Raw genomic sequence first — 55,676 nt, 5'->3', positions numbered from 1 at the left:
TGTTGAGTAAAATTCTGTTTGAGAAAGCAAAACTAAACAAAGATCTTGGAGTTAAATTTGGGAAAATTGCATTCAAAGTGTAAGAAATGCAGGTTTCTTTCACAGGGACTTTTCAGAGCTATTTTTTTTTTTCTTGAGACCCAAGTACCAAGGACAGGTTTGAAAAGATTAGATGCCTCATAATATGACTTCATATCATTTTCCAGAGCTCAGTTGGTGTGACTGGGTCCTAAGTGGAGTCCAGCGGTGTAGAAAGCAAGGCTGGGGGAATGTTAAAACTGACTTTGCAGTCTCCCGTTCCAGGCCTGTATGTTTGTTGTTTGCTTGTTTGAAATACACTTTAATTCCTAAAAGAATTTCTTGTGCCCTAAAAGTTATCTAAAGCAAATCCCAGGGTGCTAGGGTGCTATGTCATCTTGACTGGAAGCAGAAGGGAGACCACTTTTCCTTGGTCACAGGGTCCAGCCTAAGTCAAATTTCAAAGTAGCTGAAGGTGTGCTTTGTAGCATGTTCTCTGCTACCCTTCTTTACTCCTCAGTGACTGGTTTGGCCCCTTGCTTAGTGCTTCTACTCTAGGGAATGGCATGGCATTCAGCCTTTGACAGAGGCGGTAGCAAGCTGACATCTGGGATTTACTTTAAATTTTCAGGTATATTTGAGGTCAATAAGTTGTATGAGTTTTTTCCAAATTTCTATAGGACTGGAAAGGATCATTGCTTTTCATACTCTTGAGAAAGTACAAGATCTGTCAGGCACAGTGGCTCATGCCTGTATTCCCAGCTACTCTGACGTCTGAGGCAGGAGGATTGCAAGTTCAAGGCCAGCCTCAGCAACTTAGCAAGACCTTGTCTAAAAAAAAAAAAAAAAAAAAAAATTAAAAAGGGCTGTTTATGTAGCTCAATGTTAAAGTGCCTCTGGATTCACTTCCTAGTACTGGGGGAAAAGAAAAAAGAAAATACAAGATCCTTAGATCTGTTTATGTCCTTATGAGCAACGATCACATGTTGTAGTTATTGCATTTGCAGTTATTTTAATTTTCTACTTCTGAGTGTTCTTCTCCATATATGCTCAGGAGGGTAGGGGTATTGGCCACTGCCTTATCCCCAAGTGCCTGGCACTTAGGGACTCAGCAAATGATTGTTGAGTGAATAAAGTGCTTTTTTCCCTGTGGAGATTAGGTCATTCTGATTAGCTGTGAACTTGAAAACTTGAAAGTCTGTTAGAAATGAATGTGAAACTCTGGGCTTGAATAAAGTAAATGAATTCTAGTGCAAGGCCCATGTAATCTGCACCACTCCCACTTTCAGAAGCAGAGTACTTGAGGGTTAAGGGAAGATGGGAAACCTTACCAGCCGACTTGCCAGCCAGGTGGCCCCAGCCATTCAATAGACCTTGTCATTGTTGCAGCTTGCCCTCCCCTCCATGGGATACTGTTCTGACCGCCCCCAGGCTTCATTTGTTGGCTTTCACTTTAATGGGCAAGATCCATTAACAGGTGAAAGCAGTTCTTGCCCAGTGGGTGTGAATAGTAGTTTAATATTAGGTTTCTTGGTATAAATGAAACCTCACAATTCCAAAAGTGACCGGTTCACTAAGAAATAGACTACGGTTACAAGAGAGCTTTGCTAGAAGATAAGGACATTCAGAAATAATGAGTTACACTCATTCCAGATTTGTTTTCCATTTTCTTGGAATGTGACACACAAGGCATTGCTCCAGCAAAGCTAGGAGGAGATATTCAGGAAATGCTGTGGAGTAGGAGCCTGGAGACCTGGCTGGAGCCTTGGGTTTGTGAAGGCTGAGAGAGGAGCTGAAGTGACTGGGGAGAGAAGGCATCATGGCCTCTTCACTGTAGCGAGAGGAGGCTTGGCAGCGGGGTCCTGGCAAGTCCTTGCCATTCTTATCCTCTTCTTCTTTGGAGTGTTCATATTTAGAAGAATTGCAATAAGGAGGGCACAAGGCAGGCGTGAATGTGTATGTGTACCATTCCCCACCCTCCTGCTCTACCCAGGCAACCTGGGGTGGCAGTGGTAGGACTGAAGCGAGACACGGAAGGTGGCTTGGGAGTAGGAGATTCTGGTAGTGAAGTGATCTAGGCTGACTAGGAGTAAGAAAGGAACAATTGTCCATAAGTTTGTCCACTGGTCAGGTCCAGCTTGTTTTCTGTTGAGAATCATTTATGATTATAGGCACGAATAATGAAGTGTCATATAAAAAAAAATAACACTATAGTTTCTGTTCAGCTTCCTTAGAAGCATGTGTTCTTTTCTAAACCTACATTGTCTTCTGCATCTTTGTCTGTTTCTGTAGCTCCTGGTTATATGTGACAAGTACTTGGTAAATGCTTCCAAACCATGTTGTTTGAGATTCTTTTCTCTCCTTCCCTTCCTTCCTTCCTTCCTACCTTCTTTCCTTTCTTTCTTTCTTCTTTCTTTTCTTTTCTTTCTTTTTTTGTGGGGGAGAGTACTGGGCATTGGATGTATGATTGATTATAGGGCCTTGTACTCTTAGAATTTTATTTGGGGACCAGGTTTCCTTTGAATTTGGGATCCTCCTGCCTCAGTCTCTTGAGTAGCTGGAATTGCAGACATGTGCCGTCAGGCCACTCAAGATGACTTTTCTTAGCTCTTTTGTCACTTGTCAACAAAACTAGAAACCTTAAAACCTGGTGACAAATGCTCTGGCTAGTAATTCCTTGGGAGGACAATGCCATTTTAAAAGCTTTATTTTGAGAAAATGCCATTAAAAAAATACAACCCTAATTTTAAGGTAATTAGATGCAAAGTGTTTCCTAAAGGGCTTGGTCCCCAGGGTGGTGGTATTGAGAGCATGGTCCTAGTGGGAGGTCCTTAGGTCATTGGAAATGTGTCCCTGAAGAGGATTGTGGAACCTCAGTCTCTCTTCCTGCCTTATGATGTGACTACTCCTCTGACACATTCCTGTGCTATGATATGCTGCCCTTGCCAGACGCCCAAACCAATGGAGCTGTTCTATTTTGGACTTGAATCTCCAGGTCCACCAGTCAGAAAAAGTAGCCCGTGTTAGGTATTTGCTGTAGTGATGTTAAGTTGATGAATACAGTAACATCTTGCGAAGCCATATGTGGTATGTAACACAGTCAGTGCATAGATAGATTTCAGTAAGATAACATTTCCATCACGAAGGATCCTGGTATTGCACAGTGACAGCCAGAGCCACTTCCCTTCTGCCTCTCACCACTCCTTTGGCCTCATGTGAGTCTTCTCAGATCTCCTAAGCCCTTGTCATTTCTCTTCTGGAAAGCCACATCTCTCCACTATCCCAGCTTTGTCACTAATCATCAAGAACTGGGAAGGGTCTGAGATTTTATATTGGCAAGCTGACAAGTCTGCCTGCCACTTCACTGGACGCTTGCAGAAGACACAAGACTCCATCTCAGGAACAAAGCACTATATTACTCATGGTATAGTCAATAGCATGAGCTTGCTAAAAGAAAAACTAGATGAAATCTAACAGAAGGTATTTGGGAAAAGGCTTTTTAATGAATTGGGCAGCATCAGAAACAGAGGAGATGCAGAGAGCTCCGGTCTAGCAGTGTGAATAGCAAGCTTTTATAGGCCAAACATACAAAGTGGAGAAATTCTCTCGTTGGCCACCATAGTGTTTGCCTTATTGGGGTATGATATTAAGAGGCTTATATTTGCTTTATTTGACTGTGGTCCTAGGGGAGGTTTCTAGTTGTATACATATCCTTAAAAGAAAGTTTAGAGCCAAACCAGCCTTTGCTCGTATGATATATAGAAGTGTAAGAGACCGACAGAGAAATGTCTTCCAGCAGACGGTGAGGATTAACATTCTCAGTGATGATTGTGAACCAAGAAAAATAGAGTTAATATTTAGTATGGTTTGTTTAACTTAGACCCCTGTTCAAAATAAAAAATAAAATAGACTGGGGGTGTAGCTCATAGGTAGGATGTCCTTGGGTTCAGTCCCAGGTAAACACACACACACACCAAAACAAAAACTTAAATTGAGCAGCAAAAGTATCATTTATGGTTTTAGAAATGTTATGCTTTTAGAGTTCTATTATTTTGAGAAAAGTGATAGGTGAATGACTAGAGCACTTGAAAATATATATGAAGAATATGTAACTGCATTTCTGACCTATTTTAATGCAGCTGTGTCAACTGTGTTGAAATATTTACAGAATTGAAAATTTGGGACTTAATGGATTAAGAACAAAAGCGTATGAAATACTCTTTCCAAATGGCTAAGTTCTAACATTTTGGAAAACTCAGCCATCCAGAACCATTTCTTATATGCTGCAAGCAGAGAAAGCATATCTTGCATTTGTGTATTTGTCCCATATTGACGGTCACAACAAATGGCAAGTCTGTGGGACTGGAAGTGGAGATTGTCAGTAGGTGGTGCATTCTGAGTGTGAACAGTAATCTCGGGTTGATTACCACCTGACCTCAAGAAAGGCTGGTTGCTAAAGTCACGATGCAATAAAGCAGTGGTAGGATGGGGAAGCCTTTGCATAGTTTCAGATTTATCTCATATTTGTTTTGAATCAGCTGTGTTACTTATAACACCTACAGGTGGAAGATTTTATTTTTTTAACCTATCTAAAAAGTGGTTGAGGTCAAATACTGTAAAATCATTCATAAATCAATTGCTGAAAGACTCTCAAAAGTTTTGTCAGTGAAAATAGATTAAACTGTTATTTCTAGAATGATTATATTGCCAAGAAGTTTTCACATGTTCATTTAATCCTCACATGATCCTAGTTTATAAATATATGCTTAGTTACATTGTTTAAAATTATGCTTTTGAAAAAATTAAAAAAAAATTTTGTCTTTTAAATTTTTATTTTAGTGACCAGCTTTGGGGTTTCATTGTTACCAATATCTATTTTTAGAAAAAAAAAATTGTTTCTATTTAAGAGAAACTTAGGATCTTGAAGTAGGGCAGAATAGATTAAATGAAATTAACATTTCCCTTTTGATAATAGTCTAAAATATGAATTGACTATAATTTATCATTACTTTAAACTTCAAACTAGAATTTTTATATAGTTATTAATTCTCCAAGGTTAAATTCTCTTTAAAGGTGAATATGTCTGGGTACAGTAGTACACACATGCCTTTAATCCCACTACTTGGGAGGCTGAGACAGGAAGAGTGCAGGTTTGAGGCCAGCTTCAGCAATCTAGGGAGACCTTGTTTCAAAAAAAGAAAATGAAAAAGGGCTGGGGGTGTAGCTCAGAGGTAGAATGCCCTGGGTTCAAGCCTCAGTTTTTTTGTTTTAAAGGTAAACATTTATCATTCACCTATTAGTAATCTGCTAGCTACTGAGTGTTATTAGGAAGAGTAATAAAAAGAATGTAGGTTCCCACCACTTCTTACCTTAAACTTTTTTTTTTTTTTGGTAAAGTGACATATCTGAATGATATAGAACTGAATGATTATTTACTCTAAAATGATTAAAGTGCAATTTCAGAATTATTTAATTTGCATATTCATTGATTTTTCTCAGGCCTTGACCTCCTAGCTCAGGTGATCTTCCTGCCTCAGCTTCCAAGTAGTTGAGACTCCATATGTGTGCCACCATGTCTGGTCTCTCTGTTTTTATACCTGGTTATCTGTGCTTGTTAATTGCCTTACATAAAAGGGCAAACAACAAAATCAAACCTATATTTTACAGTTTCTTATTACTGATTTGTTTTAAAAGGAAATTGGTGGACTCTGACCTATAGTACTGGTTCCTAAATCTACAGGGAAATTAAGTACTTAGAGTAAGTCACATGTGTATTTTTATATGTGGGTAGGATCACATATATTTTTTAAAATTCTTCCTCTTTCATATAGTTAAGACTGGCTTTAAAGTAAACTTTAAATGATAGTTTTTGCTTTATAATATGTAAATTGAAGGGGTAAATACTACTTTATAAAGTACTTCAGTTTTTTAGAATGATGCCTTCAGGACTCTGTTAAAACTCCATCCACACACCCCACCTGTTGTATGAAGAAGGTGTGCCAGGGCACTGCCATACCTGTGGTCATAAAAGTCCTCTCCATGTTAAGTGCATCTGGCCTAAGTGCTTTTTTTATGCAAAAGCATACGGTCAAGAACATGCTTACTTCAAATACTGGAAGGCAGATGTAATGCTATTTTGGTAAGACAGTCAATCTGAATTATTTGCAGATTATGGGTTTGCAAATTCACCTACTCACTAAAAATTACCCATAAACCTAAACAAACCCTCAGCAATAGTCAAGAGTGTTTTTTCCATCATTCTTGGACATGCACTGAGCAGTGAAAACTTTGAGTCACCCAAGGCCCATATTCCCAGCTGAAGTCAAACAAGGCTTCCCTTTGCCTTCTTATTTCAGCTCTTATAATATGAGCAAGCATGTAGTTTGTAGTCTGTTTATTTATTTTTGCTTTTTGTTGCTGATTTTGCTGTATATAATGCCCCGGTGTAGTGCTGAAGTGTTATCAAGTGCCCTGAGTGCAAGAAGTCTACTGTATGCCTCATGGAGAAAATGTGTTAGGTAAGCTTGGCTCAGGCTTGAGTCATAGTACTCTTGTTGGCTGTGAATTCAGTGTTAGATGAATCAACAATATATCTCAAAAATGAGGTTATGAATTGATTGATTGACCAAACTCTTGTGACCAGAGGCTTCTAGAAACTACCTCTATATTTCTCCTTGGAGAAATAGTTTAGTGTTTGCTAATTCATAGTTCATAGACAGTGTATAGGGCATAACTATTTTGAACAACTAGATAGACTGTAGGTATGTGTTTTGCTTATTTATTTATTTGATAGAAGTCAGAACTTTGTGAACAGGCATGCTTTGTGTTCAGCAGCACTGGGCTCTGAGGTCTTCCTGCTGGGCTTTTCACCTTAGGAGCCAGCCTCTTTGATTTATGGAACTCTGCCATGGGGAGGAGCCAGCTTGGGAAGGACAGTAGTGGGAAGGCTAGGGAGCCTGGGGACAGCTTGACATGGCTTTCCGTGGCTTCTGAATTTCTACTATGGGATCAGAGAACTGTAGACTGAAGGCTTGTCTCAGCTGTAGGCTCAGACTCCCAAGCTGGAGCCTGGGCCAGAAATTGGCCCTTAATTCCCAGTAAAGACCAGGAAGAGCTTTGCCAAGCTGCATTGATGCAGTGATAGGGGCTGGAGAACTGGGTGCTCCATGAAGGGAGTTTCTACTTGGATTATGTGTTTATATTGTTTATTTATTTGTAAGAGTTTTGTTTTGTTTTTGATATGGGTCTTTTTTTATTGTCCCATATCACTGGCTGGGTGAGGTACCAGCCAGAACAGGTTTTTTTTTAGGCAGGGAGTTTATAAAGACCTTCCTAAGCCCTAGGCACTCTTACGTTTCAAAGCCCCACCCTAGGTCATATGAAATGTACCAAAATAGACCCATATCCCACTAAAATTGAACCTATATACAATCTTGAAGAGAACTGAGTTGCTGTTCTCTTTCTCTGCCTTACGCTGGTGATGAAACCCAGGGCCTCACACCTGTTACACAAGCACCCCACCACTGAGCTGTGCTCCAGCCATCATGTCCTCAGTGCAGGATTGTATGCCAGTGTCTTACAGAAAAGGGAGAATTCAGGCTTTTCTCACCCTTTGGCTGCCTATCAATTCTGCAAGTATGTATGAAGTGTGTGATGTGCTTTTGCTATTTCAAATGGCTGGGTGTAGAAAAATAAATGAAGCAGTGCTCTTTTATTCCAGGAGCCCACAGGCTAGACCCCATAAGCAGGTGACGTCACTGTGGGGGCAGACAGAGGAACCCATAGCTCAACCTTGGGGGAGGAAGAGTTGACTTTGAAGGTCTCCTGCAGAAGATGGTCCCTGGATCAAGAGGTGAAGGATGGCTCTGTTGGTAGGCAAGGAGGGTGAGGGTGGAGGGTTTTGTTGAAATGCTAGAGTGGAAAGGTGTGGCACAGGTTTGGCAACATTGGGATATGTGAAAAGTGAATTCTGAGAGTGACTAATCTCATCTGAGAGTCGAGGAGGAGCTGAGTGTAGAAAGCCCTGTGTGTCATCTTAGACAAGTAGAGACTTCTGGACCTGTGACCTACTTCTGTTACCTAAGACTGCTGAAGCCTTTTTAGGTGTATCTACTATTTCTCAGTAGTATATCACATGGTGCTGGGGATTGGACTTAAGTCCTCATACATGCCAAGCATGACCTCTACCATTGAGCCTGAACTCCACCTTTAAAGGTCCCACCACCTCTCCAAATCGCCACACTGAGGACCAAGCTTTCAGCACATGAACACCTGGGGGCACACTAAAACCACATCCAGACCACAGCAGTGTCCAAGAAGCACATCACTTGCTCAGATGAGCAGAGCATTTCGTTTTATAGTGTGACACAGTTCACTTAGCTAATTCTCCATTGATAGACATTGAGATGGATTCTAATTATGTTAACTATTAGAAATACATTCAGTGAAAGAAAATCTTCCATGAATGTACATCTTTGTGTACTTCTCTAACAGTATTTGTGTTATGATTAGTTTCGAGCATATCCATATATATAATGGTAGAATGAAGTTTTATATATGCTAGCTTTAACAGTTACTGTTTTACCATACATTTTTTTTTTTTCTTGGTGCTAGGGATTGAACCCAGGGCCTTACACATGCTAGATAAACACTTTTCCACTGTCAGGGCATTTTAAAGCAAATACCAGTCATTCTATCATTTTACTTGCTGGCTTACCTCAGGATAAATTTCAAGCTTCTGTTCTCTGTAAGCAAGGGGCAAGGAAGGAGGGCTTCAACATGAAAGGATTGATGCCTGGAGACCTTCTAGGCTTTGTTCCAGTGGTCTAAAACCTGATACTGTGAAACCTAGGGATTTGCAATTGTTAGAACACGATGCCTCTGTGAAGCTTAAAAATATCTTACTTTTATCTTGGCATCTTCAGCATTAAGGGTGGATAACAGGTTAGGGAAGTTTTTAACATAAATCAGCTACACAGCTACCAATTCTGGACAAAGATTCTTCAAGTGACTAACATGTCTACATGCAGAGTTGAGCAGAAACACCTTGAACCAGAGGCAGAGGCAAAGGAGAAAGAAGACAGTATGAAGGCAGAGGTGGCAAGCTTCCCGCTGGTTCAGTCAGCAGCAGACACCTACCTGCACAGGCCCAGGTGGAGTCAGTAAATTGCCTTCAAGTCCCTGAAAAGTTACCTACATGGATCATTATAACCCACACATCAGAGGTGTCAGCTACTAATAATACGTTACCTACTGTGAGACCTTAAAAACTAGTGATTTTTAAAGCCAGAATCAATCAAGCAAGTGAAGTTAGAGGGTTTATTTAGGCGTTCTTTCAGGTACAATTTGAAATGTTACTTTTATGCTCAATTCTCTGTAATCTTGGGTCCATTTCTGAGTTTTCTGTTAGGTTCTACTGATTTGCCTGTCTGTTGCTTCTCCACTATCACTGTTTATGCTACTGTTACTTGATTTTCAATTAACATCTTCATTATGGAGTTTATGAAATTATGAAGATTATATGAACTCATTCATGTATGACTGTTGCTTTATTATTGTGCCTTGTTTTCATGGTGCTGGGGATAGAACCTAGGATTTTGCATATGCTGGGCAAGCTCTCTACCACTGAGCTATATCCCCAGCCTGTAATATGTTTTGATAATGTGTGCTGCCAGTCTTTCTTTTTCCTTCTTTTGTGACTTTGATGGCAAAGCCCACAAAGTCATCCAAAAGAATTTTAGAAATATTTGGGTCAAGTTCCCTAGATAATTCTTTTATATTTTGATTGAAATTTTATTCAATTCATAGATTAGTTTGGGGAAATTTCTTTTTCTTTATAGTTTTAAACCTTCATAGTTAAGAAAATAGTTTGTTCATTTATTTAAATCATCTTTTACATTCTTTAATCCTTTTTTTTTTTTTTTTGGTGGTGGTACTGGGGTTCCTGGAAGAAGCCGTTCTACCTCCGGGCTACACTCCCAGACCTATTTTTATATATTATTTTATTTGGAAACGGTATCTTAAGCCAGCAAGGCTGGCTTTGAACCTGCGCTATCCTCCTGTCTCCGCCTCCCAAGTGTGGTGATTACAAGTGTGCGCCATCACACCCGGTTACATTCCTTTATCTTTTTATTTCTAAACTTATTGTTGGTTTCTCTGTCCCTTCATTTGAGGAATATCTTTTATACTTATCAGATTAATTTTTAAAAATAGTTCAAACCTTCAAGGGAAAATATCAGATTTTATTATACATATTAATAGCTTTCTAAGATGACTTCCTAAGCTAACAAGTTGTACTTCTCACCATTCTTAAGACAAATTTAGTCATCATTTCCTTCTGATAGTAGCTATTGTTTAGTTACTGAGTTAAAATTGAAACAAATTCTGAGGGAGATGATAATATGTTATTGACCAAAACTACCTATTTTTGGCCAATAAGGAGGTCAATAAAAAGAGGTTTTAATTGAGCCGGGCATGGTGGCGCACTCTTGTAATCCCAGTACTTGGGAGGCTGAGACAGTAGGATCAGCGTTTGCAGATAGCCTCAGCTACTTAGGTCTTCACAACTTAGTCAGACCTTGTTTCAAAATAAAGAAATAAAAAATAGGGCTGGGGGTGTAACTCAGAGGCAGAGATAGAATGCCCCTGGGTTCATCCCTAATACCACAAAAGAAAAAAAGGAAGAAAAGGAATGAAAGAAGAAAAAAGGAAGTTTTAAGAATTTGGAACCGGGTGTGGTGGCACATGCTTGTAATCCCAGCATTCGGGAAGCTGAGACTGGAGGATCGCAGTTCCCGGACAGCCTCAGCTACTTAATGAGGCCCTCTGCAACTCAGTGAGATCTGGTTTCAAAACAAAAAATAAAAAAATAGGGCAGGTGCTGTAGCTCGGAGGTAGAATGCCCCTGGGTTCCATCCCCAGATCCACAAAAAAAAAAAAAAAAAAAAAAAGAATTTGGAGTTTTAATTGAAAACTTCGACCCTTTCACTATAGCATTTAGATATCTTTTTTAATTAAATGATTAAAGCAAACCTACCATTATAAAACAGTTTTGTGAGCCAGCATTTGGGAGGTTGAGACAGTAGGATCGAGGTTTGCAGCCAGCCTCAGCTACTTAGTGAGGCCCTTTGCAACTCAGTGAGAACCTGTTTCAAAGTAACAAATCAAAAATAGGGCTGGGGGTGTAGTTTGGAGGTAGAATGCCCCTGGGTTCCATCCCTAGACTCACCAAAAAACAAGAACAACAACAAAAAATCAGTTTTGTATGATCCTGAATTTGAACTTGTTTATTTATTACCTTTTTTCTTTTGAGACGGGATTCCCATAAGTTGCCTAGTCTGACCTCCAACTTGGTGATTTCCCTACCTCAGCTTTCCAGGTAATGGGATTACAGGCCTGTGCCATGGCACCCACTGGGTACCTACTGTCTTTATCTGCTGCTTATATGAGCTTATAGCGTAAATCTACTTTTTTTTTCAAGTAGAAAATAATGATGAAAGTAGCTATTATTTTTGAGATCCTCTTATGTGTTAGGCCCTGTCTTAGAATGTTTAACATATGTTAATTTCTTAAATTCATCAGACACCTTTCTAGAGGATTCTCATATTTTAGTTAGTTGCAGATTAGAGGTAGAGTTGATAGTCAAGTTAAATTGGCGTGGCTCTAAGCTCTCTGGGTCCTTAGAATGTGTTCCAGGCTTCCGGATGCATGTGGGTGTGTAAGTGTGCAAGTATGTTTTGGAGAGTTTTTTGGTTGTCTTTTGGGGGATGAGAGGAGGGAGAAGTAGACATAGCTTTAACAAACCTGTTGTCATGGCTTCTAAAATAGGTGGTTGGCTTCAAACATGTGATTCTCCTGCCTCAGCTTCCCAAGTACTGGGATTACAGCCATGCGCCACCATGCCCAGCTCAGAAGGCTTTTATTATACAGTATCTCATTCTCAGGATCTGCTCTTCATTAAGTACCCCAATATATCTTAAATTTTAATTTTATAAATGTTTGCTGAACTGCCATTGGAAGATTCTAGGACCAGATTTTCTGAGAAGCACTGTAACCAGAGTTCTTAAGGAATAGTGTAATAACTAGTATTGGAATTATCAAAAGATTTCTTAAACTTATTAAACACTAGATAAGATTATAAGGTAAATCCTCACCTATTTTAGGGAAAATCTATTTTCAGATATTTCAATTATAAATAATATACTAATTATAATTACAAATTAGTAAGCTGGATGTGATGGTGCACGCTTGTAATCCCAGCATTAGGGAGGCTGAGACCAGAAGATTACGGTTCGCAGACAGCCTCAGCTACTTAGTGAGGTCCTTTGCAACTCAGTGGGTGAGACCCTGTTTCAAAATAAATAATAAGAAATAGGGCTGGAGGTGTCACTCAGAGGTTGAATGCCCTTGGGTTCCATCCCTAGTACCACATAAAAAGAAAAAAATTACAAATTAGTTTAATGCATTCGAACAACTGGATCCTTTACTTTTCATACACATGGGCTATATAGTCTCAAACAAAGTAAAATAGTTGTATACACATTTTATGGTTCAGAAAGACTTTTCAGGTTAAGTTAATGTTGCTTGGTTGTGAATGTTATGAAATATTTTGAACATGTAAAAGGGCGTAAAGAATAATATCCGCCGGGCGTGGTGGTGCACGCTTGTAATCCCTGCGCTTGAGAGGCTGAGACAGGAGGATCGCACGGGTTTGAAGCCAGCCTCAGCTACTTAGGCTTTCAGCAACTTAGTGAGACCCTGTTTCCAAATAAAATATAAAAAAGGTCTGGGAGTATAGCCCAGAGGTAGAAAGCCTCTGGGTTCCTTCCCCAGCACCAAAAAAAAAAAAAAAAAAAAAAAGAATAATATCCTATCCCTATGCCTAACATCTTATTTAAGGCATTTCTAGTCTGTTCATTTTTTTTGTGTGTGTGGTCCTGGGGATGGAACCCAGGGACATTGTATCTCTGAACTATACCCCAGCCCTATTTTTTAGTCTTACTATTTTTTTTTTTTTTTTTTTTTTTTTTTTTTTTGGTGGTACCGGGGTTCCTGGAAGCCCTTCTACCTCTGGGCTACACTCCCAGACCTATTTTTACATTTTTATTTGGAAACAGGGTCTCCTAAGGCAGCATGTGCGGCTGGCTTCGAGCCTGCACAATCCTCCTGTCTCTGCCTCCCAAGCGCGGGGATTACAAGCATGCGCCACCACGCCCGGCTAGTCTTACTATTTTTGAAACAGGGTTTCACTGAATTGCGAAGGGCCTCGCTAAGTAGCTGAGGCTGTCCGAGAACTGTAATCCTCCAGTCTCAGCCTCCCAAATGCTGGGATTACAAGCATGTGCCACCATGCCCGGCTTAGTCTGTTCATTTTTACTGCTTGTAATATTTCATTATATGAGAATGTCATCATTTACTTATACATTTCTCTGCAGATTGCCCATTGTTTCTTCTAGTTTTTGTAATAACTAAATTATGCTCTATTATTGGTTGTGAGTGTACATGAGAGAAACCCTTAGGATACCTGCTTATGAATGAAATTGCTGGGTTGAAGGGTATGTGTATTTTCACTTTTTCTAAATATTGTCAAATTGCCAACAAGAGTAGTACCCATTTGGATGCCCACCTTCAATGACTAGATTCTCTTATTGTTCTATATGTTGCTGACACCATATGTCTTCAGTTTGTCATTTGATGAGTGATAAATCTCATTGTTATTTTGAATTTCCCTACTCTTTATGTGTATTAATATTACAGGTATTATATCCTAATAGAGTTAACCCTCTATGTGTATGAGTTCTGCATCCATGGGTTCAACCAACTGCAAATATAAAATACTTGGGGAAAAAAAAGACTGCATTTGAGCTGGGTATGGTAGTGCATGCCAGTAATGCCAGTACTTGGGAAGCTGAGACTGGAGGATCACAGGTTCCAGGACAGACTCAGCAATATAGTGAGGCTCTCAGCAACCTAACAAGACCCTGTTTAAAAACAAAAAATTTAAAAAAGGGTTAGGGTTGTAACTCAGAGGTGGAATGCCCCTGGGTACAATCCTTAGTATCACACACAAAAAAGTGCATTTGTACTAAACATGTAGTTACTTTCTCACTCTTCACCCCTCTCCCTCTCCTTTCCCCTTCCTTTCTCTCTCTCATACTGGGGATTAAACCCACGGCCTTGCAAATGCTAGAAAAATGCTATATCCCATTCCTTTTTATTTTATTTTGACAGAGAATCTTACTAAATTACCAAAGCTAGCTTCAAATTGAACTTGTAGTCGTCCTGCCTCAGTCTCACAAGTAGCTGGGATTACAAGTATGTGCCATGACGAATGGCTATGTAGACTTTTTTCCTATTTCATTATTGCCTAAACAATCCAGAGCAACAGCTTTTTACATAGCATTTATATCATGTTAGGTAGTATAAATAACCTAGAGATAGTTTAAAGTATAGAGTAGGAAGCCGGGCTTGGTGGCCCACGCTTGTAATCCCAGCACTTGGGAGGCTGAGACAGGAGGATCGTACAGGTTCAAAGCCAGCCTCAGCTACTTAGTGAGGCTCTCAGCAACTTAGTGAAACCCTGTTTCCAAATAAAATATAAAATAGGTCTGGGAGTATAGCCCAGAGGTAGAAAAAAACACCTGGGTCCCCCCCCCCGCACCGAACTACCCCCAAAATAAATATAGAATAGGATATGTGCAAATACCATGTGTTTTTGGTTTTGTTTTTGGTGGTACTGGGGTTCCTGGAAACCCTTCTACCTCCAGGCTACACTTCCAGGCCTATTTTTATACTTTTTTTTTTTTTTGAAACAGGGTCTCTTAAGCCAGCGTGGCTGGCTTCAAACCTGCGCCATCCTCCTGTCTCTGCCTCCCAAGCGCAGGGATTACAAGCGTGCACCACCATGCCTGACTACTATGCGGTTGCTTTTATAAGGGACTTGTGCATCCTCACATTTTGGTATCCATGGAGGGAGGACATTAATTCTCTGAAGATACCAAAGATGACTCTTACTGTATGTTATGGTTGAAAGTGACATGCAAAATTTGAAGTAGACTATACCATACTTGTGTCTTTAAAACAGTGGCAACTTTGGGGATATTGTGTGTGTGTTTGGGGGGAGCACTGGGGATTGAACACAGGGGCATTCTACACCCCCAGCCCTATTTTATTTTCATTTTGAAACAGGGTCTTGCTAAGTCGATGAGTCTCTCTACTTCCTGAGGCTGTCCTTGAGCCTGCAATCTTTCTGTCTCAGTCTTCCAAGTACTAGTAGGATTACAGGTGTGTGCCATCATGCCTGGATGATTTTCTTTTTTTTTTAAGATAAAATTTGGGGTGACTTCTTGAAAAGAGGTATTAGAAAAAAATGGACTTGGGATTAAATTGATTCTTGAATCCTGGCTTCATTATTAACAGCCTTATGACCTTGGGCAATTTATGTAATCTATTTCTTCATCTTTAAAATGAAGTACCTTGCTGGGCGTGGTGGCACACGCTTGTAATCCCTGCATTCGGGAGGCTGAGACCAGAGGATCGCGGTTCGCGGAGAGCCTCAGCTACTTAGTGAGGCCCTCTGCAACTCAGTGAGACCCTGTTTCAAAATAAATAATAAATAATTGGGCAGGGGGAATAGCTTGGAGGTCAAATGCCTCTGGGTTCCATCCCCAGACCCGCAAAAAAAAAACACCCAAAAAATGAAGTACCTTAGGGTTTGATGATAAAATTAAATGAGATAACATTAACACTTGGTACATATGACTAGTACATGGTTTTAGAATGAAATATACATATTGAGCTTCAATACTATGAAAGATGGGTGGCACCATGATATAAATATAAATTGATCTTGACATCTGGCAGCATGTATGGGACTAAAATGCTGCCTGTTGATACTCTAATATAAATGTACTTAGTCTCAGAGCCAGTCAAGGAGCCTGTTGGCACAGGAACCCCAGAGCCATCTCTGCCACGTATCTATGTTTGGCCATCCTGTTCTCCATGTATGTAGGTGTACACACCTTTCTGTCACCTCTATCTTTTGTGCCTTGTTGGTTTTCTGGAGGTCATAATATCTGTGGCAGTGACAGCTGTCCAGGATCACAGTGGGGGTGGACACAACCCTTCTGGGTGTCCTGGAAGCTGGCTTCCACTTGGGAACTCTGTCAGCTGCCATATAGCACAGACAAGACGCCAGAGCTGGTGGGGGCACGCACTAGTCATGTGTGGATTTAGATTGTTCTCTTGTCTCTCGCCACAGGAATTGCTTCACATGGCTCCTGAAGAAGTGACCATTACAGTTCGCCTCATTCGTTCATTTGAGCACCGCAACTTCAAGCCTGTGGTGTATCACAGAGTTAATTTGGACCAAACTGTAAAGGAGTTTATACTATTTCTAAAGCAAGGTATGAGATGTTGGAGGCATTTTGTTTTATTAATGTATTGAAAAAGCAGTTGGCTAAAAAGGTTAATAGTAATCTTTTGAAATTACAAATGGACTTTGGAAAATACTAATCTAGTCCTTTTTAGTTTTTATTTTGTTGTTTTTTGGTACTTGGGATTGAACCCAGGGGCTTTCTACTCCTGAGCAACAATGGCAGCCCTATTTTTATTTTTATTTTGAAACAGGGTCTTACTAGGTTGATGAGAGTCTCAGTACTTGCTCTGGCTATCCTTGAACCTGCAATCCTCCTGTTTTGGCCTCCCAAGTGCTGGGATTGCAGGTGTGGGTCACCACCCCTAGCGGGATTCTTACTTAAAGGATTATAGTTATTCCTTATCATTGGGCACCCCTTCGATCTCCTGTGTCCTTGCCGTGTCCTCATTGTTCTTCAAGTGCTTCTTTACTTTTTGGCATGATAGGATATTCCAGGCTTATCGTATTCATTCTCTGCCTCAGGTCTGGGGCCAGCCATTTCTTTGAGAAGGTCTAATTCCATTATTAGTATTATTGAGAATAAAGATTTTTATTTGTGTATGTGAAATATATGTATAGATTACCTACTTTACATACCTACTTTACTTACTTATTTACTTTTCCATGCTGGGGATGGAACCCAGGGCCTCTCACATTCTAGGATTGACTGACTGATTTGCCTTAAATTTTCTTGGGTTAGGAAGACACCAAGGTAGGAGCAACTAAGGTATTTTAAATTTGTTTTGAAAACCAGGGCCATTGTACCTCCAAGCCACACCCCCAGCCCTTTTTATTTTTTATTTTAGAAACAGAGTCTCACCAAGTTTCTGAGATTCTCACTGTGTTGCTAAGGTTGGTCTGGAACCTGTGATCCTCTTGTGTATGCCACCATACCTGGTTCAACTAAGATATTTTCAAGACTTAAGGGGCATCACAACCTTGTGGTTAGTATGTATCAGCCACCAGGTTTCACAGTGTCCTGTTCTGTGGTTTGGATTTGTATTTTAAATGTCCCCCAGGAAAGCTCATGTGGTAAAAGTGCAGCCAGGATCAGTGGCTAGAGGAGGTGGATCACTGGGCGCAGGTTTGGGGACTATATCTGTCCCTGGTCTCCTCAACTTGGTCTTTCTAGCCACTCTGAGATGAAAGCGAGTTTTCCTCCTCCAAGCCCAAACGTCTTGACACCAAAAGATTTCTTCTCTGAAGTTGAGAAACTAGAGACTGAAAATGTTGACACCTCTAAAACCGTGATCCAAGCCAGGTGTGGTGGCTCATGCTTGTAATCCCAGTGCTTGGGAGGCTGAGACAGGAGGATCGCACAGGTTCAAAGCCAGCCTCAGCTACTTAGTGAGGCTCTCAACAACTTAGTGAGATCCTGTTTCCAAATAAAGTATAAAATAGGTCTGGGAGTATAGCCCAGAGGTAAAAAAGCCCTTGGGTTCTACCCTCAGTACCACCAAAATAAATAAATACATACATACATACATACATACATACATACATACATACATACATACATACAGTGGTCCAGTAAATCTTTCTTCCTCTAAGTTGTGCTTTTCAGGTATTTTGGTTACAGAGACAGAAAAGCTAACTAAATCATTTCATACCGTGGGAGTGGCATGCAGAGTCTGCTTATCAGTGTTTTCCTGACCTAATCCTTCCTCCTCTCCCCCTACCTAAGGACAAAGGAGCTTGACACTTATGCTGAGACGGGTTTTGGCACAGTAGCCTGCCATTCTCTTTGCTGGCATTCCAAGTACATCTTTTTCCTTGCCCCAGTTCATTGGGCCCCTTTAGACAGGAGAGTAAATAGACGGGTTCTGTAAGAAGTCTAAATTGTAGTTATTATATAATGAATTCATAAAAGGACATAATTATTTATTATGCTTACATATAGTGTACATTTCTTATTACTCTGTTAATAGGAAATTGACAGTTGGTACTAAGAGATAATTTTATAGGGGAAGAAAACACTTTTTCTCAAACTTCAAGTTTTAGTTGGAAGAGACTCATTTAACAAAAGACAGATTAACTAGAGAAAAACAAGCATAACCTTCCTTCCTTCTGTTTTTCTTTTCTTTTCTTTTTTTTTTTTTTTTTGCCAGTCTGGGGATGGAACCCAGGGGCATTCAACCTCTAAGCTACACCCCCTGCCCTATTTTTTATTCTTTATTTTGAAACAGGGTCTCACTAAATTGTGGAGGGCCTCCCTAAGTAGCTGAGGCTGTCCATGAACCACAATCTTCCTGTCTCAGCCTCCCCAATCCTGGGATTACAAGCGTGCGCCACCATTCCCAGCAAGCATAAATTTATTAACATATATTTCCTATGTACTACTTTGGGAGATGCTCAGGAATGAGTACTCTCAAAGAGAAATCTTTGAATTCCAGCTTACACAGAATCTTTTTATAAAGAACAATTAAGTTTTTAGAGAAGAAACCCAGCAAATGGAAAGGACTTTGGGTTCTTGGGGTTGGCAGCTTGTGGGGAGGGAATAGGTAAAAGTTAGTTTGTAAAGCTTTCTAGTGCCACCTACAGACTAATAAGGGTTAATATTTGTAATGGTTAGCCTTCTTTCTTCCGGTGGCATATACTTTGTCTTTGAAGAGCTGTGTCCTACTTTGAGGTAAGTAGAGGAAGGGCAGAGAGCTTTTCTGCATCATCTTTTAATAGCCTGTAGTTCCAAACAGTCTGTGCCAAAGAGGCATAGTTTGGGGTGGCACGTTCTGCTCTCCCAGTGTCAGGTACAGAGTACTCTGTTTTCAGAGGTCGTCACCCAAAGCATATTCAGGTTTTGAACTAAAAACAAATTCCTACATTTTCATTTTATAATCTTATGTGCAATAAGGGCTCCAGTGTTTCGTGGTGTCAGTACAGCAAGTGCTGTGATGTTCTTTCTTGTGCAGGCAGAATAGGTTCCTCTTGGAGTCCTTGAGAAGAACTTGTAATTTTGTTTTCAAGCTAGTTTTTGTTTCCTTTTTTAAAAATTGGTGCATTGTAATCATACATCAGGATGATTGAGGCCTACATGCACCAGCACTCATTGAGCCCTCCCCCAGTTCCCAGCCCACTCCCTCTCCCTCTCCCTCCCCCTCTCCAAAGCTCTACACAGCAATTGGCTTTCATAAGTTTATGTCTTGGCTATTGAGGTGTTTCCCTCTTCACATCTTCCTCCCCTCTCCATCTCCATCAAGTCCCTTCCCTCACCTCTGTCTGGGATTCCCCCCGTGTCCCAATTTCTCCCTAGCTTCCACGTATGAGGAAAAACATCTGACCTTGTACTTTTTGTGACTGACTAATATCACTTAGCATAATATTCCCCAGTTCCATCCCTTTTCCTGCAAATGACATAATTTTCTTCTTTATGGCTGAGTAGAATTCCATTGTGTATATATCCCACAATTTGTAATCCATTCATCTGTTGGTGGACATCTCTGCTGGTTCCATAGTTTGGCAATTATGAATTGTGCAACTGTAAGCATAGATATGCATGCATTATTGTGGTAGTCAGGTTTCAAGAGAAGAACATGTAATTTCCAAGCTGCTACAAGGGCAGGAGAAGTCATGTCTCCACAGGACACCATGTTCTTTTTTCTAGGTACCACTGAATGCTTCCGGAGGGCTTCCCAATGGTCGTGGTACCCATCACAGCCAGGTGCTGAGCCTACCTGCTCTGTCTTTCATGAGTCAGTGACAGCATGTTAGCACCCAGAGATAGGAGTTGTCATTGTGACGAGTGATCCTTGGGCATTTTTGATGCTGTACTGCTTTTTTCACTGTTCTTGCTTTTCGTAGTCACTGCCTAACTTAGTGGGACTTAACTTAGTCACACTGCTTGCTTCAATCATGCATATGGAGAGGTGGATTCAACTGATATAAAAGGTGAGTTTTTGGGTACGGACTCTTTTGATCTGTGGGCTCTGTGCCCAAGCCTTTTTTTTTAATCATCCGATATAAGATCCTATGGAACTCTGAAAGGTTTTAGGTCACATATCTTATGAATTATGTACATATAAAGACCACATAATTTGACAGTGAGGATTTTTTGAAGTAGGAATAGTAATAACTATCATTTTTGTTTATCAGATACTGTGCCAAGAATTTTCCCTAGGTTATCTCTTCCCATCCTCTCAACATTCTGGTAGAGTAGGACTGGAGTTATCCCCATTTTATAGATGAAGAAACTGCAGGACAGAGAGGATGAAAACCTTGACTGTGCGGTTACAGCTAATAAAAAGCCAAGCTGCAAACCATCCCAGGTGGTTCAGTTATAAAACATTTGCTCCTAAACTCTGCACCAAAGTGCCTCACCTGCTTGAAGTAGAGCTCTAAGATAAGTCAGAAGACACTGTGATGTCAAAAGAGTCTTTGAAATTTTCTCATCTTGCTCTTGTGTTTGGAACACTAGACAGCTGGTTTGACATCCTGGCCCAGTGAATTTTGCCCAGAGACAGAATGGTCGCTGTGATGAGCGATCCTTGGGTGTTTTCAGTGCCTTCCTGCTTTCTCACTGTTCTTTGCTTATCATAGTCACTCTTGGCCATCTATGACTTGACCTACTTACTTGTCATAATTGTCTGCTTTCGCCCTACAACCAAGAAGCAGTGGTGAAATTTGATTTACTCTCCATTGAGAATCGCTGTGCTAAAGCATGTTATTAAAACATGTAATTGTATAAATATAAATGTGTACACTTATAAATAGGAACAAACAGGATAATAAGTATATAAGTATAATAAATGAAAGTATAATAAATATAATAAACACTGTGATAAAAGGGAAATAGATGTTAATCAGCTGGTTTTAATGCAGAGGTACCATAATATATTACCTTGTATAGATGACTACTTTTCCAGATCCAGGATAGTATGCCAACCATTACCTAGCTAATATATAAGACATTTTAATTATTCTTTGACTTAGAAGCATTTCAGTGCTCTGTAATCCTTCAAATCTTACTTCTGAATGTAAAGCATTTCACTTGCGAAAAGAAGAGAGCAGAGGTTTGCTTGGCCTTCTAGCTCAGGATCCCTTCTTCATATGCTGTTACCTCTGGTGGTATATTACTTTGTAAAGTGTCTGTTCCATGGGGGGATGTGCTAGAATAGTTAGAAGGATTTCCTTTTTATCTTTATGTATTTCTTCATATCTTGTATCCTCCCAGTTTCCTCTGTTATTAGCATTGTATATACCTGGGCATACATGTAATCTCTGTACTTGGGAGGCTGAGACAGGAGGATCACAGGTTTGAAGCCAGCCTCAGCACCTTAGTGAGACCTGCGGTAACTCAGCAAGACCCTGTTTCAAAATAATAAAAAAAAGGGCAAGGGGTGTAACTCAGAGGTAGAATGCCCCTGGGCACCCAGTACACTTTCCCACATATTGTACATTAGTATGCTGCATTTGTTATGATTAATGAGCAAATACTGATACATTATCATTAACTAAAGTCCTTAGATTTTCCGGATTTTCTTAGTTTCTACCTCTGTCCTTTTTCTGTTCCAGGGTCCCATCCAGGATCTCACATTGCATTTGGTTGATGTCTCAAGCTGGCTGTCACAGTTGCTCAGACTCCTTGTTGCTGAGGATTTTGACAGCTCTGAGGCGTGCTGGTCATTGTACTATAGGATGCTCCTCTTTGGGTTTGTTTGATGTCTTTCTCACTTGCCTCATGTCACATTGAGAGTCTGTACTCTCCACACGGCTTAGGGTCGTCTGTGTTTACTCTAACACCTGGCTGAGGTTGTGTTAGCTTTTGCCACTGTAAAGTTACTCCTTTTTCCCCTCCCTTTTTGTACCAAACTCTTCAGAAGCAAGTCATATGCACAGTACACAGTTAAAGAGTGGAGAGTCATATTTCCCTCCCTTTAGGGTGGAACCCCTCCATAATTTATATGGAATTCTTCTGCATGTGAGATTTTATTTGTTTGTTTTTATTTATTTATTCTTAATACTTTCTACCTCTGAGCTACGCCCTAGCCCTATTTTTTATTCTTTATTTGGAAACAGGGTCTCACTGAGTTAGTTGCAAAGGGCCTCACTAAGTAGTAGCTGAGGCTGTCTGTGAATCCAGATCCTCTTGTCCCAGTCTCTCAAATGCTGGGATTACAAGCATGTACCACCATGCCCAGCAAGGTTGTACTTATTTTAATCTTATTAATTTGCTCAAATTTGACCATTGGGAGCTCCTCCAGTGGGCTCCTGTGTCCCTGTGCCTCGGGCCACCCTTGGATATATACCATGTGCGTGTGTGTGTATGTGTATGATGAGCACTTCCTTACTCCTCCCGCGTGACAGGAAGCCCTGGGCTTGCCTTGCGTGCTTCTTGTCCCAGTCCTGGACAGCTTGGGCTGACCAGACCTCGGGGCCTCGCTGCTCTCCACTGAGTTATATTTATTTGTTTACGAGTGTTTTTTGCTGCATACCATGGGCAACTATTAGTGGCACTGACAGCACAATGAACAAAGCAAGCTGGGGCCCATGCCCTCATGGAACCAGTATTTGTTCTGGTGTGTGTTGGATGCTGTCTGAGGTTTTGAAAAGACTGAATTAGTAGAGAATAGACACAGCAATAGGTAAACAGACAAAGCTATAACTAAAAAAAAATCTCACGAAGGCAGCAGTATCAGAGAAGACCCCTCCTTTGGGTTGGGCTGTCAGAGTGGGCGACACTAGAGCTGAGATCTAAAGGAAGAAAGAGAAGAGGTGCTTTCTCGGGCCTGGGTCACTGTCCCTTCTCTCTGAGGTCTCTAAATGATAGTCTTCATGGAGCCACCTGTTTTTTACCTCACATCTTTCCTCCAGGCTTTTCATTGCCCAGTTCAGGAAATACCAGTAGTAGTGCATTGAATAGATTTCATTCTTCTTTCTGATGTTTGATGAATCCTTTTCTTTGGCCCATATTCTTTTCTTTTCTTTTTTTTATAGTACTGAGGATTGAACTGAGCTACATCCCTAGCCCTCTTTATTTTTTTATTTAGAAACAGCTGAGGTTGGCAATGAACCTGTCTGTCTCAGACTCTCCAGTCCTGGGATTACAGGAATGTGCCAGTATGCCTATCTTTAGCCCATAATTCATGTTCATATATTCTCTCTTTATATACTGGAGATTGAACACAGGGTCATTCTACCTCTGACCTGTACCCCAGATCCTTTAATTTTTTGTTTTGAAACAGGGTCTCACCAGCTTGCTGAGGGTCTCACTGCTTCCTCAAACCTGTTGTCCTCCTGTCTCAGCCTCCCAGGCACTAGAATTACAAGCATGAGCCACCACACCCAGCTTGGCCAGTGACTCTTAAGAGAGTGTTACGGTTAGAAAATAAAATGTTCTTGGACCTCTTGCTCTGGAGACATCTGTGCGGAGGTGTGTTTCTTAGGGTGTGGCTGAGTACAGTGTGCTTGCACTGGCCCCATCCAGCAGCAGCATGTAACTCTGACCCTCTCCCTGACCTTTTGCTCTTTCTGTTCCCTGCCATCATGCCCTAAGCACCTGTTGCCCCAGCTCCTGCTTGGCAGCCAGGGTAAAATGGACTCCAGCGAATCGATTGAGATCTCCAGATCTTTGAGCAAATAAACTTTCTGTCTGCAGTTTTTGTGTGTGCAGTATTCTGGGTCACAGTGGCGAGAATGCTGACTAAGAGACTAAGGAGCAAGATGGATAAAATGCAGAGTCTGTGCCCTGGGAAGCGTAAGTGAGAGCTTTCAGATTGGTGTCTGGCAGACAGGTAATGCACTCAGACGTTTCCTTTGGCCAACAGTGTTTTAAATCCCCAGACTTTGAGCGTTTCCATTGAAATAGTTAGTGGAGCCCACCTAGGGCCTGTGTGCTTGTAGCATCATGTCCAATCAGAACTGGAAAGACAGAAGCCCCTTTTGGTGGGGTACAGGCTTTCAGATCTACAGCTCCCTCTTGCTTCATCTGCTTTCCTTATCTGTTGTAGCAGCGTTAACTCTGTATCAGAGAGGTGTGTTAGGCCTAGAAGATAGAGATTTGCTAAAGCCCAAAGCACAGCAGTAATGTCAAGGAACACAGAATGAACACAAACACAGCCTTCATAAGTAACCTGCATTCTTGCATATAGATGGCAGGAAACAAATGGTTTGTTAATGTCGCGCTCAGGATGGCCATTTTACAAGAAACTGAATCACAGAGCCCTGGGGAGGTCTGGATAGTGTCAGCTACACATAATGGTGGTGCCTGTGGCCTGCAACTCAGAAATAACTTTGTTTTTTAATAAAGATGTCTTTCTTGCTCAAGTCCTTGTCTTTTAACGTAATTGGGCTGTATGTGGCACGCCGACTTGGGTCTGGGAATATTGTTGCCTGTCTGGGCCCATGTGAACACATCTAGCTTAAAGTCACTTCAGGATGGATTTGTTTTATGTTTAAATATCTTCTGCAGGTGGATGTCCAGTTTTTTTCAGCACCATTTATTGAAGAGATTATCCTTTCCCCAGCATGTGTTTTTGGCACTTTTACCAAAAAAACAGTTCTAAGTGTATGGATTTATTTCTAGGCTTTCTGTTTTGTTCCACTGGTTTACATATTTGTTTTTTTATGCCAGTACCAAGCTGTTTGGATTCCTGTAGCTTTGTAGTTTATTTTGAAATCAGGGAGTATGATTTGTTCTTTTTGCTCAAAATTGCCTTGGTTATTTGGAGGCTTTTGTAGTTTCATATGACTGTACAGTTGGTTCTTCTATTTCTGTGAAGACTCTCTTTGCTATTGGAGAGAGAAGAGTTGCATTATCTGTGCCAGTCTTGGGAAACATCTTTGATACTAATTTTTAAAATGTATTGACTTCAAATGCTTTGGCATTAATTTTAAAATAGAGCTTAGGCACTCAGGGAAGGAACCTTGCAGAGTTCCTGGAACTAAGGGTGATTAGCAAGAGCATAGAGGTAGCCCAGGGTCTTTGCATTTATTTATTTATTTATTTATTTATTTATTTATTTATTTATTTATTTATTTATTTTTGGTGGTTGTACTGGAGTTCCTCCGGGCTACACTCCCAGACCTGTTTTTATATTTTTATTTGGAAACAGGTCCTTAAGCCTGTGAGGCTGGCTTCAAACCTGCGTGATCCTCCTGTCTCCGCCTCCCAAGGTGGGGGGGACTTGAGCCTTTGCATTTTTAAGATAAGTAACTCCTGGCATTCTGGCAGGCAGGCTAGGATGTGGGAGGAGGGCACAAGCCTTCAAGAGATACCTAACTTCCGATCACCAGGGATTATCAAAATAACACATTTTGGGTCTTAAAGATTTGAGTTTATTCCTATAGGAAGAAGACTTTTGGTCAGATAGGATGTAAGATAGTGAATCCCCACATCAAAAGACTTGCCCTGGAGATGGGGCAGATCTAGTTGGGTCAGGAAAATGGTTGGTTAAGCAGATATACAGGATAAAATTCTTTGTAAAAACTGTTCTGTATCCAAAACTCCAGTAACTTATTTTCAAGTTACTCCACTGCACCCCTCTGGTGTAGTGCTTTATAAGTTCTGTCATATTTATCTACCTTTGTAATAATAAAATTACTTAAGTTAACAGCAGAAGAATTTGGCTATTCTCTTTCTAAAATAGCTCAGAACAAGAACCTGTGCCTATATCTTACACCGGAGCGGTTTTGCTGTACCACCCTAACAGTTTTTCCTTAGGAGCAGGCTGCTGTGAGTCTGATCCAGGCATGCTGGGCTGGGTGCTTCTAATGTCCAGTCAGGGTGAGAACTATACTCTTAAGGACCTCAGCCTGGTGCAGACACACCCTTGCTGCAAGAGTCACCACTGCAACATGAGCTCTCAGGAGTGGGGACTCCTTTTGGTAACTGCTTTAAATGCTTGTAATATAAGGGAGTGCGTTGTATTTTAATTGTGGGTATGTATTTAACCTCTAAAAGGCAAATGCACTTAAAAATATCTTTCCTAATTCTGATGGGTAGGTTTTGTTTGTTCAGTTTCTTTAATAACTAGCACATTTTTGTGGGTTTTTTTGTTTTGTTTTGGTGGTACTGGGGTTCCTGGAAACCCTTCTACCTCCGGGCTACACCCCAAACACTTATTTTTTATATTTTTATTTGGAAACAGGGTCTCTTAAAGCCAGCGGGGCTGGCTTCAAACCTGTGCGATCCTGCTGTCTTGTCTCCCATGCACAGGGATTACAAGCGTGCGCCACCACACCCGGCACATTTTTGTGGTTTTAAGACCAGAACCTAAAAGCAATACAGTAGAAATTCTTTCCTCTTCTGTTCTTTATCAGTGCACCAGGCCCCTGCACCTATGTAAGTACAAGCAAATACAAACCTTTTTTTCTTATATTATCCCCTTTTTGCTCAAAAGGTGGCTTACTAAAAATAATTTTCTCCTTATACCTCTTTACCCTTGACATGTTTTGAACTTGACATATTTTGAATATTTATATTAATAGAGAATTTTCTTCTTTTTTATGGTTGAAAAATATTTCATTGTTTCTGTATATTATAATTTATTTAACAACCGCCTCATTGAAGGGCATTGGATTTTTCTAAACATTTGCTCGCAAGCAATGCTGCAGTGGTAACCTTGTATGCATGTCATTTCATATGCACACACGTGGTGTGCAAAGCATATCTCTGTGATAAATTTCTTGAGGTGAAATGGTCTGGGCCAAGGAATGTATGCATATATGATTTTAGTATGTTACTAAATTTCTTTTGTACGGGTTGTATCATCAGATAATATGAATTAAAACATACAGTATTAAGAATATAATTTTAAAGTATATTTGCTCTGTCCTTGTTTAGAGGACTTATTTTATAGGTTATCTGAATTTTGATAAAAATAATAAGATGGTTCTAGGTCATTGGTTCCCACTATGGCCAAGGATCCTCAGGGGGCTTTTGGATTCATATGCTAAACAACAACTATGTAGAATATAAATAATGTCTCACAGATGTATATTACAGGTTTCAAGTGCAGATGCTGCTATATTTAATAAAGTACTAATTCTTTTCATAGTGTACCAGGTTATTAGTTAATAATTGCTCACTGTCCTGCTGGCTGTTCCACTGTTGCACTGGCCCTTTTGTGCTGATGCCATGTTAAATTCATTTGTAACTCAGCCAGTGGATGCAGAAGAATAGAACCAAAAGACTATCTTTTATTCAAATACTTTGTATTAAAAATAATCTTTCTCTTGTAGATGTCCCTTTGAGGATGAGCCTGCCACCACCATTCAGAAATTATAAATATGGTAAACAATATTTCTTACTCTTCTAAAATGCATATTAATACAATTTTACACTAGTTTTTTTTTTTTTTTTTTTACATAAATTGGATTTGGTTTCAAGAGTTCATTTACTCAGTAAGTAAAAACCAGTTTGAATGTTTGGAATCCTAGTATACTGTTGAAGTCAGTTGTGATTGTGTAGGGAAATGGCGCATTTGTGAGGAACAGCATGTTTGGCAAAACTGTTTCAAAAATGAGTTTCTTTGCCAGGTAATCAGAAAAGGAAACATGACTGACAGCTGGGAATTTAAAGAAGATTATTTAACATTTTAACTGCCAATACTTTTAGCATCTTATATAGTAATTTTATGCATTGTAATTGGAGATTTTAAAATATAGTAATAAGGCCAGACGCTGGATATCATTATCCACTATAAAGGTGGTACCCAGCAAACTTGAATTTGAGACATTACTTGAAAGTTATGTTGCACCTAATAAATATTTCTATTAATTGGTGCAGACATTTTTAAAGTATGAATTTTTTATTACCTTAGATCATTTTTTGGAGTGGCTTTTCATTCTGTTCCCATTTGATAGGGCAACCTGTGACCTACAAGCCTTTGAAATCACAGTCTTTTCCGTGAGTCTGCATTTTAATATCCAAAGACTAATTGTGAGGTCATGAGGGGTAGCCAAGCAGAAGTTGAAGGCATTGAGTGGAAAGTGCTTTGATTTATTGGACCTAAAGAATTTACATACTCAGTATTGAATAAGAGAAAGGAATGAAAAGCATGATTAGGGTAAATATGAAACTTCTCAATTGTGGCTTTTGAAGTATAATGCTTTGAAATGTAGCCTTAAACCTGAATCAACCTGCTGATGCCATTTCAAATTAGCGTGCTTACATATGGTTCCCATTTTTGCATGATGTATGGTGTATCTATATGCAAACTTGTGCTCCATGTAAGTTATTTCAAAAGCTAAATTTTAAATAATGGAAGCATCAGAATATTGTGAGTAGCTAAGCATCATTGTAGTGGATAATGTACCTTTTAGATTACTTCATCTCATTAACACCTTTCATCCTAAAATTTCTATATATTCAGGTGAATTGGTAGAAAAAAAGGAATACATTTGTCTGGGAAGAAATTATAGAACCAGCAGTGTTTTGATAGACTTCAGGGAGCTCTTTGTCTTTGTTATGCTCCTTAATAGTCAGCAGCTTTGTATTGACAAGGAAAGGCTCTGGAGGGTTACTTTTTAACTGTTGTCATCCAGGAATTCCTGCATAGCCTGTGAGAACACTGCCATGGGTGGGGAGTGGGAAGGAAGCAGAGTCAGATTTCAGTGTGGCTGGTTACAGTCTCTGCGCCCTTGAGCAAAGAGCTGTCTGTCCCAGCCACCCACTGTCTGAGATTTCAGAGCCCCTCCTCCCATTTATTTGTCATCTTCATCTATTATCCATTTAACCACTCATGCTACTTAATTTTGAATCCTTATTGCCTAGATGGTGTGCTTGTTGACTGAGGTAGAGAACAGTGGCTAATCCGTCTGTTTCATAAGGCTGTGTGGAATTAAACTGGGTATGTGCCAACTAGTTAAATGCCCCATACATATATTTTGTTTATAAGGTTCCCTTTCTCAAGAAATTTGCACTCAGAAAACAATGTCCACAGATGTTGTTTTTGTTAATAATAAGCTTTCTTTCTTCCTTCTTTCCTTCCTTCTTTTTTTTAAGAAGTCAAAACAAGTGAGGGAGATGATTCAACAGAAAAAAGGACTTTCACATGTACCTCTGTCTAGGCTGTCATTTTTTCTTCCTTACCCTCTTATTGGGTCTTGCCAATTTCTATTAGAGAGAAAAATTTGGCAAAAATTTTGTGTTCAAAGCATAGATTTTTTTATTCTAGGTTTTCTGAAATGTAAAAGCGTATTAGCAAAATATATAGAACATGATTAATATTTATAAGGTCAAACTACAGTTTTGCAGGTTGATTAAAACAGACTAAGTTTCTTTTATTAAAAAAATTACTGTTGGCTTCTCTAACTTGTCTCAAATAATAAACTGATACCGATTTTAGGTGGGAAAAGGAGTGTAATAGGTAACTCAGAATAATAGATAATCCAAAAGTCACAGTTATTTTCTTATGTCCATTATGAGTTTATTTTTAGCATCTGTGGCATATATACATTCTTATTGTGAATATTTTACTTAGGTTAGATTTATTTTTATTTCTTACGAATATAGAATTATAGTAGTTACAGTCCTAGGATACTTGTGTTAAAAATTACAGTTTTTGACTCTTTTAAATAATTCATAATTTAGAGTTCTTAACTGCATGATAGGTGCCTATTTTTCTGTATTATGTCAATGTTGTCAAATTGAAGTCTTTACTAGGGAATGAACCTTAGCTATACCCCCAGTGCTATTTTATTTTTTTTATTTTGAAATGGGTCTTACTAAATTGTGAAGGCTGTTCTTGAGCCTGCAATCCTCCTGTCTCAACCTCTCAGGTACTAGGGTTATAGGCATGTGCCATCATGCTGGGCTAAACTTAGGTCTTTTTTAAAAAAAAATAGATTCTTTTATTTTATATCACTGTTGGCATTTTTTGTTACAGCATGATTAATAAGAATAAATTCTATTGAAGGTTGAAAGTTTATTTAGATAAAATGATAATACAGTCACCAAGTGGCTAAATAAAACCGAGTGGAGAATTAAAAAGGTTTTGAATTTAGACTTGTTGAATGGCTATGCCTACAGTATTATCGCAGCATTAGAACTTTACTCAGGTGTGGAGAAATTGCCTATTGCAAAAGCACTTTGTGGCCTGACTTCAGTGTAAACAGATTAAGGATGAAGCTGGGTTTGAAGAAAGCAAACTAGATGGATAAGCCTTTGCAGTATTTTCCAAGAATCAAAAATTGGTATTATTTTGGCAATTAACAGCTTTACTCAAATGACCAGTGATTCTAAGTAGTTAGGATTTCCTGAGTGGTGACACTTTTTCAGCCTGATACCTCCTATCACTGTATTTATTCTGAGAGCTTAATAAATTTTTTTTTTTTTTTTTTTTGGTGGTACTGGGGGTGGCACCCAGAGGCTTTCTACCTCCGGGCTATACTCCCAGACCTATTTTTGGAAACAGGGTCTCACTAAGTTACCGAGTGCCTCACTAAGTAGCTGAGGCTGGCTTTGAACCTGTGTGATCCTCCTGTTTCAGCCTCCCAAGTGCAGGGATTACAAGTGTGCGCCACCACGCCCGGCTTCGAGCTTAATAAAATTTTTAAACTGTTTTTGTTAATGTCTGGCTTGATATCTGTAACATATATACTAATTAGGTATCACATATAACTATTATATATGTATTTTTAACTTAATTTGCTTAAAATTATATTTAAAAAAAAGGATTAGTGTGATTTTCTTGTTTTCAGATCTAAAAACATGTGCTGAGTTGATTTTGGGTTTTGACACCATACATAGTTATTGTGTTCAAGGGCCAGAGCTTTAAAGTATCTTTGTACCTTTATCTGTGTGTGCATGTCTGTGTGTGTTTCCATGCTGGGGATGGAACTCAGGGTGTCTCACAGGCAAGGTAAGTACCCTACCACTGAGCTACATCCCCTAGTTCCCTGTACTTATTTTATTTATTTATTATTTTGTTTCATCTAACACTGAGGATTGAACCTAGAGGCATTCTACCTCCGAGCTACACCCCTAGCCTTATTATTATCATTATTATTATTATTATTATTATTATTATTATTATTATTATTTTGAGACGGTCTCACTAAAGCAGCTGAGGCTGGCTGTGAACCTGCACTCTTCCTGTCTGCCTCCCAAATACTGGGATTCCAAGTGTATGTCACCATGCCTGGCTTCCCCATAATTTCATCTTTAATTTTATGATTTGCAAAAGTAACTTTTCTTTTACTGTACAACAGATTCTTAAGTGGATCTGGTTATAAGGCAAGGACTAATATTCTGTATAAAGAGACAACCTGCTTTTTCTTTTCCAGATAAACTGAAGATTATTCATCAACCACATAAATCAAAGGTATGTTCCACATGTGTGGTATCTGGCATATAACAATAATCAGCATTGGTTGGGTTGGTGAGTAAGTGAACACATGGATATCTAAATATTTTTCTTTGTTGTAGCATTTTTAATTTTGTAGCTTTCCTTTCTATAGCCTTATTTTCTTTTCAAAAAAAAAAGCTGCATCATAAATATTTGTTAATAGTAGGTCTTTAATATCATGTTCTTTATCTCAGATGTATTTATGTAAACATAAAATTTGATAAAGTAAATAAAATAAGCATAACACTTGATGAAGTAAATTCACATATATAAAGGAAGCCACTTATTATCTGGCAGTCTAGTCTTTTCTTAAGTCAAAAGAAGCATAGACCCAGGAGCAGATGTGGGTAATGTGTTTGGCTCGGTGCTGGCACTAAGGGAAGGCTCAGTCCATTGGCCCACTCCACAGAGGGCACGGCCTGCAATTCTAAAGTTGTCTTGTTGTCCCCAGCAAGAGCTTTTTATTAAATTGTGTGTTATATGTCTATATTTCTCTTTTCTGACTTTCTTAGAGTAATGTTTTTTGAAGCCACAATGACAGGTTTGCTTCTTATTATAGATGGTAGTCTTTTTCCTTGGGTTTCAAGGCTCTTACTCTGTGATGGGAACTGCTCAAGGACAAGGGGCTATATCTTACTCTTTACACCTCTTCTATTTCTAGTACCTAATGCAAGGCCTTCATGGGAATGTTCCATAACCGTGTGTGTGTGTGTGTGTGTGTGTGTGTGTGTGTGTGTGTGTGTGTGTGTGTTTTACTGGGCGTTGAACCCAAGGGGATTCTACCTCTGAGCTATACCCCTAGGCCTTTTTATTTTTTATTTTGAAATAGAAGTTCCTGAGGGAATAAAGTACTTATGAATTCCCTTTTTTTGCATTCTCGTGTCTAATCATAAATGTACTTCATTAGCTCAGTTACCTTCCAAATAAATGAATGTATGTCATTGATCACACACAAAAACAATATAAGGGTATCCTGTTGCCTATAAATTAGTAACTTTGTGAGGATTTTCTTCTGTATGTGCAAATTTTACATCCATTATCAAATACTTGAAAATGTCTTGCCCACACAGGTGTCTGCAGCTGCAGTGCAGTAGCTGTCCCTCTTGTGGGTTCTAAAATATTTCATTGCTGTGTCTGGCTGCAGACTTCATCTCTTTTCCCTTCTTCAGGCCAGGTGTGTTCTCAACCTGTTTCCTTCAAAGTAAAGAAGAGGAAGTATGGTTCTATTTTACAAGGAAGTTATACCCACACACAGTGAAGTTAAAATGAAGCAATATATTCTTTGAAAAAAATTGGAGAGCATCATGTGTCATCTTGTTCTCCATTCTGTGTTGCATTTTTACATCATTGGTCTTGTTCGTATGCTCATGTTTCCCAGAGGGAGAATTAATATGCTTCCTTTTTCCTAATGAAGACATAGTTCATCATGTTCAAATAATCAGTATCATATGTAAAACATCATTTTCTTCTACCTCCTATAGGTTGAAGAAAAATCTTAAAATAATTACTTATATTAAAAATACTTATTCCTCCCTGGTATGTTATATATACAGTCATCCGTTGGGATTGGTTCCAAGACTCCAGCAGACATTGAAATCCATGGATGCTCAAGTCCTTTATATAAAATGGTGTATGATTCATGCATAACCTATGCACATTCTCCCTTATATGGGTTTTTTGGGGGAGGGGCAGTACTAGAGATTAAACCCAGGGACATTCTATCTCTGAGCTTTACCCCCAGCCTTATTTTTTATTCTTTATTTTGAAACAGGGTCTCACTAAATTGCAGAGGGTCTCACCAAGTAGCTGAGGCTGTCCGTGAACCTCTGATCCACCTGTCTCAGCCTCCCAAGTACTGGGATTACAAGCATGTACCACCATGCCCAACTCTCACATATATTTTAAATCATACTTAATACCATATAATTGCAGTATAGATAGTTGTTGTGCTACATTGTCTATGGAATAATGTGAAGAAAATCTTCCTACATGTTTAGCACAGACACAGCCAGTATTGGCCCAATCTTGTTTTCAATCTTCAATTGTTTGGAGCCACAAATGCCCCATACTCAGACACAGAGGACTGACTGTGGTTGTAAAATTAGGGCTTATTTTTCCAATTAAATAATGTGTTGTTTAAGGGGGATCCTCAAAACAAATTAAATCACTTAGAATGTTTCTGGACTCTGGCTTTAAAAACTTTAATCCATTCTAGTTATGTAGAGGTTCTGTACTCTGGGACTATTTCTACAAATTCCCAAGGAATTCCATACATTTTTACAGATACAATTTTAAAACTTCACCTAGTGTTCTCATGTGCGCCTTATTTGACTGCCAGGCAGTTTTCTCATTTCCAAGTGACTGTCGTCCTTCCATATTCTGTCCCCATCTGTGGGTCCTATCACATCTCTGGCCAGGCCAGTCAGTTTTCTAGCCCAGTTGGAATTTTTAACCTCTTTCCTCAGCCAGGAGGAGAAATTTTCATATCAGCCCCATTTATTTTTGTTTTTATTTTTTAGGTACTGGGGGTTGAATTCAAGGGTTCTCTCCCTCTGAGCTGCACCCCCAGCCTTATTTATTTTGGAAAGGGTCTCACTGAGTTGCTGAGGGTCTCGCTCAGTTGCTGAGGCTGCCCTACAACCTGCTGTCCTTCCGGCTCAGCCTCTCAAGTTCCAGGATCACAGACATGTGACACCACATCTGGCTAAGGCCTGTATCTAAATGAACCCCCCCCCCCCCAATACTAGAGATTGAGCCCAGGGGCCTTCTGCCTCTGAGTTACACCCTAGTCCTATTTTTTATTCTTTATTTCGAAACAGGGTCTTACTAAGTTGCAGAGAAACTGAGGCTGGCAGTGAACCCATGATCCTTTCTTAGCCTCCCAAGTACTGGGATTACAAGCACGCACCATCACTCCCAGCTTAAATGAACTTATCTAATAAAGGGTCTAGAGACTTTTCTTATTGCAATTACTAGGTGTCCTCAGAACTTTCTTCCTATCACAGTAGAAAGGTTGTCTGGATACCCACGAGGGCCCCCTCTTTGGACTATGAGCTTAAGTGTTGCTGAGCAATTGAATCAACAATTGAGTGCAAGTAATTATCATCCTATGACTGTGCTTTGCTTAAGAAATTGGTAAAAATGTGTATGTGTGTATTATGGATTGTAATCAGGCTGTTTATAATCAGAATAATTTCTACTAAAAAGATATGAGATAAAAACTTTTAATTTCTATCTTGTATTTTGTGAGGTTAGAAATCAGATATCTAGTCTTGTTGAAGGCATGTAAAAGGAAGAAACCATTTCCTGGAGTAGACTTCATAAGAAATGTACAAGGTCTTTAAGAAGGAAAATTTTATTTTATTTATTATTAGTTTAACATGGTACTAGGGATTGAATCCAGGGCCTCACCCATACCAAGCAAACACTCTACCACTGAACTGCACCCTCAGCCCAGAAGAAGATTTTAAAGTGCTACTGTTCTTCTCTACCCCTTGCCACAAACATACTTAAAAACAAGAACCTAAATTCTGAGATTAATTGTACAGACTCACTGATGTGAGCGCCTCTTAAGACCTCTGCATTTTATTATGTTAAATTTTATTTCAGTGTAACAAAAATGTGAGACATCAGTGAGGAACCCAGGATAAGATTTACATAGAAACACTTAGGTTACTTTGCATAGGAAGATGCAACAGCAGGAAGATGTCAGTTCTCTCCTAGTTAATTTACAAATTTAATGCCACCACATTAAAATAACAAAAATAGCTGTGTGTGTGTGTGTGTGTGTGTGTGTGTGTGTGTGTGTGTACTAAAGAAGCTTATTATAAAGTTAATATATAGAAGTAAATAAAAATAGAATGAAAAAGAAGAGAAATTAGTGATTAGCTCTAATATACATTAAGACATAGTATAAAACTATAATAGTTAAAACAGTGTGATACTGTCACATGAATTGGTAGTTCAGTGGCACAGAATTAAAAACCCAGAAGTAGACCCAAATATAGATAGGAATTTATTACATTTCAAAATCTATGGAGAAAATTTGGAGGATCCAGTAAATGGAATTGAAACAGCTAATTAGACATCTAGAAAACAGTTAAATTGAATCCAAAACTTAAGCCAAAATAAGTCCTCACTGATTTAATAGCTCACATGTAAAAGTTAAACCCATAGGTGAGGTTAGAGATGAAACAGATTGAAGCCCAGTTGATAATTTGTTCAAGCTGGGTGATGGATGTTTGACAGGGAGTTTATTATAGTACCCTGTATATATCATATATTTGAAGTTCAACATAATTACAAGTTTATAAAATAGAATTCATAAGACTAATGAAAACATGGAATTTAAAAATTAATTTTGGAATAGAGCAGGTCTGTATGATAGAAAACTGAATAACCATAAAAGACTAATACATTTTGCTTCATTAACTTATTGAATAAAAATTATTTCAGTGCCCTCTATTTTTTAAAGAAACACTATACTGCCGGGCGTGGTGGCGCACGCTTGTAATCCCCGTGCTTGGGAGGCTGAGACAGGAGGAGCGCACAGGTTCGAAGCCAGCCTCAGCTACTTAGTGAGGTTCTTAGCAACTTAGTGAGACCTTGTTTCCAAAAAAAAAAAAATATATATATATATATATTATATAATTTATATATATTATATAGAGTATGTATGTATGTATAAAAAGGTCTGGGAGTATAGCCCAGAGGTAGAAAGCCTCTGGGTTCCACCTCCAGTACCACCAAAAAAAAAAAAAAAAAAGAAGAAGAAACACTATAAGAAGAGAAACAAATATAAAGTGGGGAAAATTTTCCTTGCTGACAGAAAAGGCCCATTTCCCTAAATATACAAGGATATCATACACCTGCAATTCATAAATTATCCTACAACTTCATTAAAGACCAGAGAATATTAACAAACATTCAAAATAAGTCCAAATTAAGACTATACTTAGTCTACATCTCCCGGATTGGCAAATATTAGCTGGCTGCAGTAGCACCATTGGCAAGGGCTTCAGGAAGCGGGTGGCTGGTGATTAGTGGTGTAGGTATGAATAGGTGCTGCTTCTCTGGAAAGTAACTTAGCAACATCTGCCAAAATAAAAGTTGTAGAAAACTCTGACCCAAGAGTTACACTTCTAGGACATTATCATGAAGTAAAACTGTACATAAACAATCTGATATAGGTACAAGGATCTTCAAGCTAGACTGTTTTTGTTAGCAAGAGATTGGAAACAACCTAAATGCCCATCAGCAAGGATTGGTCTTGTGTGTGTCCCTTCAATGAATTATGAGGCAGCCCTCACTGACGCAGAATTACTTGAAGCCAAATTTTTAAGAGAAAAATAGTAAAGTGTTAGAACATAACATGTAATATGTAGTAGCATATTTGTGTGACAAGGTTTATAGACACATTTCTGCCTGTATTACATGGACAGATATAGACTCTGGAAGGGACAAAGGAGTACTACAAATTCTTTGGAGAACTAGGAGGCTAGTGGATAACGGCTGGGAGGAGACTTATTTTTCACTTGCTATTCACATGTGCTTAGAGAATTTTCTGTCTTGAGTGTGTTCTTTCTTTCTTTCTTTCTTTCTTTCTTTCTTTCTTTCTTTCTTTCTTTTTTTCGGTACTGGGGATGGAACCCAGGAGCATTCTACCTCCAAGCTATACCTCTAGCCCTATTTTTTATTCTTTATTTTGAAACAGGGTCTCACTGAGTTGTAAAGGGCCTCACTAAGTAGATAAGGCTAGCCGCGAACTATGATCCTCCTGTCTCAGCCTCCCAAATGCTGGGATTAAAAGCGTGTGCCACCATGCCAAGCTTATTCTTTATTTTAAAACAGGGTCTCACTGAATTGCAAAGGGCCTCATTAAGTAGGTGAGGCTGTCTACGAACCGCAATCCTTCTGTGTCAGCCTCTCCCAAATGCTGGGATTACAAGCATGTGCCACCACATCCAGCTTTATTATTCTAAAGTGATTTTTAATAAGTGTTTTTTCTTTTAGTCCATGTGCTTTGAAGTTCAAGGTCCTGTGCCCTGTGATGAAGTTCATGAGCTGTGGGACATGGCTCTGAATTCCAGGGCTTATTTTTGGTCACTGAGAGACCTTTCACTTCACTCTTTCTCAGCCATAGTCTAGAAATAGGATGTGTTGCTGAACAGCTGCGTTCTGGTAGACATGTGGTGCTGTGTGCTCAGCAAATGGTCATCTCTGTGTTCTTTTCGGGGACAGATCGCAACTCTAGATTTTCACCTATGATTGTGCTATCTAACTGGATTTGTAACTATCACTAGAGAGCAAACTCATCCACCCCACCCCAAATCACATGGAGAAATATTACAGTTAAGGTGAAAGGGGACAAAAGCCTTGTTAGCTTGGGCAAGGGTTTTAGGTACATGGATTTTGGCTATTTGAGGTAAAGTTGTGTCTCTCAGAAGTCAAGTGACAGAAGCTTGAGCTCAACTCCATTTCTGACCAGCCATGTTCCCTGGGCCCATACCTTAACCCTTGCAGGCCCCATAGATTACTGTGTGGATGGCAGGAGAAGATGGTGTCAACTACAGATCAGTGATAGCTAACACAGACAGTGCCTGCTTGTGTGCCTCCTCTTACACCATTTCAGTATGAGGTGATGAAGAAGAGGCTTTCTCTTCCTCTTTTCTAGAGAAGAGGGACTGAGTCTTAGAGTGGCTATATATATTTCACTGAGAACACACAGCTGGATACTGGAGGTAGGGTCTGAACTTGAACCTGGACCTGACTGGAAAGCCAGGCTATTGTGCCGTCTCTGTGGCTCAGTACACTTTGTAGGTCTGCATCATGTATCTGCTCCTTTCCCTCATAACCATCTTGGTAGTGGAGTATACTTAGATTATCTCTGTGACTCCAAGAAACAACTCTGCATCTTTGAGAAGTTTTATCAAGTGTGAAACCTGTATCAGTACTGATTGAAATGCAGATTTTCTTTCTTTTTAGACAAATGAACTTGTGCTGAGTTTGGATGATGATGATAAACTTTTGCTAGAAGAAGACAGCACTCTGAAAGCAGCAGGAATCGGTGAGAAGGGGACATGGGGTGGCTGGGGCACTCGCTCCTGGCGTATGTGGTCAGGCCTTGCTGGGGACTTCCTGCGAGCAAAATGCTCCTCTTGCTGCTCCTCACACTCCCTATCACTGTGTAGGGATGGAGGACAGTGATGTGCATTCTGATCATCTGAATGAGCGAAGTGGAGATCTGCTCGCCTGAGTGCAGAGTGCACATTGTTCTTTTCAGGTCTGTGCAGGATTCTGCTGAGGGTAGTTTTAAATGATTGACAAGTTATTAGCATCCACTTACTCTCATCATTTGAGCTGATGACTTGAGAGAAATGGATGTAGTAAAACTAATGTGCATTAATGAACTGAGATATTGTTTGTACAGTGTGTCACGTGCCTTCCAAGTCACCCAAGGGCCACCAGGAGTGGAATCTGAGCTTGGGGTCTAGTGTGTGCAGTTGAAGAATGACTTGCTCTAACCTTTCACCCTGGGACATGATCGTAGTCTGTTTTTGAGAAAGGCATGTGACATGTGGCCATTAGATGTCACTGTTATCCTACTTAGATGATCATTTAGAGATGATCTGGCCACAGAGGCATGAAGATGAGCAGGAAGGTCTGAGCAGCAGAAGGCATTGTGCCTCCTTCTGACCCACCTCTGCGCCCACTGGGCGTGGCAAAGCGTCATTGTCACACCAGTCGTGGGTCAAGGGGCTCTCTAGGTGTGGTCCACACTGGGAAACCAGACATACTTTGACAGGTGTTTTGTTGAGCTATTTCTCATCACTTGTGAATGATCCAAGTGATTTTATTACTTTTTTTTGCAGGTCTGGGATGGAACCCAGGGGGCATTCGACCTCTGAGCTACAACCCTGCCCTATTTTTATTCTTTATTTTGAAACAGGGTCTCACTAAGTTGCAGTGAGCCTCACTAAAGTAGCTGAGGCTGTCTGCGAATCACAGTCCTTTGGTCTCAGCCTCCAGAATGCTGGGATTACAAGTGTGTGCCATCATGCCTGACTTTTTTTTTAATCACTTTTTAATGTGAATTCCTGATGTGGGTCTACACATTTAAGCAGCATTTTAAATAAAGAATTATAAAATATTAGATTTTGGAGGTGTTTCTGTGCTTAAGCCTACATTATGAGTATGTATGATCAATTGTTAGTTGAATAACATTTTTTTTTTTGGTGCTATTGGGGTTCCTGGAAACCCTTCTACCTCTGGGCTACACTCCCAGACACCTATTTTATATATATATATATATATATATATATATATATATATATATATATATATATATATATATATATATTTTTTTTTATTTGGAAACAGGGTCTCTTAAGCCAGCACGGCTGGCTTCAAACCTGTGTGATCCTCCTGTCTCCGCCTCCCAAGCGCGGGGATTACAAGTGTGCACCACCACACCTGGCTTGAATAATATTTTTAATTGGTATTTTTTCTTCAAATACTATGACATTATTGTGGCAGGTGGCGCATGTGTTATTAATTTATGTGGCATCTAGAAGGTAGCCCTGCTAGTTTTAAAAGCAAAAAGCTATATGAATATAACAGATTGGTATCGATGTCAGATGGACAGGTAATTCAGTAGACAAGAATGGAAAACTAAAAGCAAACTATAAAAAAAGGTAAAATTTTACAAGATGATAAAGTTGACATCTCAAATAAATGAGGAAAAGATGAATTAGCCAGAAAATTACATTGGGCCTACTGTCAGAGCATTGAGGAAAATAGGTCTCAAATCTTCATCTTAGCCTTTATTCCAAAATAAATTCTAGGTGGATTAAATGTTATAATGTAAGAAACTTTGAAAAGAAAGTATAGCTCAATGATTTAATAATGTTAGGGAAGAGAAGAACATTTGAAGTGTGACCCTCAAAGGCAGAGGCCATCAAAGTGGAAAAGCTATAGATTCAACTGAATAAAAACTAAAAACTGTAAGTAATTAAAGGAGAAATAATGAACTATGAAAAAGTTTGTAAAACATAAATGACAGATTAACAATTACTAGTCTGGCTGGGTGTGGTGGCGCACACTTGTAATCCTAGCGCTTGGGAGGCTGAGACAAGAGGATCGCACAGGTTCGAAGCCAACCTCGCAACTTAGTGAGACCCTGTTTCCAAATAAAGTATAAAATAAGTCAGAGAGTATAGCTGGATGTAGAAAGCCCCTGAGTTCCACCCCCAGTACCACCAAAAGAAAAAAAAAATTACTAATCTGAGCCGGGTGTGGTGGTGCACATTTTTAATCCCAGCATTTGAGAGGCTGAGACAGAAGGATTGCAGTTCACAGAGAGCCTCACCTACTTAGGCCCTTTGCAACTCAGTGAGACCCTCTTCCAAAATAAAGAATAAAAAATAGGGCTAGGGGTGTAACTCAGAGGTAGAATGCCCTTGGGTTCCATCCCCAGTACCGAAAAAAAAAAAAAAAATTACTAGCCTGATTGTAAAGATTTCTTGTATTTGTATGAAAAAGATAAACAACTAACAGAAGGAATAGCAATCATATGAAAAATAATTTTATCTCATTAGTATTGAGAGAAAGGCTCATTAAAGTAAACATTATTTTATAGCAGAGTCTAACAGTGGAGAGTGACAGCCCAAAGCCAGGGTGCGTGGGGTCAGAACCTGATTCTGCTTCTTAGTCTCTGGGTGACCTTGGGCAGCAGCAATTAGTACATGATTAGTAGTCATGAAAAAAACAGGCGTATCCAAAGAAGTTCGTGGTGTGGAGAAACAGGTGTGCTCTTGGACCACCGTTGGAGTGTGCATTGCTTCTGACATCTGGAGGGCAAGTTGAATTTTCCATCCTATATGTTATTAAACTAGTGGACATGTGCTTTGCAGGTCATGGTGTGCTTTCAGAGTGGTGGTGAGATTCTCTTTCACAATTTCCCTGTTTGCATATAACTGCTGGGCAGCTTCATTTATTGAATGGAATAGAATATACTGTGATAATGTTATCATTTAAAAATGTATATATTTGCATATATGTGTGTATGTGGAGGAAAGATCATATGCCAAAAAAGTTATAGAAATGATTTTTGGGTGTGGTGGCATTGCCACTAATTGACTTTTTTCTTTCTCTTCTACATTGCCTAATTATTCTTCCAAGGATTTATAAAATTTCCTGCTGTTTTCATGTACTCTTTATTGTTACAGTTTGGATATAAAATGTATTCAGAGAAGCTCCTTTTGGTAATATAGCCAGGTCAGAGGTGGGGTATAGCCGGAGGAGGCAGGTCACTGGGGGCTTGCCCTTGGAGTCTGTATCTGCCTCTCTCGCCCCTCCCCCTTTCTCTCTCCCTCTGCTTTCCAGCTGCGAGGGGTAGAGCACTCTGCTGCTTTCTCCTCTGACCTACCCTAAAGCTGGCTGACCATGGAGTGGCCTCTGAAATTATGAGGTGTAAGAGAAACCTTTTTGTGCTTGTTAGGTGTTTTGGTTACAGCAATGAAAAACCTGACAAACACAAGGAACCATGTGTGGGGTAGGAGGGGATTGAACCCAGGAGCATTGTATCACTGAACTATATCGTCAGCCCTTTTTTGTTTTTTATTTTGTTTTTTATTTTGAAGCAGGATTTCACTAAATTACCATGTGCTGGCCTTGAACATGTGATCCTCCTGTCTCAGTTTACCAGGTACTTGGACTACAGACATGCTACCATACCCAACTAGGAAATAATTTTTTTTAAGCAATCAATCTCTAAATCACCTACTTTGTGACATTCTGTGAGACACTTAGCCTCTTTGGACTTATATTTTGTTTTCTGACAAGTGAGAATAATGGAACCTATTTCAGAAGATTGTCATGTAGGTTGAGTAAAGTAATGAAGGCCTCCAGAAATGCATATAAAAGGCTCTAAAGAACACAGATTTTGCCAGGCATGGTGGCGGACACTTGTAATCCCCGTAATCCCTGTGCTTGGGAGGCAGAGACAGGAGGATTGTGCAGGTTTGAAGCCAGCCTTGCTGGCTTAAGAGATCCTGTTTCTAAATAAAATATGATTGATATATACAATAAAAAATATATAAAAATAGGTCTGGGAGTATAGTCTGGGGTAGAAGGGTACCTCAGTACCATAAACACACACACACACACACACACACACACACACACACACAGATTTTATAGATTTTATTTGGAACCATTTTGAAGATGGCAGTTGATATATATTTTGAATTTACAAAAGCACAGAGTTGGTGTTATTGTCATTCATTTCAGACCCACTTATGTAACCAACCATCTGTAAAGGCAAACATCAAATCTCTTTTGTCATAGGATTTGATCAGAATCAGACCCTTTTCATGGGTTTCTTCACTCATTTCAGGGAGGTACAGGGCCTCCACACTGCCTTCTAGGCCCTGTAAGGCACTAGCCTGGACCACTGGTAATTTCAGTCACCGACAACCAATTTCCTCTTTGCTTCTTGGGGTAGCATTACTGTCCTGGGAGCAAACCTTGGTTCCAGCAGGGGAAGGAGGTCAGTATCCCCAGGAGCAACAGAAAATCCTAAGTGGAGAGTGAGTTATAAAAACACCACTTGAGAGCTGGGTGAAGAGGCGCACACCTGTGATTCCCAGCAATTTGGGAGGCTTAGGCAGGAGGTCACAAGTTCACGGCCAGCATCTGCAAACTCCATGAGACTGTTTCAAAATTTAAAAAAAGACTTGGGAGTGTAGCTCCATGGTGGAAGCCATAGGGTTCAATTCCTGGTAACTAACACGCTAACACACACACAGCTTCAAGTTTGTGATTTTTCTAGAGAATTTCCCCTCCCTATGTGCCATGTCTAGTTAGATTTCTAAAAGGTTTAAGAGAAAAATTTGAAGTCATCACTTTCTCCTTTTTATCACTTGATCTTGCTGTAGGGCTGTCACTCTGCTCTCATAGCCAGTTGCCATGGGAATAATGCCATCGTAACAAATTTATTATTATGACTCTTCTGTAGGAGTCATGAAAGGAAAAGAAAGGCTGTGAGGTGGGAAATTAGGAGGAAAACTTGTTTGAAGATCTTCCAGCTCATACTATGGCCTTTTATCTGCTCTGCAGATCCCCATTGTATTCTACACCTCACATCAGTGCACATTTTTGCTTGTGGGTTTAGTGCTAAAATAGATAAATAAATAAAAAAGTCCTTTGTGGAAGGGAGAGAGGAGATGGTTTTACTTAGAAACATTATTTAAGATTTGAAGTCTTTTTTTAACCTTCTGTTTAGTAATTGTTTATGGACTAATTCTCCTAAGTTATAAATTTGCATAGTTGGGGTTTTTGTTGATATTTTGTCTCTTTAATTTTACCATATCTCACTACTGTTTTGTTTTTTTCAAATCCACTCTGGTTTAAGAAACTGTGGCAAGGTAACTCTTCTAAAGTTGGTTGTATTTTGTAGGAAATATTTCAAAGCATGTTAAGGTGGGCCAAACTGTAAGAGCTTATTTGAGAAAAGAGTTCTTGTCAAGCCAGGTCTTGTAATAATTTCAAAACTCCTTTGTGGTTTGTTTTCATCTGACTTTGTTGTCTGCCCCCACCAGAACCCTATCTCCATGTCTCAGACCTTTGGTCACCTCCTATGTACAACTAATATAGGATTCTTTGGAGCCCACTTCTTTATCAGGGCCATGTTTGACTGTGTTTCCTTAGGGTTTGAGCCCTTTCCCACTGCTCTTTTGGGCACAAATGTCTTGGGGCACACACTTTCTTCCTTTGACAGAGGGTACCACGGCTGTACTTCAGGTGAACATCGTGACAGCACCCCTGCAGCCAGGGAATCTTGCAACTCTAGAACAAGGCATCAGGTGTGCCAACACAGATTGCTCTGCCCTTGTCATTATTATTTATTTATTGCATTTGAAATTATTATTGACACAGAAATTACACATATTTATAGGGTACAGAGTAATATTTTGATACAGATACACGTGTGTAATGATCAAATCCCTGAAATTAGCCTATCTCTCACCTCAGATATTTATCACTTCTCTGTGTTGAGAACATTAAAAATCCTTCTAACCATTTTAAAATAAACAATAAAATATTGTTAACTGTAGTCACCTTCTTATGCTATAGAACATTAGAACTTATTCCATGTAACTAACTGTAATTTTTTGCCCATTGATCAACCTCTCCCTACACCTGTCCAACCTCTGCCAACTCCTGTTTTACTCTCTAATTCTATTAAAACAACTTTTTCAGTTGCCATAGAGGAGCAAGAACATGCAGTATCTGTCTTTCTGTGCCTGGCTTAATTCCCTTGGTATAATGTCCTCCCATTCTGTCCATGTTGCCACAGATGACAGGAGTTTATCTTTTTATTGCTAAATAGTATTTCACTATGAGTATTATTATTTACCCTCTTTATTCTTCTCACCATTGTGGAAATTATAGGCACTTGCACAGTCTATTGAAAGTTGGGATATTTATTAATTTGTTTTTTTTGCCTGAAGTTTGAAGTCTTCTATGACAGCTGATACAAAACATTGGATCAAGAATGACAAGAAAAGCACAGTTAGTTGAGATCTTTGCTGGGCTGTAGCCTCTAGTGAAAGCATAGAAGTAGAACTCAGTGGGTGGGAGGTCCTGGGGGTTGAACCCAGGGGTGTTTTACCTCTGAGCTACACTCTCAACTCTTTTTATTTTTTATTTTGAAACAGAGTCTTGCCAGGTTGGTGAAGCTGGCCTTGAATCTGTGATCCTTCTTTCTCCGCCTCCCAAGTACTGGAAGTACAGGCGTGTACCACCATGCCCATCTATGAGCACCACTTTGAATCATTTGTAGAGTGTGTGTGTGTGTGTGTGTGTGTGATCCTGGGGTTTGAACCCAGGGGCATTCTGCCTCCAAGCTACATCACCCAGCCCTGTTTTATTTTTATTTTTAAATAGGGTCTTGCTAGGTTGGTGAGTCTCACTACTTGCTAAACGTGCAATTCTCCTGTCTCTTCCAAGTACTGGGAATACAAGTGTGTGCTACCATGCTGGGCTAGTTGGGGTTTTGTGAAGCTTAGTCCTGGAGCTTGGGAGAGAACTACACTTTGTCCTTTGGGTCTCACATTACCCCCTGAGTCACACTCCACCTTTCACTTTTTTTTTTTTTTGTCTGCAGTTATTGTTAAATGGCAGCTTCCCCATGAAACCAGTATGGCAAAAGTATGGGTTCCAAAGAGAGGCGTGAGGATGAAATAATTTTTAATTCTAATGTGGGGGGACCGCCAGCCTACTATCTCTACTGGCCGACTCCTGCTCCTGGGTCAATATTCTCTATTGGGGTGACAATGGGTTTATTTTTCTAGAGGTATTTATACAGTTACAGGTCAATCAATATCCTCGTGCTATCACCACCAGAGTATAATAGAGACCAATCCAAAGTACAGACATTACAGATAGGTTAATCAGTACCCTCGTGCCATCACCACCTGATCTCTCAGACCTTTTACTTTGAATCTTCTAAGACCCCAGACCTTGTTGACTCTGGGCGAAGGACAGTCAGCTGAGTCAGAAATATCTTTTAGGGGAAAACCTTAATGGCTTCCCACACCAGTACATGCATGCCGGTCCTTCCTCCAGACCACGGGGCTGTACCTTACCCACTGGTGCTGCGCAGCACGAGGCTTAGAAAGCACACAAGGACCCTCATCAGTATATAAGTTTATTGAGATAGGTCAGATGTAGAGCTTAAGTACACTGTCTTTTATTTTTCTTGAGGTTTCTCACTCAAAATTGGTTTTTCTTATGTTCAAGGCATCAGTATTATTTTCCCATTAGATAGAGGTGTGTGTGTGTGTGTGTGTTTGACCTGTTAGGAAACATTATAAAATTATTAATTTTATAGTCAAAGTCTAAGTGTCCTTGCTTGTTTTCATTTCATTAAACTAGAGCATCAGTATTTAAACAATCCACAGCTGTGTGGGTGGGGGGCTCTTACTTGATTTCATTTGATAGGAAGAAGGGATGAAGTGGCGATGTGTTTATTGGATTTTAGATTGCACATTCATTTCCGATTCCCATGCCAGGGTGCTCTGCACCTGACTGCACTGCCGCCTGCAGCACATTTAATTTAAAACCAGGTGCCTGAGGGGACCAACACACGGCAGACTTCCTGAGGGCCCTTCCGCAGCTATTTGTACCAGAGCCATTTTAAATAGAATTTGGGCAGCAGAAGTTTAAGGGATAATGATGAAAAAGAGTGATCATGTTGAGGTCTTGAAAAATCATTTGTAATTTGTTTCCACTCAAAGTGGCAAATTAATTTGCAGTGTAAGTCCGTGAAATGATCCTTTCAAGCATTTCTAACAGAGTCTTAGAGATTTTTAAAACATTACAACTTCTGTTTGAAGACTACATTACTAAAATTTAACATCCACTTTATGTTTTTCTTTTGAATGAGTAACTTGGAATTTGTGTTTTTCAATCTTAGGGTGAACAGGTTTTTTTAATCAGTTTGAAGTATTTAAGTTTAACCCATCTGTCAGTCCAGTTTTCTTGGAAAAATGCAGTCGTTGGAAACTATAATCTTTACCCTGGATGATTTTATTTTGAGCCTATGAGAGATGGAGGGCATCAGTCTTGTATATAAAATAGGGAGTTGCTTTTTGTTAATTAGACTCCTCAAGACAAAACTGCTTTGTCAGTCTTTGCTTTCCATCAGCTTATTCTGAACCAGCTCTTTCTGTGCTACGGAGCTGCATGACATATTAGTTTTTCAAAAGGGGTGCAGATAAATGTCAACTGCTGTAAGTGAGAATTGTAATTACTGCTAGCGTGGTTCCAGTGAAGTGCCGGGCAGGCAAAGACTGTAAAGTTCCCTCTGTAAATAGTGCAGCACAGATAAAGCCTTGCTCTTTGATTATAAGAACAGGGCGCCTTTTACCCATTCTTCCTTAGAAGATTGGTTAGAATCACTGCAAGTTATATCGGTCTACCTCTGAGCATGCTTCCCTTCAAAAGGAAATCCCAGGAGCTTTCTATGGAAAGGATAGATCTCCAAATAACTCATCTTTGAATATGGAATTTTCTGAAGCCTCCTTTTCAGGGTTGATTTAAGGTGTGGAGCCTCTTGCCCAGTCTTTGAAACGCTATTTCTTGTAAAGCTGAACTGCACCTGACCTCTGGCTTGGGATGCATTTGTGGACAGCCCTGCCTTGTTGATTCCAGTTTCTCTTTGCTGTGTCCCTCAGAGGCTCACTGTGGTGAAAGCTTGCAATCTGATTTTCAGCTGCTCAGGTTAAACTTAATCTTGAAGGCATAATAGGACTGGAATGAGGACCTGAAAATATGGGTGATTTTATTTTCATCTCTCAACATTTGTTTATTTTTCTGTAGTGAGCATGGTGACTTACAACGGAGAGATATTACATTTGATAATCTTGGAAACAGCAATAACATTTTTAATCAAATAGCATGCTAATCTTGTTAATTTCATTCTTTGGTGATAAATTCTAATGATGAGATTAGAGCTGAAAAACTAGAGCCATTGGTAATCCTTGGCACCCTTCTCATTATCCTGTTTATTTGACTTGAAGAGTTTTACTTGTCTGTTTTTAGAGTATATGTTAATTGAGTACTCAGTATTCATTACAAATAATCTCGTCTGTTTTCTTCTCGAGATTCCTCAGGCCCTTTTGCTCTTTCTGTAAAAGCCAAGCCAACTGAATTAACTTCTGGTTTAATTTAAAAAGCCAATGTGGAACTTGTTGGCGCAACACCTTAAAGAATCGCATGTTTAATAAATTGGAAGGCTTTCCATCAGATTTGTCTCCAGTCTGAATTAATAATGTTGCTGACTTATTGTTTTAGAAGACAGAGTCCTTGACCTGCTAGGTTGAAAGAATTGTGACTGCTCTGAACTTTTGTGGGTCCTTTAGCTGTGCCATGTCCCCTGTGAATAATTAGAGGTATTTGAAAGTATTGTGGTAGAAGCCAATTTGTGTCTTTCACTTTGCATATTGTTGAAGCCTCATGAATTAATCATGAACAGGGCAAAAAATTAACTTCTTCAGACACATATTTTGATGGGTCATGAGGGAGAATGTAAAGTGATCTGTAAAATATTCTACTGATCCTCTAAGTATTAAATTATTATACCTACAGGCTAATTTTAAGAGGGAAAAAGACTGTTCCCCCTTTCAGGAACTAAGCATATTAAAAACATCAAGGTTTATTATTTTCTAGGACTATAAAGAAGATTATAAATGAACAATTTTATGATTTTCTAGAAAATCTTAATCCTTATATGAACTCTTAATTTGGGGGTTGCTTTATTTTAACTTTTAGATGCTATTTATTTATTTTTGGTACTGGAAGTGAACCCAGGGATATTCTTCCTCTGAGCTACTACACCCAAGCCCTTTTTATTTTTTATTTTGAAACAAGGTCTTGCTAAGTTACCAAGGGTCTTGCTAAGTTGCTACGGCTAGCCTCAAACTTGGATCCTCCTATCTATCTCAGCCTCTCAAGTACTGCACCCAACACTTTTAAATTATTTAAGTACAAGCTGTGCTTGTAATCTCAGTATTTGGGAGACTGAGACAGGAAGATTGCAGGCTCAAAGCAAACCTCAGCAACATATTGAGGCTCTCAGAAACTTAGACCCTGTTTCCAAATAAAGAAATAAAAAATTGGGCTGGATGGTGTAGCTTAGAGGTAGAATGCCTCTAGGTTCAATCCCCAGTACCAAAATATGAATGAATGAATGAATGAATGAACAAGTTAATTAAGTTCTATATTCTTGTTACTGCATCATTATCTTGCTGATTTGGTAAAATGTGTTGTGCAACACAAATAACTGATATGTCATTTTAGGCATTGGATACTTGTCCAGAAAACCAAAGTAATACAAACTTTTTATTTATTTATTTATTTATTTGCCGGTCAGGGGATGAAACCCAGGGGAATTCAACCTCCGAGCTACACTCCCTGCCCTTTTTTTATTCTTTATTTTGAAATAGGGTCTCACTAAGTTTGATACCTGAGGCTGTCCACGAACTGGGGTCATCCAGTCTAAGCCTCCCAAATGCTGGGATTACAAGCATGCGCCACCACGCCCAGCTCCAAACTTTTTATTCTCATTTAAAATTTAGTTTTACAAACCCGGACTTGGTGGCGCGCACCTGTATCCCCACACTTGGGAGGCTGAGACAGGAGGATCACACAGGTTCGAAGTCAGCCTGAGCTACTTAGTGAGGTTCTCAGCAACTTAGTGAGATTTTGTTTCCAAATAAAGTATAAAATAGGTCTGGGAGTATAGCCTGGAGGTAGAAAGCCTCTGGGTTCCACCCCTAGTACCACCAAAAAAAAAAAAAAAAATTTAGTTTTACAAGCGGGTATGGTGGCACATGCTTGTAATCCCAGCATTTGGGAGGCTGAGATAGGAGGATCACGGTTTGTGGACAGTCTCAGCTACTTAGGCCCACTGCAAGTTAGTGAGACCCTGTTTCAAAATAAAGAATAAAAATTAGGGGTAGGGGTATAGCTTGGAGGTAGAATGCCCCTGGGTTCCAACCCAGTGCTGCAAAAAAAAAAAAAAACTTACATTAAAATCTTTTTCATTTTCTGTTTTTTTTTTCAGCTAATGAAACAGAAATTGCATTTTTCTGTGAAGAAGATTATAAGAACTACAAAGCCAATCCCATTTCATCCTGGTGAAAATGTCTGGGGCTTCCTCTGTGTTGACCTGCATTAAGCTCTTTATTCCACTAGTGAGTTCTTGAAATTGACCAAATAAATCTTAAAACATTAATCCTAGGCTCTGTAATTTAAGCTAAAGTCTGGTGACTTTTTTTTTTTCCTGTAAGTCTCTTTCTTTCTTGGTCTCTTTCTTTCTTGTAACATATTGTATTATTGAGTAAAACATTTGATTTTTTTTTTTTTTTTTTTGTGTGTGTGTGGTACTGGAGTTGAAACCCAGGGGCAGTCTACCTCTGAGCTACACCCCCAGCCCTATTGAAACAGGCTCTCACTGAGTTGCAGCCGGCCTAAGTAGCTGAGGCTGTCCGTGAACCACAATCCTCCTGTCTCAACCTCCCAAATGCTGGGATTACAAGCATGCGCCACCACACCCGGCTATATTTAAAATTTTTAAAGTGAAATAAATTTTTACTGAATTAGGGATTCTTTTGGTAATTTGCATGTTGAATTCTCTAAAAAGACCAAGGTCATACTGTTTATTCTGTATTTTTCTCATAGTTTCTAACTGATACAGCTATTACTGTCTTTGGCTGCCAGAATCATAAGAGGCTATTAGGACTTTTGGTGCTGCCTTTTAGCTCAAGGAGTGTGTGATGTTCACCATGGCAGGTGACCTGGAGTGGTTTGTGTTAAAGAGGCCTTATGGTATAAGAGGGGTACTTTTCTTTTTTTACTTATCTGAGCCTGTACAAATAATGTTGGAAAAAAGTATTTTTTTGTTGTTGTTGTTTTGTTTTGTTTTTGGTTTTTTGGTGGTACTGGGGGTGGAACCCAGGGGCTTTATACGTCCAGGCTATACTCTCAGAGCTATTTTATATTTTATTTGGAAACAGGGACTCACTAAGTTGCTGAGAGCCTCACTAAGTAGCTGAGGCTGGCTTCAAACCTGTGTGATCCTCCTGTCTCAGCCTCCCAAGCGTTGGGATTACAAGCCTGCGCCACCACACCCGGTTTGGAAAAAAGTTTTTTTTCTATGCTGTTTCTCCCCAATTTTATTATAGCAAACTATAATAGATATAATTAGTTTGGAGAGAGGAGGTAGCAAGATATTTGTACTTCTGGAAGAAAATTGTGTATGGAGAATAGTTTACATCCTGGAAGATAAATTCTTTCAGAACAATGCAGTACTGTTTATTGCTGGCTTCCCATGTTGGAGCAGCAGTGATTTCACATGGGCCTCTCTGCCAACATGTGTCTAGCTAGAGCTCCTGGAGAGATCAGTTGGTTCCATATTTACTCCATTTACTATTTAAGTTTCCAGTAAGGTGAATTAACATCCTGTGTAGAGTCTAACTTAAGAAGACCTATTATTGTCAGGCATGGTGGCACACACTTGTAATACTGATGGGGTGTGTCCATACAGCGCCTAAGGAGATGCGGCCTTCCTGCCTGAGCGGCCTACAGCCTAAGGCAAAACTTTAAGTAAAGTGATTCAGCAGAAAAGGGGCAAAGATGGCGCCTGGAGGAAGCTATGAAGGCGTGGTTTCCCCATTCATTATGGGTGGGGAGACTGAGCAGTTTTCCCTTTAAAGGAGGTTCTGCACACATGAACGGCTCATGTACTGGCCTGAGATTGGCTGTGAGCTGCGTGCTAGTGATCTTTATCCCGGATAGGCTAGGCTATTTCCCATGGGAATTCCCCTCGTGGTTTGGTGCTATATATATGATTGCTTGAAGAGAGATAAATGAGATCTTGCTTGACTTGACTCCCGGCTCGTGGGTTTGTGTTCGGGTCGTCGGTACTCATCATTTCGCCAAGCCCGCCAGCTGTCGGGCTGGATTCCCGACATAATCCCAGCATTTGGGAGGCTGAGACAAAAAGGATCTTGGTTTGCAGACAGCCTCAGCTACTTAGGTCCTTTGCAATTCAGTGAGACCCTGTTCCAAAATAAAAAATACAAAATAGGAGGCCAGGTATGGTGGTGCACGCTTGTAATCTGCACGTTTGGGAGGCTGAGACAGGAGGATTGCCTGGTTTGAAGCCAGCTTCAGCTGGTTTAAAACACCCTGTTTCCAAATAAAATATAAAACAAAATTGGTCTGAGATTAAAGCCCAGAGGAAGAAGGCCCCTGGGTTCCACCCCCAGTACCACAAAAAAAAAAAAAAAATAGGGCTTGGGGTGTAGCTTGGAGGTGGAATGTCACTGAGTTCCATCCCTAGTACTGCAAAAAACAAAGAAGACATATTATTAAAAAAAGAAATCAACTTTGAAAGTCTGATTAATATGATCAGAAGTAGCTTTGCTTTATTGAAAAATTTAGTAGAGTCTTCCTTAAGTCAGAAACCCTTTATTGTTTCATCCATAACAAAGTGTTAAATGCACAGTTGACCTATGACACAATTTTTAACTCATTGATTGGGTAAAGTAAGTGATACATACAAGCACATGATTTTAATAGAACACCTAAAGAAACCACTAAGGGAATATTGACAACAGAGTAATTTATTTTGTGTTTTTTAACATTTTTATTGTTGCATTATATTTATACATCATATTGGGGTAAAAAAAAAAAACTTGTGTGGACATACATGTACACATCACCCATTTAGCCCCTACCCAATTCTCACCCCATCCCTTCCCCATCCCTCCTTCCCATGCTTGGCTTAGTGGTTGACTTCAATATGTTTAAGTACATTGTGTGTTTTAGAGAATTTCCTTCTTCTTCCCTTCCATCCCTTCATCCAGGTTGTCTTGTTTGCTCCTCTATAGGATTTCCATTATCATCAAGAGTTCCTCCTATGACCCATTTCTGCTTAGCTTTCACATATTAGGGAAAGCATCTGATTTCTTATTTATTGTGACTGACTAATCTCACTTAGCATAATGTCACTTAGCAAGCATCCTCCAGTTCCATCCATTTCCATGAACATGATGTAATTGAAGGTTTTTAAATAGCTGAGTAAAATTCCATTGTGTACATATCCCACAGTTTTGTAATCCATTCATCTGTTGATGGACATCTTGGCTGATTCCATAGTTTGGCTATGGTGAATTGTGCAGCTATGAACATACATACACATGCATTAGTTTGGTAGTTTGGTTTTCTTTCTTTTGGGTAGACACCCAGAAGTGGTATTGCTGGATCAAATGGTAGATTTGTTCCCATCCTTCTGAGAATTCTTCATACTGTTTTCCAAAGTGGTTACACTAACTTGCAATTCTACCAACAATGTTTTAGAGTACCTACTTCTCCACATCCTCACCAGCATTTGTTGTTGTTTGTGATTTGAATGATTGCCATTCTAGTTGGAATTAGGTGAAATCTCAGGGTAGTTTTGATTTGCATCTCTCTGATTGCCAACGATGTTGAGCATTTTTTCATGCATTTATTGGCCATTTGAATTTCTTCTTTCGTGAAGTGTCTATTTAGTTCGCGTGCTCATTTTTTGATTGGATGATTTGTTTTTTTAGTGTTGAGTTTCTTGAGTTCTCTACATAGTCTAGATATTAGTCCTCTATCGGAGGGGTAGGTGGCAAAAATCTTCTCCCATTCTGTTGGCTCTTGATTGAGGTTCTTGACAGTTCCCTTTGCTGAACAGAAGCTCTTCAATTTCATGCAGTCCCACGTATTGATTCGCCTTCTAATTTGTTGTGCCTTTGGGGTCTTGTTGAGAAAGTGTTTATCTGTGCCTATGTGTTGTAGTGTTGGACCTATGCCCTCTTCAAGGAGCTTCAGGGTATCTGGTTTAATTTCTAAGTCTTTGATCCATCTTGAATTGACTCTTGTGTAGGGTGAGAAAGTGGGATTAATTTCCAATTTTCTGCATATGGTTAACCAGTTTTGCCAACACCATTTGTTGAACAGGCTATCTTTTTTCCAGTGTATGTTTTTGGCCCCTTTGTAAAAAATCAATTGGCTGAAAGTGTGTGGTGTTGTTTGTGGGTCTTCTATTCTGCTCCATTGGTCTATGTATCTGTTTTTGTGCCAGTACCATGATGATTTTTTTTTACAATGGCTTTGTAGTATAGTTTAAAGTCAGGTATTGTGAGTCCTCCTGCATGGTTTTTGTTGCTGAGAACGAACTACTTTGGCTATTCTGGGCCTTTTGTTATTCCAAATAGATTTAAGGACTGATTTTTCTATGTGAGGAATGATCTTAGTAGTTTAATAGCCATTGTGTTGAATCTGTAGATCACTTTTGGAAGGATGGCCATTTTAATGATATTTATTCTGCTAATCCATGAACATGGAAGATCTTTCCATCTTCTAAGATCTTCTATTTTTTTTTTCAATGTTTTATAATTTTCTTTGTAGAGATCTTTTACTTCCTTGTTTAAGTTTATTCCTAAGTATTTTTTTTAATGGGAGATCCTGAGTGGAAGTGTTTTCTGAATTTCTTTTTCAGTGGATTTATGGTTGGTGTACAGAAAAGCTTCTAATCTTTTTTTTTTTTTTTTTTTTTTTTAGTGGTACTGGGGTGGAACCCAGAGGCTTTCTACCAACAGGCTATACTCTCAGACCTATTTTATACTTTATTTGGAAACAGGGTCTCACTAAGTTGCTGAGAGCCTCATCAAGTAGCTGAGGTTGGCTTCGAACCTGTGTGATTCTCTTGTCTCAGCCTCCCAAGCACGGGGATTACAAGTGTACGCCACCACGCCCGGCTAAGCTTCTGATTTTTTAAGATTGATTTTGTATCCAGACAGTCTGCTGAATTTGTTGATCAGTTCTATAAGCCTTTTGTTTGAGTTTGTTGGGTTTTCTAAATATAGTATCATGTCATCTGCAAATAGTGAAAGTTTGAGTTCTTCTTTCCCTATTTGTACTCCTTTGATTTCCTTCTCTTCCCTAATTGCTCTGGCTAGAGTCTACTAGAGACTCTAGCCAGAGCAATTAGGGAAGAGAAGTGGTGATAATGGACATCCTTGTCTCATTCCTGTTTTTAGGGGGAATTCTTGAAGTTTTCCCCCATTTAATATGTTGTTGGTGATGGGCTTATTGTAGATTGCCTTTATGATGTTGAGATATGTTCCTTCTATTCCAATTATCTGCTGTGTTTTTATCATAAATGGATGTTGGATTTTATCAAATGCTTTTTCAATGTCTATTGAAATGATCATGTGATTTTAGTCTTTGGTTCTGTTTATGTGATGAGTGGATTGATTTTAGTATGTTGAACCAGCCTTGCATCCCTGGGATGAACCTTACCTGGTCATGGTGTATGATTTTCCTTATGTGGTTTTGAATGCATGTTGCTAGTATTTTGTTTA

The 55,676-nt window shown here is 39.5% G+C and overlaps 1 protein-coding gene across 1 annotated transcript; it reads left to right on the top strand.

Annotated features, from left to right (window-relative positions):
- Positions 1-7,830: 7,830 nt before the first annotated feature.
- On the top strand, positions 7,831-50,421 carry LOC308258931 (UPF0538 protein C2orf76 homolog; the record flags this gene model as incomplete). The annotated part of the gene is made up of 6 exons (XM_080689561.1): positions 7,831-7,870; positions 16,277-16,421; positions 27,608-27,658; positions 31,655-31,692; positions 38,701-38,782; positions 50,345-50,421. Exons 2-6 carry the CDS (start codon positions 16,289-16,291, stop codon positions 50,419-50,421), a joined length of 381 nt encoding a protein of 126 aa, XP_080545687.1. The 5' UTR covers positions 7,831-7,870; positions 16,277-16,288.
- Between the last annotated feature and the right edge of the window lie 5,255 nt (positions 50,422-55,676).

The sequence above is a fragment of the Muscardinus avellanarius genome (assembly GCF_963383645.1).
Source record: "Muscardinus avellanarius genome assembly, chromosome: 2".
NCBI classification, from domain to species: Eukaryota; Metazoa; Chordata; class Mammalia; order Rodentia; family Gliridae; genus Muscardinus; species Muscardinus avellanarius.
This window is presented reverse-complemented; position numbering and strand designations above follow the sequence as displayed.